The sequence below is a fragment of the Tenrec ecaudatus genome, chromosome 3, assembly GCF_050624435.1.
Source record: "Tenrec ecaudatus isolate mTenEca1 chromosome 3, mTenEca1.hap1, whole genome shotgun sequence".
Classification (NCBI taxonomy): Eukaryota; Metazoa; Chordata; class Mammalia; order Afrosoricida; family Tenrecidae; genus Tenrec; species Tenrec ecaudatus.
Window position 1 is genome coordinate 15,973,446 of NC_134532.1, and position 72,089 is coordinate 16,045,534.

Genomic DNA, 72,089 nt, shown 5'->3' on the forward strand with positions numbered 1-72,089 from the left:
GTTAGTATTTGGGATGGGTCCAGACCATGCAGCCCCCTCCCCCAGCCTCTCAGAAAATGATGACCTGCTGGACTTTGCAGCCCCCTTGCCCCAGCTTCTCAGAAGAATGACCTGCTGGACTTTGCAGTCCTTGCCTCCAGCATTCCGAGGAGCTTCTCTCTCCTGGCAGGCCCACACAGCCTCTTCCCCCAGCATTCTGGGAAGCAGGTCTGCAGAAAACCAACATGATTTATTCACAGAGACATCCTGACTCAAGGCCTTGCAGCTGTAGCGCTAAAAGCCTTCCCCTTATCAACACATACTCCTTGTCTGGGACCCTATTCAAGTCCCACTGCCCCACTGCCAGGCGCGACTTTCTTGACCTAGCTCCTTGGGTTGTGGAATCTGCCTGCAATTTCTTTCCCTGCCTAAATAAAGCCTTTCTTAACTTCACATTCCGGGCTGAAGTCAATCTCTGCTCTGCATCTCAGTCTTCACCTCTCAGGGTGCTAAGATTTAGTCTCTAATAGAGCTCCTGCGATTTGTGTGCTGCTGCTGTACCTTTCCACTTGGAGTGTGAAGAGCTCCACGGGGGGATGTGTCCCCTAATAAGCCTCACCTCAGACATTGGTTGTGTTAATGGCTCATCTCTCTTTAACACTGTGCTCTTCCACCCCTGCCACCACCCCCTTGCCATCCCTCTTGGCTCTTAGAGTATTGCTGGCCCAGATTTAATGTCCACTAATTTTCTTAATAGCGAATTTTGGTTTCCTTTGTCATCCTTTTGATTTGCAGAATCCAGCAATTATTTATTTTCAGGTCCTTTTCTGTATTAATCTGGAGAAATAATAGATTTTCTTCACCTGTAATGTTTCAGTGTTGAAAATCCACAGGGCAGTTCTACCCTATCCTATAGTGTCACTGTGAGTCAGAATTGGTGTATTTTCGTGGCACGTACCCTCAAGGTCAGCACTTTTAAAAAATTCGAGTTATTTTCACAGTGACAAAGAATTTAAATCGATCATTTATCATTTATCCTAGTGGATACAGAAAACGTTTTGAAATATCCTGGTGTTTATTAATTAACCAGCTGAATTTAGCTTCTGTATTTTCTTGCTCATGTTTAACTGAGTTGGTCCCCATTACCCACCCCACCCCTCTCCCCACATGACTTATTTTAAAATCATTAATGGTGGACATTCATCCACATCCTAGGGGCTGCATACTTTGACTGAAGGACCTTGAGTCTCATTTGCTAACCTGCTGACACTTGCCTCTCTACTTTTCCATTGTTTAAGCTTGCTATTTCTGCATTGGTCCCCAGACCCACCAGATTCAAAATGTTAGTGGGCTGCTGCCCATGCCCATGTTGGATACCAGCAGGAAGTTCCCTAGCTGCTCCATCCCCCTTACTCAGCGAGTACTGTTGTGATCGGAGGAGAAAAGTATTCCCACCCGTTCCTGGTTTCTTGCTGTATAAACCAGAGTTCGAGTAGTGCGCTTGGGGCCCGATGGATTGAGCGCCAGCTGTGTCCTGGCGGCCAGCTCCAGTGAAGCTTTGCATTTGATCCTTTTCTGTGTGGCCCTGATTAATCTTCAGACCTGGACATAACAGTTTCTTGGAAGCAAATTCTAAGTATGTAAATTTTGATTGACTTTTTTCATAAGTTAGCTCTTTTTTCAATTTGTTTGCATTTGCTGTTCAAGAAATGTGTCCTACTACTAGCTCTTCATTTCAAAAATTATGTCATAATTATTTCTAATACAAGGCAACATCCAGATATATAACTCTTATATATAGTAAGATAGGATCTTATTTGAAAAAAGATACCATTTCCTCTGTGCCCATGCATGGTAATGCTTGAATAGTCTAGTATTTATCCACGTGTTCTTGATCAGAGGCCTGTTTTGTCCACTGTGCTACAGTGGATTCTGTGAGTGATGCCATAGCACCTTAAACTCCTCCTTGGGGTTTCTAGGCTATAATCATGTGTTACCAGATGGCCACTTCATGGAACACAACTGCTTTCATTTCATGGACCTCCCAGTCCTTTAACCACTGGAGGAGTAGGGCTTCTTCACGGACTAATTTAGATGGGCCACGCTGACATGTTGTTCATTATAGACATGGTGATTCTTAATGGGAATTGTGTTTGTTTCTCATTTAGTCATATTTTCAACACAATATCCATGTGCATACATAGACAGGATATGCACTCATCATGATCAATTTCCCATTTGGTTAGGTGCCATGGAGTTAGTTCCATCTCATGGCTGTGTCATGTGTTATATAGCAGAACAGTTCCATAGTGTTTCTGGAGCATCATGATAGTGGAGGCAGATCTGTTCTTCCACCTTAATGCAGGCTGAGTTTACCTCATCAATCCTCAGTGGAACCGTCCAATCTGTTTGTGCCACCTAGAAATATTCATTGACCCTAACCCCCCAAAACTAACTCACTGCCACTAAGTCAATTCTGACTCATAGTGTTTCTCTATAGGTATCTGAGATCTATACAGGAGCAATCAGCCTCATATTCCTCTCTTAGATCTGCTGCTAGAGTTGAACTGCCAGCCTTGAGGGTAGCAAATGAGGCCAGAATTCATTTCCCCCCCTAGAAATGAATCAATTCAAGCAGATGCCATCAAATCCACACCAACTCCTGGAGACTCCTGGTGTGTCAGAGCACAGGGATGTTGCATAGGGGTTTCAGTGACTGGTTTCTCAAAGTGCATCACTCAGGCTTTCATCCCTGGAGACTTTGAGGAGACACAAACTTCCAGTCTCTCCATGAACACCTATCCATGTTAACCATCTGTAATGCTCAGGGACATCAAAAATGAAGCAAGGCACACATGTGTGCATGGACACACACAGGAAAGCCAGAACCTATGTAAGTTGGAAATCTTTCAGAGATGGAAAACTCTAAAGTAAAAAATAAGGTTGAGTTTCTAACCATAATATGACAAACCACACAGTTGAATTTGTAAAATTACAGGACCCAGAACAATAGACATTCTGTTAGTTTTCAGCTATCAAGTTTGTTGTGAATCATACAAATATACTGTAACCTAACTGGTGTCTTTACCATAGCTAGAGAATAAAATTAATGTCAACTTTAATAGATCTTTAAGAGAGATGTTATATGTAAACAGCTTAATATTCTTCCTGAATTTTCATGGAAGTTGAACAGGTGTCCTAAGGATTTCTAAGATGTACAATATTTGAGGAATGAATACAAATGTATTACATTATTCTGTTTAGCATAATCTATTAGGAACAGATATGCAGTAGCTTCAAAAGTTTCATGGATAAATTCCATTATCTTTATTCCATTTTTCATGACCTTTTTGAAAGCCCCTTGTGCTTTCATGAATATGGCATGAATGATTGGCTACCAATGAGCTCCTTGTATCTCAATTAGTTAATAGTTTGGTAAATATCAATCATTTTGCCTACCATATGATTCTATATGGTGACCATATGTGGTTTCCGAGTAAAATTATACTCCGTAAGATTTTCATTGGCTAACTTCAGAAGTTGGCTGATTTCTTCTAAGGTTGCCTTCAGTCTCCAATCTTTTGTTTGGTAGCTGAGCACTCAGTTGCTCTCACCACTCAGGGACTCCATTTAAGGAACTGCATCTTGAAGTGTGAGTGCTTGCAGGCAGAGCCCTGTGTGGCCTGATGTGTCATGAATTAGCTTCCCTTACAAATTGGTGGGCCTTTCTGGGGCTGCCTTTCTTTTTCTGTAGGTCTTTCATGAGTTCCTAAAATGATACTTTATTGCATATGGGGTATATGAACAAAGGAACGCTTTTGTCACAGTGGGTTAAATATTGGGTTGCTGACTGCAAGGGCAGCTGTTCATACTCACCAAAAATGTGCAGGAGAAGATGAGTCTGCCTGCTCCAGTAAAGATGTACAGGTTTGGGAGAACTATAGGGAGTTCTACTCTGTGTGATAGCTCTGCTGTGAGTTGGACCAAACGTGGTGGCAGGGAGTTTTGTTGTGGACAATGCCAGACCTTGTTCTTGACCACTTATTACCTATTTGAGGCTAAATGCAATTAGATTCATGTTTTGTGGAATCTTGTGAAGTGCAAAAAAAATGTTTGTGACAGTTTTCGGAAGTGATTATTTGTGGAGGAGAGTTGTTTTGGAACATGCTACTTTTTTATAGATTACAGTCTTCTTTGTATTTCTTCATTGAAGTGGCAGTGATACAACTTTCTGACATCATTTATCCTTATTAAAATTTATTTGGTCAACCTGGGGTTTGCCTATCCTTAAAACATAACAAGTACACCCCCACCTGATGCCCTGTGGTCTGGTATTTTGTCCTCCTGGAGTAAAGTCTTTTGGGCTATCCCTTAGTTAAGTCCATCACGTCCTTCAAATCACTGTTGTCAATGAATTGAATTGATTAGACTATTAAGGGCAGATGATTAAAACCACCACTGAACAAAAGGGCCCCATAGGCAGATACAGAGAATGATTTCACAGTGGAAATCAGCTGAGAGAGTACCTATTTTCACCTCCCCTCTGTTTTGAGGACAGATGTTTGCGCTGTGTCCTAATTAGATTAATTAATTAGAGGCATTGAAGAGAATGCCTTTCTTGATGTTAGTTGCCCTCTAGTTTTCTCACTGTTGTTTTATAACAACACTGTGCACCCATGGTGAGGTAGTGGGCTATGTGTTGAGTTGGTGAAGTAGTGGGCTATGTGTTGAGTTGGTGAGGTAGTGGGCTGTGTGTTGAGTTGGTGATGTAGTGGGCTGTGTGTTGAGTTGGTGAGGTAGTGGGCTCTGTGTTGAGTTGGTGATGTAGTGGGCTCTGTGTTGAGTTGGTGAGGTAGTGGGCTATGTGTTGAGTTGGTGATGTAATGGGCTCTGTGTTGAGTTGGTGATGTAGTGGGCTATGTGTTGAACATGTGCCCACATATTCAGCCATTCAAAGCCACTAACTGGTCCACAGTAGAAAGATGAGACTTTCTACTCCCTTAAAGAGTTGTGGTTTCAGAAACACACAGGGCCTATTCTACTCTGCTCTTTAGGGATGTTTTGAATCAGAATTGACCCAATGACTGTTTTTTTTTAATGTACAACATTAAAACATGAAAACCATGCCCTGTGACCTCCGTACTCTGACTTCAACATGGTCAGCTTTTTTGATCTGAGACTGAAATGGTGACTTTGGGCTCTTCACATATTGGTCATAAACCTGAAAGTCCTCCTTTGCATTTCTTGTAACTATTGCCTCTTTTGTTTGACTTTCTTGCTAGTGCTTCTTCATGCTCCATTTATTTTTCTTGTGTGGGATTTTCCATGAATGCTTATTGCTAATGAGCTTTTCATTTGGTGGGTGACCATGGAGTTTCCCTCTCCTGCCCATGAAGACCTGGATGCTCTTTGACTTCTTTGCTTGTATGTTTGAGAAATGGAAATCGAACTGAGCATTTGCAAATTCATCACAGAACCTTCCCACGTTGTTAGAATTTCCTTATCCTGCCGGGGTTCTCTGGCTAGTGTTTCCTAAAGTGATCATTTTATTTCTCCTACATTAGCTCACGAAATGTAAATATGCATGTGTTAATGCTTAGGCTCCACCTTTGTTGCATTTCTCATACAAGTTGTTACTATTTGACCTTGTCCCTCTGTTCTTATTAGTTGCTTTGGAGTCATTTTTAACTCATAGCCACCTCCTGTGTCCAGGGTAGAACTCTGTTGGTTTTGGAATGGTGTGCCCTCTCTGAGCAGATTGGTCTTGTTTTCTTTTGATTTCTTCCATACTTTGCCTGGGTGTTATATTATTTCAATCAGTCTAATAAATGCAAGAGCCAGCTCTACGGGCCTGAGGTAAGCTGTATTATCTGAGAGCCCTGGCTTTTCCAGGAAATTGAGTTCCAGTTAACTGAATTGAATAGATTGTTTTCTTTGTCTCCTCTTTGTGCTATTCAGAAGATGTCTAGATCATCTCTGTAACTGATGACTGACAGAATACAGACTATCGGCATATGAACAGAAATGTAGTTGCCAGGCACATGGACCTGCATGCTGACTCGATTCAACAGCTTACCATTTGAGCAATACTGAACATGGACTTAATGGTTCATGACTTTCCTCAGCTGTATCCCATTAGAAGCAACATCTGCTTAAAAGAGACAAGAGGCTAAATGAACCAATGTGTCTAAATCTCTTTGGAAATTGCTTCAGAATCGTGGTTGCTGAATAAATGCAAGGTTTTATCACGAACATGTTGTGTGAAAGAGACCCTAGTGGTTCACTGGTTTAATCGATTGGTTGCTGGTTAGACCCTCTGTGTCTCCAGCATACCAGGCCAATCAAGGGAGGACAATGAGACTATTTGTGCTCTTCAGTCTTGGAAACACTAATGAGCACTTTCATTCCCTCTTAGAAGGTCAAAATGAGTTAGAATTTACTTGACAGCACTGCATTTTGTTTTTGTTCATCATAAAGGAACGAAATTTTGGCTTTGGAAGCCTTTAAAACATGTCACCTGGTGCATTGCTGTAGATGAGATTTTGAAAGGCTTATTGGATTGACACTACGTTACACTGTTGTAGAAGAATTGTAGATTGACCGTGCAGTTCATGTGACTTTATATTATAGCTCGTTGGCGATGCCGTGAAATATTAGCATCAAAGTGCAGCCTTTTCTATGTTGTTGTTAGGTGTCATTGTGTCCATACCAATCCCCTAAAACCCTCTATATATCAGCATGACACACTGCCCTGTCCTGCACCATCCTCACAAATGTCCCATGTTTGAGCCCCTGTGTCGATCCATTTTGTTGGAAGGCCTTTCCCTTCTTTACCAATCTCTCCCTTACCAAGCACAATGTCTGGGGAAACAGAGGATTTCTCCCAAGTTGTCTCCCCCAAATACATGCCAAACTTAGCTGCTTGTTACATGCGTCAAATGACTACACTTGGGGGTCAACAGAAGTAGGGCATATTCTCCCTAAGGGTTATCAGCCATTCAGAATAAGCAGACACTACTGTTTATCCCACAACAAGCAGGGCCCACTCTCTTCTGATAAGGAGAGTACTAAATTGTTTCTCTGAAGGAGAACCCAGGGAAGTCAAGCCCACTCACGGGTGATCAAGGTTTGGCTGCCATATTGAGTCTAGGGAGCTGCCCTTCTTGTCACATGTATGCTCTTAGTCCCTCCCCTTCCCATCACGTGTTCACCCCTAGCTCATCCCCTTCTTGTTACTCCTATGGCCATTGTATATCCCCCCTCCTATTACTTGTAGTGACTATGGTTCAGCCCCTTCCTGTGACATCTGGTTACCTGTAATCATGCCCCCTAACTAGATATAAGCCTCCGTTAGCTACGTGTTGGGACCGATAAATCGATGCACTTCACCTTGCTCTCCTGCCCTCGGCTCATGCTGTGTGTGGACCTGGCTGCTAAGATCATGGTCATCCATGAGGTGAGCATGCTACCATGAAATGTGTCTAACTCCATTATTTCAATCTCTTATCTCTCATGCTCTCTATGACTTTATTATAATCCTTATGTATCTTAACCATACAATGCGCTTACTGAACCCATGATTAGTTGTGGGGGGCTGGCCTTGCCCCCCATAGATGTCCTTCTCCAGGGAATGGTCTCTCCTGACAAAATGTGGGAACAAAAGTCTGACAAGTCATAGAGGCCAGTCCCACAGCTGAGAGAATGCTAGTGGTCATCATGTTCAGCTAGTCTGCCTTCCATGAGCTGCAAATGTGAAAAACCTTACAGTGGCCCATTCAAGGCCTGGTGTGTAAGTCCTAGAATCCTAACACAGTTTAACAGGCAAATGCATTGAAGTTCAGTCGACTTATAAGAAAATTGGAACCTAAATACATTTTCCCAATCAGCAAAAAGAAGGACATGCTATTATGATACTGCCCATATTGTGCTCTTTTGTCAGTATATCCTATGAGCTCAGTGTGTATTGATGTGTGTATTCAGTATTTTTGGAGGGGAGCAGTCCATAATAATTACATGACAGTAGCTTTGTGTCTCAGAGTGGGACGATTTTAAGGATATCTTTTTTTTTTGAAGGAAGTTTTTATTAAGGATATCTATATTCTATTGTTGCCTTTTACTCTTGCCCTCTTGCCCTTTTCAATAGCTTGGCCTATCTCCACAAAGGTACAAAATACACAAGAGGGCAACTGTAGAGTGACTGAAAAGTAGGCGAGTAACATAGAAACACTTCAGAAAATTTCATAATTCCCCAAATAATCATCTCTTTCAGTAGGTAATATGCCAGCTTTTGATGACGTAGAATTTTCCAAGAGGATACCATGAATCCAGGCCTTTGGTTGCTACTTTGCTAGTTCACACCTGCAGCTCTCCAGTGGGTAAGGAGAGGCTAAAGGGAAAAACAACAAATTCTGCAGTGTTTCCTACTTGTTATCTTGCTTTCACCCTGTGCTTCATGTTTTGATAAATATTCTGGTTGGTCCTGTGCAAGGTGGTGAATTTCTATCCTCCCTCCAATAGAAGAGAGGATGTGAATGTGCAATAGAGGCTTTTATTTTGATCATTTGCCTGATTTAATTATGTGTTCTGACTGTTTTCTATTCTGCACCATACAGTGAGGACTAAGGTTGCAGTTGGTCACAGACAAACTGTACAGAGATAAACGCATAATGCTGGAAGCATGCAGTTGTTGGGATAGCATGTAATTAGTGAGGAAGTATGTCTAGTGCAGTGGTTCTCAACCTTCCTAATGCTGCAACCCTTTCATAGAGTTCTCATGTGTACTCACCCCCCAACCAAAAAATGATTTTCATTACTACTTCATTACTGTAATTTTGCTACTGTTAGGAATTGGGCGACACCTATGAAAAGGTCATTCGGCCCCCAAGGGGTGTCAACCCACAGGTTGAGAACCGCTGGTCTAGAAGGGATGAGGCTGGTAGCTAGACCCTGATGGTCAACCTTAGTAGAACAAGACCCCTGTGTCTAATCCCCATGTGAGGTCTCTGTTTCCCAGGACTGTCATCTTCATCCTCTCACATAGTGGAATGCATGGTACCTTGCTGAACCAGAGTCTATGGGTGTTTTAGGCACTGTGGCTGTTGAAGGGGTGGCTGTGGACTTCTAGGAAGAATGGCCATTGCTGGATCCTTTTCAGAGGAAACTCCATAGACATGTGATGATGGAATCTTTTAGAAACCTGGCCGCATCAGGTATGACTATTTTCATTAAAAAGGAAAATATATATGTGTGTGTATGGGGGGGGGGGACATAGTCATTGATGCTACTGTAGTAAGTCGGCTGAGTAATGGGAATACTTGTTACATAAACGAGTGTGTAATTTCCTGTCCGCAGTGTGCATGTCATGCTTCCCCCATGAATATAAAGCTCTTAGTGTTATACTAACTTCTTACATCAAGTGTGACCATGAGTCTACTAAGTTCTTTACATGTTTTAAATGTGAGTGTTGACATTTGGTGCAGAGAATATGTGTGTGTTGTGCCTTGTAAGTGTTCTGTGTTTTTTACAAGCTTAACAGGATACTTTTATTATAAATAGATTTACACCCACCCCAAATCCACAGCCCTGGAGAAACATAGGATTGGCTCGGTGTCAGGGAATTGTTGATCATCTTTTCAGACTTCCTGGTGATGTGCCTTTCTCCAAGAGCAGCTTGTCAGATACACCTTTTCGCCCTCATAGGACACCAATATGATGGAGACCTGCGTTAGGCTGGGTTGTCTAGAAAAATACAACTATAGACACTGACATGTGCATAACAAAGTGCTTCATATCAAGAAGTAAACTTTTATCAAGAGAACCCAGCCCAGCTCAACTGAAAGCTCATGGGTCCAATGCTAGCTGGAGCATCCATGGCTCAGGGTGTTCAAGTCCCCAAACTTCAATTTTTGGGTGAACATCAATCCTTTTTGCTGTCCAGCTTAATATACATGTGTGTATCATATACATATATGCGTGTCTATATATGTAAATCCATATATATTCACTCTAATATGTGCATAGAATTTTCTTGTTTTAGTTCATTAATTCATCAGTATATGAGGACCTTCAACACTAGAAAACTATAGGACTCTAAATCCATGACATCATCACAAAATGGGTGGAAGCATGTTTCCTGCTTTAGGGTTCTGATCTGAATAATTTTGCACTTCCTTTTCTGTAAGATAAATGCTGTAATTTTGATCATGCTGTATTTCTTAAATTAAAACATTGGGGCCTTGTAAAACTCTTATCACAATCCACACATCCATCCATTGTGTCAAGCACATTTGTACATTTGTTGGCATAGTCATTCTCAAAACATTTTCTTTCTACTTGAGCCCTTGCTATCAGCTTCTCATTTTTATTCCCCTCTATCCCTCATGAACCCTTGATAATTTGTAAATTATTATTATTTTTTCATGTCTTACACTGACTGATGTCTTCCTTCACACGCTTCTGATTTCCATCGCTCTGGGAGGGGGTTATATATAGATCATTGTGATCAGTTTCCTTTCTCCCACCATTTTCCCTTTACCCTCCTGATTAGCAATTATGGTTAGTGAGTTAAGTACCAAAAGTTATTACTGTGTGTTGAAATGTAGCCTACAGCATTTTAATATTTATTAGCTATGTACGGCATGTCGTTAATATTTTATGGATATGATAACTAAATTATGATTAGAGGAATTTGTATTTCTTTTTGGAAGTCTCTTCCTTTACAAATGTTAATCTCATTGCTGTAGTTAGAACATATAGTCAGTTTTTAATATCATTGGTAAAAGTGTACATTTATGTTTGTCTTTTTTCTGAGGTGGCATGATGTTTTTTCTCTCTCCTCTAAGTGTGACATTTTGACTTTTTCTTTTTTTAGGACTGTATATTAGCTTATTTACATACTGAGCTATATTATCTGTTTTATGTTACATTTGTAGATTTTTTTCTTAGCATGGAAAGCCTTTGATTTGTTTAGTATGTGTGATAGTCTGGGTACTTTAGAGAAACAAATCCTCAGAAACTCATGAATAAAAGAGAGTTTTATATAAATGGTAAGTGCACATCAAGAAAACATCCAAACCTAGTGCTGCCCAAGTTAATAAGCCCAATATGAACCCATGTGTTCATACCAATCCACAAAGTTCTCCTCCATCTCTCTCTCAAAACAGACACAGTGATGCCAACTGCAGAAGGAAAGCTGAATCAGTGGATGTGTAACCATCTCAGTGCTAGCAGGGGTCTCCACACGGGTGTTCCAGCACTCAGGGCTGCATTGGGGTAGATCCATTTGGCTTCTCCTCAGGGATAACTTGCAGGAAGTGAGCCTTGCTAGCTGAAGCAGGGAACTGGCTAAGGCACCTGCACCCTGGTCCCACCATTAGAAAGAAAGAGACACGAGAAAGGCGAGGCTCACCAGGCCATTTATCCTTCTGCCCTTCAATTAACCCCACATGTGTTTATCGGCCAGGTTTAGATATTAATTCTTTTTTTACATTAATTGGTATATTACAGTGCTTATTTTCTTATGGTAAGTCAACTAACTACTGTGGGACATATTTCAATTAATCATCATATATAATTATTTTAATGTGTTCCCTGACTCAATTACCAATATTTTAATGAACTTTTTCATGTTCTTGAACATCCATTATCACTATTGCTCTACAGTTTTCTTGAAGTATCATCTCATCTTGTTAACAGGTTATTACTGGTCTCATAGAAAATGTAAGTGTACTCTCATAACCATTGTAAGGTTTCACCCAATAACTTGAACTTAGACAAAAAACATAAATGTGTTTATTCATACTATGTGAATACTCTGCTGTCTAGTTGCCAGAGTCTTCAACTTTAATCTGTCTTACACTACCCTTGAAATTTCTCTGGAAGTTAATTTTGATTCAGTTTTTTATAGACCTTCTGAGCATCCTGAAACCCACTCAACTCTCATAGATCACTTGCTCTGACTAGATCCTCTAGATCCCTGCAGCTGCCTCCTCGGTGTAGAGTGATAAATGATTTACACTAATCTTGACAAATAGTCACGCACACCTGAGACTATGGATGGGACATCTTAGAACCCAAGCCAATAAGCTCTCTTCTACAATGTGTGTTGTTTTCCATTGGTCAACATTAACTAGAAAGCTTGGAATCCAGAATCTGGGCCAAGATGACACAATGATTGCTCAGTCATCTCTTTCCTGGATCCATCTAGTTCTTTTTTTTTTTTTTTTTTGGGGGGGTCTCACAGGTTTCTTTTATTTCCTTATCTTTGACTTGAACTTGTTCTTTTTTTTATTAACATTTTATTAGGGGCTCATACAACTCTTATCACAATCCATACATATACATACATCAATTGTATAAAGCACATCCATACATTCCCTGCCCCAATCATTCTCAAAGCATTTGCTCTCCACTTAAGCCCTTTGCATCACGTCCTCTTTTTTTTTCCCCTCCCTCCCCGCTCCCCCCTCCCTCATGTGCCCTTGGTAATTTATACATCGTTATTTTGTCATATCTTGCCCTATCTGGAGTCTCCCTTCTCCCCCTTCCCTGCCGTCCCTCTCCCAGGAAGGAGGTCACATGTGGGTCCTTGTAATCAGTTCCCCCTTTCCAACCCCCTTGCCCTCCACTCTCCCAGCATCGCCCCTCACACCCTTGGTCCTGAAGGTATCATCCACCCTAGATTCCCTGTGCCTCTAGCCCTCATATGTACCAGTGTACAACCTCTGCCCTATCCAGCCCTGCAAGGTAGAATTCGGATGATGGTAGTTGGGGGGAGGAAGCATCCAGGATCTGGGGGAAAGCTGTGTTCTTCATCGGTACTACCTCGCACCCTAATTGACCCATCTCCTCTCCTGAACCCCTCTGTGAGGGGATCTCCATTGGCCAACACTTGGGCCTTGGGTCTCCACTCTGCACTTCCCCCTTCATTCAATATGGTATATATATATATATATATACACATATACATACATATACACATATATACATATACATACACACACACACATATATATATACACACACATATATCTTTTTTTTTTTGCATGATGTCTTATACCTCGTCCCTTTGGCACCTCGTGATCGCACTGGCCAGTGTGCTTCTTCCATGTGGGCTTTTTTGCTTCTGAGCTAGATGGCCGCTTGTTCACCTTCAAGCCTTTAAGACCCCAGACACTATTTCTTTTGATAGCCGGGCACCATCAGCTTTCACCACATTTGCTTATGCACCCATTTGTCTTCAGCGATCCTATCATGGAGGTGTGCAGTCAATGATAAGATTTTTTTGTTCTTTGATGCCTGATAACTGATCCCTTCGGGACCACTCGATCACACAGGCTGGTGTGTTCTTCCATGTGGACTTTGTTGCTTCTGAGCTAGATGGCCGCTTGTTTATCTTCAAGCCTTTAAGACCCCAGTCACTATCTCTTTTGATAGCCGGGCACCATCAGCTTTCTTCACCACATTTACTTGTTCACCCACTTTGGCTCCAGCCGTTGTGTCGGGAGAGTGAGCATCATAGAGTTCCAATTAAATAAAAGAAAGTATTCATACATTGAGGGAGTGTTTGAGTAGAGGCCCAAGGTCCTTCCACCACCTTTATGCTTACCCTATAAATATAGACACATCGATCTATTTCCCCATCCTCCTATATATATTTGCATGTACATGTCTTTGTCTAGACCTTCATAAATGCACTTTGACTCCTAGCTCTTTGCTCCATCTCCCTTGACTTTCCTCCTGTCCTACTACCATGCTTCGTTGCCACCTGGGCTAGAGTATACCTCTTCTCTACGCAACCTTACCCTTGATCATTCCCCACCAGGCCTGCCATTCCCCCCTCTCTACCATTTGGGGTCCCATGTTGTTCACTTGTCCCTGTGTTTGTTAACCCCACTTCTTTACCCCCCCCTAACCCCCCACCCAAAGTCCCCCCTGAACTGTCGGTCCCATTGTTTTTCCTCCAGATAGTTCATCCAGCCTGTCCTATTCAGACAGCCCTGTGGAGACACTAACATGCACAAAAAGAAGACAGAGGAAAACAAAGCAACAGTATACAACCAGACAACAAAACAACAAAAACAAACCACTGACAAAGAACAAAACAGAACACTTCACAAGAGAAAAGCTTGTAGTTAGTTCAGGGATCGTTTGCTGGCCCTTAGGAGCATTTTCCAGTCCAGTCTGTTGGGGCACCACGCCCTGGCCCCAAAGTCCACTTTCAGCATTCCCTGGGGACCTTGCCACTCCATTCCCTTGCTGTTCTGCTGCTCTCCCCCAGTGCTTCGCCTTGGTGTGGTGAGATCAGGTCTGGTGCAATTCCCACACTGTGTCTCCTGTGCTGTCCCCTGTGTCGCCCTTAGTCACTGAGTGACACCATCTTGTTCTTTTAAGCTTCTGCCCTTACCTTTGCTCTGGGCATCACCTATTTACCTACTCCTTGACATTCCTTGACTGTAGGCTGCAGACTTTCCGAAAGGCTTTAAAATTAGACATCCGTAAACATAAGAGCTTAAGAGAGTAGTAAATAAGGATTCCCCTGACTTGTTTTTTTGTTTAGAATATCTTTGTCTTGCCCAACGTACCTCTAGGATGTCCTTTGGTGTCCCTCTGTCTCTTGTTGTCCACCTCTAAAGCAAGTTTCTCTACTTACTTCACTATTGTGCATAAATGGGCTACCCAACCATAGGTATCTCTTCACACACAATAGATATGTTGTAAAGAGTACCCAGGATGCAAGGGGATTGGAGCAGGACAAACTTGGGTTACACTTGGCTGGAGTGGCATACATGACCATGATTCAGCTTGATCACTTTAGCCAAATATGTCAAGGGTTATGGTCTGAGGTGCAGTAGTGACTGGTAAAGCAAATTCTTCATAAAATATTCTTCTTCAGTTAGATTGCTGGTGAAAAGAAGATATTTATCTTCAATGGAATTTGAGAATGTTGAGGCCTTAAATACTTCTACTTTATTCTAAAAATAAATATTGTATATATAGGATGTGGATCCAAAATTGATAATGATATTTGAGAAATTAGTAAAATTGCACTGTAAAGATAGGGTGAGTGCTTGTTTAATGTAAACACCCTCAGACTGGAGCTTGACTTTGATCCCGAGGGTTGGGGGTGGTCACTATTTAGCACAGGATGTGCAGGCTAACAACCTGACATGCCTTTCTTAGCATTGCCTCCTCTTCTGTTTCAGAACAAAGATTTCCCACAGACAAATATGGTCCAGTCTAGGGAGCTAGAAATCTGTCTTGCACATTGAAGCATCACAAGGAAGGATTTCAACTTCTGATGGGGTTCTGAACCAAATCTGTTCACCTGACACCAAACAGGTTGAGCAACTCTGGAGTTCCTAGGGGCGTCGCTAGGTGGAGGAGCTTGAGGGGAAGCAGGAGGGATCCAGGCTTCCTGGGGTCTGAACCCAGGAAAACACCAGTGTACAAGGGCCCAGGCTGCCCCAATAGTCAGGGTCCAAGTTCTTTGTGCATGTCGCTGTATGATAGAATGCACTGGTTACGTAACCGTTTAATAATTGTATTAGAACTTAAATTGTGAGCACTCTGATTTTCAAAAAGCTGGTGGCATAGTGGATACAGATTGGACAGCTAACTGCAAGGTCCGTGGTTCAGAATTACAAGTCACCCCTGGAGAGAAAGACAGTGTTTCTAATCTTATAAAAAGTTACAGCCTCGGAAATGCACAAAGGGTTGTTCCACCTTCTTTTAAAAGTCGCTATAACCAGAATCCATTTGGTGGCAGTGAGTTGGGTTTTAGGTTTGCACTGCTGATGACATGACAACTGTCCATTTCCTGCTTCCCCACTTTGATTAAGCCTCCATTGAATTCTTTCTTATCATTAACCCAGAATGTAGATCATCTTCCCCTTGGGGAGAATGCCTTAGAAAGTAGATTGCCTGCACTCCTCTCCAGCCAGCTCCCTCCAAGGGCCTGCCTAGATGTATCCTTGATGGAGCTCATCTTACTGAGGACAGCACAGGAGTCATTGTCATGAGTCTGACCTTGACTGCCTCAGTTTGAAGGCCCTGGGCCAATCTTGTAATTTTTTCTATCTAATAATGTGCAGGTCCTAATTATGATGTCATTCCTGCTGCTACAGTCCCACCTGTATCTGCGATGTATTGATCTGCCACCAATCGTGATCTGCGACATGCCTTTTGTTCTGTGCCCTATTATCCAGGGTCCCGACTGAATCCTCAATTGCATTTTCACCTCCTACTAATGGCCCCCCTTTTCCATACGGTATGTGTGTGTCTTTTTTTGTCTCTTAAAGTTTAATTAATGTTTTCCTGAATTTATATTTGACAAAAGGGTCACTTTTCTACTCTAACACACAATTTGGGAGGGATCTGAAATGACTCAAGGTACAGTTCTTTGGGACAGCATCTTGACAGCCATCCCTGCAGGTGAGGTCAGGCCCTGCAAACCCCTGGCTTCTGTCCTAAATGTGCAAACATTTCAAAGGTCTTTTAGTTCTGTGGATAAATGCTCACTCTGTACCTTAGCCTCACACCAAACACACTCAGCTCTTTGTAGGGTGGCAAATCTAGTTCTCCACATAAGTAATCATTGCAATTCCCACACTGTATCTCCAGTATTGTCCCCTGTAGGTCTATGGGTCACTGAGGGACGTCATGTCCCATAGTGGGGCAGGCCATGTGCTCTTCTCTGTTGCCTGGCTGCTCTCATTGGGAACATTGACCTCCGGGTCTGTTGAGTTCTGCTGTGCTCCACTCTCTCCTCCGCCCCCTTCATCTGCTCCCGTGTGCTCTGATCAGATATGTCCCTCTTTTTCGGAGCTGTAGATTCAGTGCTGTCCTTTGAAATAAATGCTTCTGAGGGGAGGGGCAGGTGTCCACTTAGTAGTTGGTATTGGGACTGACCCACCCAGACCTCTCCACTGATTCCCTACTCCACACCGGCATGTTGCATTGACATCTTGGAGCACCGGGTTGAAGTCTGGTCCCTCTATCCCTGTGGAGATATAAATAATACCCTCCCCTTGGGTGGGTTAGTGCCCAGTGCCCCAGCTACCCTTTTCTTTTAATTATTATTTTTTGCTTTCTCCACCTCCTTTTTATGTGTCTACCATTTGTATCCCTGTATTTGGTCTGGTCCCTATCATATTACCTAGTCCTCAGCCCGGTAATGTTTTTATACTGTAGCTTTTTCCCTATGCCCCTTTTTTCCTTTTTTTATTTTCTAAAGTTTACCTCAGCAGCCTTTGAAGTCTATCTTTAAGTCAATGTTATCTTGAGGTCTGTTTTGTCTCTTTTGCCCTCTGGGTGAGGTTGTTCTATGTGGTGGTCTCTTATTTATGCTTGGTGAGTGTTATTTTTCTGCCCATACTGGGTCGTCTAGGATCTTTTGTAGGTATGGGTTTCTTCTAATGTATTCTTTGGGTTTTTCCTTGTCTGGGAATACTTACTTCTCCATCTATCTTGATCGATAATTTGGCTGGGTATAGTATTCTTGGGTTTGCATTGTTTTCCTTCTTTGGAATATGTTACTCCATTCTCTCCTCTTCTTCATAGCTTTTGCTGATAGGTCTGAGAAGATTCTTATTTGGGAAGCTTTATATGTGATTGTTTGTTTTTCCCTTGCTGCTCTCATGATTTTCTCCTTTTCCTCAACGTTGGATAATTTAACTATTATGAGCCTTGGTGACTTCTTCTTGGGATCTAGTCTTGCTGGTGTTCTTTCAGCCTCCTGAACGGTTGCCTGGTTTTCACTCATTAACCTGAGGAAGCTTTCTTTCATGAATTCTCTATTGTTGCAAATGACTTCTTTGTTGTGTCTTCCTCTGGTATGCCAATAATTCTAATGTTGTTCTGCTTCATAGTATCAGATATAGCTCTTCAGTTTTCTTCAGCTTTTCTGATGATCTGATTAGACTTTTGTTTGCGTTTGTTAAAGTCTGCTTGGGGATCCTCCAAGTCACTGATGCAGTTCTCTGATTCCTCCAGTCGCTTCTGGACATCCGTGAGTCTGCTACTCGTTTTTGTTATCTCCTCCCTAAGCTCCTGTATTTCTCTTTGATTTATGGCTTTTATCTCCTCTGTCATTTCATCCTTTTTCTGTATTGTTTCACTGATATCCTCTATGACTCCAAGTAGCATTCTGAAAATTTCTTTCCGTGGCAGTTCAATGTCTGTTTCCTCTATGCATGTCATTATGGTCAGGACATCTCCTGGCATTGCCTTTAGTTTCTCCTGTTTTTTCATTGAGGTCGTTGGGGCTAATGGCTGTTTGCGTTGTTTTGTTTTAGATGAGCCAGGTGCCATTTTTCAGGGAGACGAAGGCCACTGGCTCTCTCTGGGAGACTTGTAGGAGTACTTCTTTGAACTGCCTATAGCTTATTTCACTATGGAATTAAACTACCACTTTACCCTCCTGTGGCTTCCCTCTCAGTGGAGTGACCCAGAAGGGTTGCCTGCTTTGGTGTTGCAGAGGTTGGGGAAGGTTTCTGCCTCAGCGTTGAGGAGTGTTGGCGGAGCCGTCTTATGCCCCCCTGGCACCCAGGCAGTAATTTCCCAGTAAGGAGTTGAGCAGAGTAGCCCCTGGTGGAAATGTGGAGGGCCTTCCCAGACTTGGGCTAGCTACACAGCAATGGAGCTCACCTACCTGGGTGTGTTGCAGCATAGGCTAAGGGGAGTGGTCTGGAGGCTAGCAGTAGTGTGTGAGAGATGAAGAAAGAGACAAGGAAGAGAAAAAGAGTTAAAAGGCAAGCCCTCTGGGCCTGTGTGGGGTGGAGGAGGGGGGATATAGTGAAGAGATGGAAACAAAACAACAATGTATCTGAGTTGCAATCCCCTCCAGTGGAGTTGCACAGGTTTTGTTCCTGCTCCTAGGAGGGCAGCTGGCAAGCCATGACTGTGTTGAGAAAAGCTCCCTGCACAGCCCTGCACCCCTCCAAGTGCGAGGGTGGGGGACAGAGAGGAGCCGCAAGTGTCCAGTCCTTGCCCCAAGGCAGGTGTTGGCAAACTGTGGCTATGTTGAGAACAATCCGCCCTTCATGATCCAAATGGTCCTGGGCTCCAGCAAAAACAGTGGTAGGGCCAAGGTCAAGCCCCAGCTGGCCTCCACTGAGTTTAGCCAAAATCCCCCAGCCCCTCCAAACCCCATGAGTCTGTGCCTACTTTACTTTATGATGTTCCTCCTGCACTCCAGCATTGTTGAATTTCCCTCTAAGCAACTCTCGTGGGCTGAATTCTGCGTAGTACCTCTGGTCAATCTTTAGTTTATAATCGCTATTTATATAGCCCATTTAAAATGTTTCCAGATGCTTTAATTAACAGTCATCTTCAAGGTTCCTTAATTTGCCATTCTCCTTGAGAGTCACACAGTAAGGAATTGATATTTTTGTATGCTGTGAGGTAATTGATATTTTTTTCTTTTGTTGACGTTTATATTTGATTGCCCAATCTCTATTTGTTATAAAGTCATCTTTTATTCACATGTCTGAAAATTATGAGTTTAAATTTTATTGCTCGTGGTATAAGCATACTTACCATCACACAACAAGGGCACCATTAAAAATATTGAGAACTTTGTGTGTTAAGAAGAAAGAAAGAACAGTAACAGCATCTGAAACTACAAGTTATGTGTTACTCACATTGTATTCTCCCATCAGCCTGCAGATGGTGCATTATCAGCCGCTTAGAGGAAGGAGGAAGAAGAGCCTGGTATTACTACGTTGGGGATGTCCTCATTAGAGATTGAAATTTGTGAGCAGCATTAGAGCTGATCCAGATAAGACAAACAGAACACCCCAGTTGCCTGCAGTGCCCTAAGGACCAAAGAAAATGACCAAGGCTCAGGTGATTCTGATGTGTTTTATCCTTTTCTGTATTTCCTACTGGAATTGAAGAACCTTTATAATACTGATTCAGTTCATTGGAAAAGCGGAGACTTGAAATATTAAAAATTAGAGATAAACTTTGACTCTGACTTCAACATTTTGCTGGAAAAAATTAGGAATATATTGATCATAGGATTAACACTGAACTATTGATATTCAATATAATACATAATTGGTGATGCTTTGGATTGCATTATCTTCCAAATCATAATTCATTATTCTACGGCCAGCTCCTGAGAATCATCAAAATGATACGCTATGCAGTTTTTAAGGAGAAATAAAATCACTTCTTTAGGAAAGTTCACTATTCCATGGGACTTTTGTCTGATTAAGTTTCTTTAATGCTTCTTTCTGGAGGTGATATGTTACATACTCTCCCAAACAATAACATTCTCATTAATGCATCTAAAATGGGCCTTGTAGCAATACTGGCTTAAAAATAGTTGATAGCATCTCATCTCCTCTAACTATAGATGCAGCATCAACCGTCAATGAGGCAGAGCTTAAACATACCTGTATGAGGCAGTGTTTAAACATACTTGTACCCTCCAGTAGTTTTCCAGTTATGACACCAGTATCTTTGCCACAGCCCGCTCCTAACTCAGCTCATTACTTTAATGCAGTGGCCATGGACTAATTACAGTCCAGAGTCACAGGTACCAGTTTTGTTTGGTAACAATGTAATTTGGTATCAGAATTAATACGCTACACATTGGCATTCATATTAAAGAACCATGTAGGCACATTTGCTCTTCTTCAGGGAAGGCCTGTTTTCCCTGTCCCCTATCAGACATTTTTCCTTCTAAACATAGGCTCATTTCTTAGTTCTATCTTTATAGGCTCCTCTCAACTCCTTTTGGATATCCTCTTCTTGATCTTGCCTGCCTGTCCCACTGTCTTGGCTGAAGAGCCCTTTTTTGACCTATCACCATTGGCTCTGTCACTGTGTCCCTTCTGCCCTGGTCATTGTCTCCATTGGTGCAGCTCTTGACCCATGAATAGTACAGTTCATTTTCCAGGAGCATCAGTAGACCAGTCCCTATGAGGTAGAGGTTCAAGATGGTCCATGTTTTGCTCTGCAGCATCTCAAAAACCTAAATAGTCATGAAGTAAATAAATCCCTCTTCAAGATGTGGAAGATGGTATGTCCCAAATCTATATACAGAGCAGATATCAGTCTGTAGAATTCTCCTGATTAATGTGTTTGCAAAGGCTGATGAACCACATCATCAGGTCAGACAATAGTCCACTGCCTCACAAAGTGAAGTTGTTGATTCTGGTCAGCTAATAGGTTGCAGGGAGTGAGGAATCCAAATAGGAAGGTGGGACAGCAAGCTGCTGGCTCATGGAGTGGAGGAAGCTCTCAAGTCAGGTCACACAGGCAGCTCATAGTTTCCATTCAAGAAAATGGCTCACAAATTTTTGGAAGCTGACAAATCCCTAATCCATGAGTTCATTCTGAACTCTGTGGTTGCAGGGGCTAACAAAACCAAATGTGTCTCACTCTCTCTCACCACAGCATGCCTGCAGAAAGTTCTCTCTCTCCCTCTTGAGATGATGGCTTCTTGGCCCAACCTAGCACCTTCCCTGCTTAGGGAAGATTATGAGGGCTCCAGAGGTCTACCCAATGGCATTAGAGCTAGGAGGGGCCCCTTGGAGAGAATGCGGTCAAAGATGACAGGTTGAAGAGCACCTTGCAATTAAAGTTAAGGCAAAGGTGGCTGAGAAGAATTTGTCCTAATGTTGTCAAGAGTAGATTTTGCTAAGGTGTCCTTTAAGAATTTAGAAAGTTGTTCTGCATTCCTGAAGGGAGGTATTACCTATGATTATTCTGATAATGGTTCTGAGTTATAGCTTCTTGTTCCTGATCCCAGGTTGTACCTTGTTCATTTTAGACGACTTGGTCTATTTGGTAAAGTTTTATTTGGTAACAGCATGTAATTTGGTATCAGACAAAGAGTGGAGTGGGAGGAATGACTTGAGTATTGACCAAATATGTGGGAGAGCTGAGGTATGTTTGACCTCCCCCATCTGAACTGTTCCTGATACCTATCGCCACTGAAGGTACAGAGCCTCTTATAATGGTGATACTGCTAGAACTCCTCATTCCATTTCACAATGTACTGTAAACTTGTTTGTTAATATAAACAAGTGTGTGAATATAAATCTATGTTGTGTGAAATAAATCTGAGGCATTTTTATCTACTTTGTGTGAATATAAATCTGAGCTATATCTAGCTCATTCAGATAATTTCACTGGTGCTCAACATTCTAATTTTATGAGTGGGTGCATTATTTTGGAGCATGGTGGTCCCACCACTCAAATGGTGATCCTCAGGAGTGACATTGCAATTGTGGCAAATAGTGAAGACAGAGAGCAGACAGTGGGGAACAGGGGCTCCTCATCCATGTCAGGACTGAGAAAGTGAATGTATTTTCTAATGGGTCTATATAATTGAGCTTAAAGATCTTTCCATAAGGAATGCACTTAATGGAATTAGTGTATACGTAGTCAATGGGTAATGTCATAAGCAGGTAACATAATAAAGAAGCAAGATGATGAGTCACCATCTTTACCTAGTGTTAGTTGACTTCAAAACCTCTCTGAGCCCTCCTCAGGTATTTGCTACATTTATGATGGGTTGGACTCAGAATCTGATTGCTCTGATCTACAGATAACCTTCAGGCACAGTGAAGTAGCCAGGCACAGAAATGATTCATCTACTATGGTAGCTCCTTTAAGACTGCTCCTTAATGGAGAACTATTGTTGGCGGAGCACATTATTTGATCTGGAAAATGTGTATATGAAAACATTAATTTCTAGAACAAAGGAGATCTTTGTGAAAATAGGGCTAGTTTTCCATCCCCATGGTTGCCAATGTCAAAATAAGGTCAAATACACTTTCTACCAAGCTCTCAGTTTACTACACATTATGGAATGTACAGTTTTCATTACTGTTTTGCTTCCTTTACTATAAGATATTTTTTAAAATCTTCAAATGAAAAATATATCATTAAATAGACTCCACTTACTACAGGAATCACTGACATTCAGTGACGTAGCTGTAAAGTTCACCCGGGAGGAATGGCAGCTCCTGAACCCTGCTCAGAAGACCCTATATCAGGATGTGATGTCGGAGAACTATCGTAACCTGGTTTCCGTTGGTGAGGAGAATTCTCAAGTCATTGACCTCGTCCCTGGCTTTTCCTATCTTATGTGTTAAAATCTTTGCAGTGTCTGTGGTGTTCCCAAGGGGGTAGATTCTCATTGCATTCTCTGGGCCTGAGTTAATGGGTAAGGTCTTCTATCCTTGAGAGAATACCCTTTATTTTGTTGCTTTGAACATGAGTTTCCTAGAACTACAACATTCTTCAGGCCTTACAAACTTTAGGCTAATTTTGGTGTGTCTAAGATTCTGTAATTTCTCATACACATGTTATCTAGTTGACATTGAGAAGGTTTCTCTCAACTCCAACAAGGAGAACTTTGGTCAGTATTAGAAACAAGCTACAGCAGAATTTTTCAGGGGTATGGTTAAAATACCTTTAGGGGAATTGGCTGGCTGAGTTGATTCAACTGGCAGAAGGCCTCACATCCATGGTCGGTATCGGAAAATGCATAAAAGTGTGTGCTTCTTTGAATGTGAGAGCTCTCTTTTCCTAGAAGTTGAGAGAAGTACTTCTGTAGCTCTCATGAGATTAGATTTCCAGTTATTTGATTTATATTATTGTATGTTTGCTTCCATAATTTTCTTTCTTTAAGATTCTCAAAACTTCTCCTCTTTTATATGCTTCTACCTTACTATGAAAATCCATCTTACAAACTTCTCTCCAGAGAACGCTGAATTTGTAACTGTCCTCTGAATACACCACATTCCTCCCCTACTGAGTAAGAATGGATTGCCCTGTGTAGTATGCAGCACCATCTTGGATCTTGAGCTCCCACTATAAATGGGTTTCCTTTGTGCTTCCTTAGCTTTCCCTAAAGGTTTTGATGTCCATTTTCTCATTTGTTCTCTTGTCCCTTTAAAGTTTTCTTCATTCTGGTGAAATAAATTCTTTCTGTTTTCTAATAGAGATGGTCAAATTGCCTTCTCTGTTGGAATTCTTTAATGGTCGCATTTCTCCATATTTTACTCCTTTTGGTGAACCACATTTATAACTTCTGTTATTTTCAGGTATCGAAAATCAACTTTCTAGCATGAAAAATCTTATCAGCTTAGGATATACTTTAGCATTGTTCCTCCACTTTTTTTTCTACTTGTAAGATTTTAAAAAATTCGTCTGTTTCTCCGATAATTTTGTAAGTGGAAAGGGTCTTCTTGTTTTTTTTTATTAAACGCATGTCTGCTATATATTCCTTACTATACAGTATGCCTCTGCTGCTTTTAAAGAGCAGTTTGACTGTATGTTCCAACAGATATTTGTTGTTGTTATTCATATAATGCACAGTATATTCAATAGTGTTCTTTCATTTTCTGTCTATTCAACATTGCTCTCTCTTGTTTTCTGTCTTTTGAGTTGTTTCTGTTTCCATATGTGCGATGCTGTCTTTGGTGTCCTCCCACAACTCACCTTGTTTCAGTCATTAGTCTTCAGATGTCAGTCTCGCCTTGTTTTGACTAATGAGCTCCTCCATCAGTTCATTTACTAGATGTGGTTGATTTGATTTTTGTTTGTTCCATTCAGAAAGATCCATGTGTTCAGTTTCCATTTCTGTTGTTTAATAAGGAATTTGCTGTGAATTCATCATTGGTCTCAAAATTTTATCAGTAAACTTACGTGTCATTTGTGTCAGTAGGCCACATTTTCCAACTACTAATACTGTTCCCAAATTTTGCAGTGATAGGTGCACATGATTATATGGTTGATTAATGTCAGCCTGAAAAAGTTATGTGATATATATATATATATATAATATATTTTGGGGGGAGCTCTTAAAGCTATTACAACATTCCACAGTTCAATCACATCGAGCAGTGCTGTACAATTCCTATCACAGTTTCAAAACATTTTCATCTTGAATTCTCTGATATTAGCTCCACATTATCGCCTCTTTCCCCCACCCTCAATTTATTTATTGTGGAAAACAGAACCTGGATCAAAGTGTAAGCAGCCATATCTCTATATTCCTGACTACAGGGCTTGGACAACCAGTGCTAATGTTAGAAGAAAAACTCCATAAGCCCCAAGGATGAAGCTAGAGCTGATAATGCACAATCTCCAGATAGAATTTTCTCTATATCTGCCCTCCAGTAAGATGTTAGTATACAGCCCCTACAGGTGCCTGACTTCTTGCTACTCAACTAAAAGATGCCTAGCTTTAAAAGCAATCAGGTTCCCTTTGTTGCTATCATTCAAGGAATCAACTGTCACTTTGTCTTTTAAATGCCCTCTGGATGGGTCCTAAAGGACAGTCGTGTAATTGAAGGGCACATATAGGAAAGCTTTGTATTATTTCACCAATTTATATAGTCTCAGGGCATGCAGCTACCTCCTACACACACACACACACACACACACACACACACACACACACACACCCCTACACCTACAGATACCTACCTATATAACAAGGTAGGCAGTATCTTTACCCTGTAGGTCCCTGAACTAATTTGGGTGAGCAGCTTAAGACCAGTGCTGAGGCTGAGGGCAGGTGAAGGGGATAAACTGGCCTCTGAGCAGGGAGAACAATAACAACATTCCTGCTCTTGTAGTTAAAGTTGGTGGCAGATAGTAATGATGCTTGTATGAGGCATCATTAAGGTAGCATGGTCATGAGAGGATATTGTGAGGCTGATTTTTAATTAAGAGAATGTAACTGGGATTCTTCTCTAACTTAAAAATGTGAATGCCTCCTTCCAACCAGATACCTGGCCTTGCAATCTTCGTGAATTCTGAGAACAAAGAATTGCTCTGCATCCATTCCCTCCTTGGTCTTCAGTTTCCCACAGCCTGGTACTTATCAAGAAGTGTTCTAAAAGAGTTCAACAGATGCCCACATTTCTACTTGTCCATTACGTGTGTCTGAGCCTTTTGGAGGCTTGCACACCTTGCTACTATATGAACTCACTGTTAAATGACCTTGCTATCTTATTCCATCATCGGAGATGAAGCCACTCTACCCTGTTTTTGCAGTCTGCTTTATTTTCCTTAATTGCACATGCTATTCCTACGAGTCCTTTCGACTATGGGGCTGGATCCCATGCTTTATGTTTGCTTAAACAGTTGGTGCACAAATGTAATAGCGCTTGTAGTAACTGGTCTTACTTGCAGGCATAGGAGTATTAAGCGTCCACTGACAGAATGGTACTTCAGGGAAGATCTTGCAGTGTACTTTTTGATGATGAATATGATGCCAATCTTCTTTAATTTGTCAGCCTCAGCCTTATAAATCACTTGAATATCTGATTAAAAATAGCCAATTCCAGTCTATTTAGTTGAATAACTCATACACTATCAATTTTTAAACATTGCATTTTGTTTTGACAACTTGAAATTTTTTTCTTGATAAAATTTCATATATTCCATCTTCTTCCCATTATTAGAGGATGTGTGCAGCTATTTTTTCTCATTTTTAGTCGTGGCATGTCAACCACTGAGGGTCCCCAAAGCTCCCCTCCATCCACATCATTACCATTGTCTGTACTTTGAGGATTTAGTACTTCTTCAGTGTTATTCCATTGCCATTAGATCTGAAGGGTTCATGTTCCAGAATTAGATACATCACAAGTTCTTCCTCCCAGGCCCTATTTCTGGAGATTTCACTAATCCCTGTGCACCATGGGTGATCCTGCTTGAATTAGACATACTGGGTGGCAGTGCTTCTGGCATCACAGAAACATGAAAGCCACCACAAGATAACACTGAAATATGAGTGGTATAAGTTAGAATACAGACTCCATAGACATAAAGAATATGTTTCTGTACGATAATACCTTTTATATATACCTGTGAAAATTGTTTTCTCCCTAGTAGAACATTCTGCATTTTTCACACTCCCAACTTTATGTAGTATTTAGTTGTCCTTCAGTAAAGATTGATGAAGTGAATGTATCTGACCTCTACCACCTGGAATTAGCAATCCTTAGCACCCCTGCAGTCTATTGGTTTCAGTGTATTCCTTGTATTATGTTTGTTGCATATTTTCATGTACTTCTTTAAGCAAATACCAAATCCGTGTTCATTCATCACTTTCATATCCTACCTGATTGCTACGATAACTTTTTATCATTTGGATTGTTTACACAATTGTATATCTTCCAATGGACAATAAATATTAATCATACCGTTTTATTTATATTCATATAACAGGGAAGTCAGTTGTGCTCAGTGAAGATGAGATAACCTTTCTCCACATTGAACAAGAGCAGTTTTGTACTGAATTGAAATTCCCTGAGTGTGAACCACCCAGGCTCATGAAGTCACAATGCATTCAGTTTCAGGAGTCTGATGAAATTGAGAAACCACACACAGGCGATAAATGTGGAACAGCCTTCATCGAGGACTCTGTGCTCTATGAACACCAGATTATTGATGTACTAGATAAGACCTATGAATGCAGTCAGTGTGGGCAAAAATTCAAGAAAGTGTTCCAACTCAATGAACATTATCAAAAAAGTCATGAAGGACAAAAGCTAGGAAAATCCTTACAATGTGGGAAAACTTTTCACAGTGTATCATACCTCAAGGGACATCAGGAACCTCATGTGTCAGGAATGTCCTATATATTCAGTGAATGTGGGAAAGGCTTCACCAGGAGGAATGATCTCACTGTTCATCAGCAAACTCATACTGGAGAGAAACCCCATGTATGTGGTGAATGTGGAAAAGCTTTTATCAGGAAGAGTACACTTACTGTTCATCAGCGAACTCATACTGGAGAGAAACCCCATGTATGTGGTGAATGTGGAAAAGCCTTTATCACAAAGACTGCTCTCACTGTTCATCAGAAAACTCATACTGGAGAGAAACCCCATGTATGTGGTGAATGTGGAAAAGCCTTCATCACGAAGACTGTTCTCACTGTTCATCAGCGAACTCACACTGGAGAGAAACCCCATGTATGTGGTGAATGTGGCAAAGGCTTTATCACGAAGTCTTTTCTCACTGTTCACCAGCAAACTCATACTGGAGAGAAACCCCATGTATGTGGTGACTGTGGCAAAGGCTTTAGCCAGAAGAGTGCTCTCACTGTTCATCAGAAAACTCATACTGGAGATAAAGCACGTGTGTGCGGTCAATGTGGAAAAGCCTTTCTCAGAAAGGATGGTCTCACTGCTCATCAGAAAACTCATACTGGAGAGAAACCCCATGTATGTGGTGAATGTGGAAAAGCCTTTCTCAGGAAGGATGATCTCACTGTTCATCAGCGAACTCATACTGGAGAGAAACCCTATGTATGTGGTGAATGTGGAAAAGCCTTTCTCAGGAAGGATAGTCTCACTGTTCATCAGCGAACTCATACTGGAGAGAAACCCCATGTATGTGGTGAATGTGGAAAAGCCTTTCTCAGGAAGGATGATCTCACTGTTCATCAGCGAACTCATACTGGAGAGAAACCCTATGTATGTGGTGAATGTGGAAAAGCCTTTCTCAGGAAGGATGGTCTAACTGTTCATCAGCGAACTCATACTGGAGAGAAACCCCATGTATGTGGTGAATGTGGAAAAGCCTTTCTCAGGAAGGATGATCTCACTGTTCATCAGTGCACTCATACTGGAGAGAAACCCCATGTATGTGGTGAATGTGGAAAAGCCTTTCTCAGAAAGGGTGCTCTCACTGTTCACCAGCGAACTCATACTGGAGAGAAACCCCATGTATGTGGTGACTGTGGCAAAGGCTTTAGCCAGAAGAGTGCTCGCACTGTTCATCAGCGAACTCATACTGGAGAGAAACCCCATGTATGTGGTGACTGTGGCAAAGGCTTTAGCCAGAAGAGTGCTCTCACTGTTCATCAGAAAATTCATACTGGAGATAAAGCACATGTGTGCGGTCAATGTGGAAAAGCCTTTCACAGAAAGGATGGTCTCACTGCTCATCAGAAAACTCACACTAGAGAGAAACCCCATGTATGTGGTGAATGTGGAAAAGCCTTTCTCAGGAAGGATGATCTCACTGTTCATCAGCGAACTCATACTGGAGAGAAACCCCATGTATGTGGTGAATGTGGAAAAGCCTTTCTCAGGAAGGATGATCTCACTGTTCATCAGTGCACTCATACTGGAGAGAAACCCCATGTATGTGGTGAATGTGGAAAAGCCTTTCTCAGAAAGGGTGCTCTCACTGTTCACCAGCGAACTCATACTGGAGAGAAACCCCATGTATGTGGTGACTGTGGCAAAGGCTTTAGCCAGAAGAGTGCTCTCACTGTTCATCAGCGAACTCATACTGGAGAGAAACCCCATGTATGTGGTGACTGTGGCAAAAGCTTTAGCCAGAAGAGTGCTCTCACTGTTCATCAGAAAATTCATACTGGAGATAAAGCACATGTGTGCAGTCAATGTGGAAAAGCCTTTCACAGAAAGGATGGTCTCACTGCTCATCAGAAAACTCATACTAGAGAGAAACCCCATGTATGTGGTGAATGTGGAAAAGCCTTTCTCAGGAAGGTTGATCTCACTGTTCATCAGCGAACTCATACTGGAGAGAAACCCCATGTATGTGGTGAATGTGGAAAAGCCTTTCTCAGGAAGGATGATCTCACTGTTCATCAGTGCACGCATACTGGAGAGAAACCCCATATATGTGGTTAATGTGGAAAAGCCTTTCTCAGAAAGGGTGATCTCACTGTTCACCAGCGAACTCATACTGGAGAGAAACCCCATGTATGTGGTGACTGTGGCAAAGGCTTTATCACGATGTCTTTTCTCACTGATCATCAGCGAACTCATACTGGAGAGAAACCCCATGTATGTGGTGACTGTGGCAAAGGCTTTAGCCAGAAGTGTGCTCTCACTGCTCATCAGCGAACTCATAGTGTAGAGAAACTCTATGTATGTCGTCAATGTGGAAAAGCTTTTATGTGGATGACTTCTCTCACTGTTCATCAGCGAACTCATACTGCAGAGAAACCCCAAGTATGTAGTGAATGAGGCAAAAGCTTCATTCATAAAGGAAATCTCAAAACTCATCTACAAATTCACAGGAGAAAAACCCCATGTATGTGGTGAGTGTGTTAAAGCTTTCAGCCAGATGTGATGCCTTACACCACATCAGAGATTTCACAAAGGAAAAAAGTCCTTTGCATGAATTAAATGTGGAAAATCTTATATGTGAAAGTCAGAACTCGTTAAACGTGACAAAATTCCCAAAAAAGAAAAACTTTCACTGGAATTAGTGTGACAAAGCTTTCAAAACCGTGGAAGATGTGTTAGAGTTTGGCCTGGGCCAAGCATGGGAACAGACAATTGTGACAAATCTTATGAGGACCCATGTTCTGCATTGCTGTCCCTCTACTGACATGACCCACCAGTATAGGGAGAGGATCTTCCGCACTTCCACAGGGTACATGGGTACCTCATTGCTCTTCCAGCTTTCAGTGCCAAGAAAGCTGAACCTGGTGTTTCTGGATCACAGCTATACCAAGCAGTAGAGTGCCCACCCAGATTCCACTTGATCCTGCCTCACCTGCATGCTCCTTGATGTATGTGAACAATTAATCCAGAAGATTAATAGACCACAACAAACCTCAGCCTCCACAACCCTGAAACCAGAACTAGATGGTGCTCAGTTTCCACTGCTTACTCTGAAAGGGATCACAAAAGAGGGTCCCTGAGTCAAGTGGGAGAAGAAAGTGGAACAAAACCAAAATCATAAAATAGATCCGGCTTACAGGTCTGAAGGAGACTTGGAATCTGCAGATTATGACCTTTAGTGGCCGTTCACTCTTGGACCTGTACTCACACCTCTGCTTCAGCTTTCAGCCAAGCAATGTATAGGCTTGGAGGGGAAGAATAACATCAACGAATAACATACACTCCCTGGAAGATGAACTGTACAAAATCAAAAGAACAGCAGTTGTTTATGGATTAAAACTGTGGAACAAGAAGGAACAGGAAAGAAGGATGAATAATATAAAAACTAAGGGAGGGCTGAAGTGGGAAGAAGGCCGATATATCTCGGGGAATACAGCCAATGTATGAATTGAATTGAAATCCAATTTACTCTGTAATGTTTTAAATCATTAAAAAAATGAAGAGCTCAAGCCTCATCAGTGATTTTATGTAGGACAGTTACCATATAGCTGTAATGTAACAAACTTTAACAAACTTTTACCTGTGTTTCTAAATTTTCTTGACATAAATACACAAAATTGACAAGCCTTAAATTAAGTCAAGATGGGAAACTCCACAGGAAGTCATGTGGCATCACATACCAGTGAACTCATGCAGAAGGAAAGCTCTGACAATATATTGACTTTGCAAATACCCTCTTTGGTTTCTCTCAGTGTGTCCGTAAACTACATTAGGATTTTAACCAATGTAGTTCAAGTTGGCTGGCCTTTAGCCCAAATGGAATCATGTGACAATAGAGGATTTGCACAACAGATAAATCATGAATACAGGGAATGTGGCAGTTTATAGGCATTCAGTGACTGGCACTGCCTCCAGTATCCAATTATATTTTCTTTTATGTTCCCCAAATTCCATTGGATAAACTGATGCACTAATTGGACAGAAAAGGACTGGACAAAATGTCTCTACTTTCATTGTATGACTGCAATGTATATCCTGCAGGAAATCATGAATACAGAAACTGGAAAAGCCTGATAGACTCATCATGTGTGCATATGTACATTGATATCAAGACCAATATCTGATTTTACATTTGATCTCTCTTTGACCCATGTTAACTAGGTTAACTGGAGAAATACTGTGACCATAGAGCAGGAATGTGAATAGCCTTGTTCTCATGCAGAATTCTTTGGAAGGTGGATTATTGCAGATGCAGTTAAGTTAATATCTATCCCTTTATCCTTTGAGATCCTTTTTGACCATTTTAAATCTATTGTAGTTTTTAATATTCCTCTTTTGGATTGAGGTTTATCTCTGTTTAACGTTGTTGTTGCTTTTTAAAATATATTTATCTGTCTATGAATTCCATGATGCCTACTCGTGATATTACTGGATCATATGGGATTTCAAATTCTGTTTGTTTTTAAGTAGTGCCACATTGATTTCCTCAGTGGCCGTATGTGTTTAAAAGTCCACCAGCAGTATGTATGAAATCCAATCCCTCCAGATTCTCTCCAGCATTTGTTGTTTTGATTCTTTGGTTTGGGATGACATTATAGCAGTTATGTGCTAGCTCACTGTGGTTTGAATTTGCATCTTCCTGAAGGCTGGTGATCATGAGTATTTTTTATGTTTGTTAATCATTTATACTTCATTTTGGTGAACAATCTGTTCATATCTTCCCATTTTTATTGGGTCTTATTTTCTTATTGAGATGTTATAGAGTTCTTTATATTCAGTGACTGTGTTTGTGGCCTAATTGTGTAATTTGAGTCAAAGAAGGACAGCAAACCAATTGTCAAAGTCATTCCCTCTGTCCTGGGATTCTGGCATTTTCTGGATATGAGTTTTCACTGTTTCTTACATAGTCACAGGTGGCAATGTCCTCAGACTGCAGTCTGATAATCTGAAGATGTCCTGTGCTGACTGAAATAAGCATGGAGAAGACCTTTCCTTCTGTAAAGTCCTCAAGGAGATGCATTGATACAGTGACTGCAATGCTAGCCTCAAACATAGCAGGTCTTGTTTTGATGATGCTGTGTAATAGCTAGGGGTCCTGTAGTCAGTTCTGATTCCCTGTAAACCCGCATACAATAGTCACAAACACTGCATGGACTTGGATTTGGTCAGTCATCCTCAAGGGGCACTAAACCTCCCAATATTCTGAAATGTGGAAATGATTGTAGAAAATATGATTCAAAGGAAAATACAATCCAATTGGCTGGAGTTGTGTTCTGTTAATTGGCAAACAAGAATAAAACTTTGTAGGTTAAAATTCCAAATACTTTGTTATTGTTTTGTTTTTCTGACTCTATGACTAAGAGATGGCATGGAGGAGGAGATCCCCTTCCAGATCTTATCTAGTGCCCGCTTGAAAAGCTCAACAGATGAATGGAGCCTTTCTTCAAAGATGGCTTTGCCTTAAGTCTGGCATGCTGTCCTGGCTGTAAGATAGGAATGCAGACAGGGTTGAGGGCCAGGGCCTTGACCTACAACATGGATCTCTCTTTTGGACTGAGATTCTGCACAACATGGTCCCTGGGAGTGTCTCCTGAAAGTCATGAGATAAAGAAAGTGAAAGCTATATAAAATTTTATTGATTTTCATTCAAATTAAAATTATGAAATAAAATTATTTAGGTTAATATGGTCTACAACAGTGGTTCTCAACTTGTGGGTCACAACCCATTTGGGGTTTGAATGACCCTTTCACAGGGTTCTCCTGATTCATAGCAGTAGCAAAATTACAGTTATGAAGTAGCAAGAAAGATGACATAAACTGTGTTAAAGGTTCACGGCATTAGGTAGGTTGAGAAACACTGCTCTAAGCGATCTATAATTACAATGCAATTCTGAACAAGATCCCTTCATCTTTCTTTAAGGACATGGAAATTTCTCATCAAATAGACCCAGGATAAACAATCAAATAGACCCAGGATAAACAAGGTCAGAACATGCATTAAAGGACCCATGGGCCTTTGAATCTGCTGTGACCCACTGCATCTCCCTGCCACTGACCCGAAGGGAGACCCAGCACCATCAGGCGGAGGAAGAGAAAGGAGGCAGACATCTCTGTATCAAAGGCTCCCTGAGTCAGAAGGCTCTGGAATCCGAATTGCAGGGCGGTGATGGTGGTGGTCTCATTAAGTATGAAACCACAGCAGGCATTTGCCGAGGAGTGATCCTGGCTGGTATAAGAGGTGGGGACTATGAACAGTGTGCTAATGCACAGGCACCACAGCTCCACAACAAAATCTCTCCAGAGCTGGTTGTTGAAACAAGTTGGATCACAGAGATGGATCACAGAGTGGATCAAGTTGGATCACAGTGACGTGACCCACAAGTATGCCTTGAATTAGTAAGCTCCACAAGAAGTGTCTCCAGAGCTGGTTGTTGAAACAAGTTGGATGACAGAGATGGGAGTGATGTGACCCACAGGCATGCCTTGAATTAGTAAGCTCCTTAGATTCCATTATTTGCAATTAGAAAATTATGAGTTCCAGTGCAGCATTATGGTTTGATTTGAACATATGCATCCACTAATTAATGCACTAATTTATTCTTTGTGGGATCTGAGAACTATGAACACACCAAACATTCTTCTGCACTGAGGGAAAACCAATAAAGCAAGCAGCCGAGCTAGGAAACGAACAAGCTCTTCCTCCAAAAACAAACCCACTGTGATTGCATCTCTTCTGAGTCATGGGAACCTTAGAAGACTAATTAGAACTGCTCATTAGTCTTTCTCTGACTGTAATTATTTACAGGAATAAACGTCATCTTACTCAGGGAACCGTTAGCTGGTATGAATCCCTGACCTTGTGGTGAGCAATCAAATCTTATCCCACAGCACCACCATAGCCCTTTATATCTCAGCACCAACAAGCCCATATTACAGGGTTTCCGAAAATGTCACTTATAGAAGCCAAGTCATACTTTTTAATATTATTATATGAATTTGAATAAGGAAAGCCATAAAATGATGAACTTTGACTTATGATTTTTAAAAATAATGATGAAAATACCGTGGGACAACCTTTCAATAAAAGAAATGTTTGAGTGAAATGCAGCCAGAGTTCCTTAGAATCAAGGATAGTGAGACTGTTTCATGCAACGTTATCATGATCCCAGTCCCTTGAGAAAGACATCCTCATGATAAAGTAGGGGATCAATGAAGAAGCTACATCATGAGATGGATTGGCACGGTGGTGTAACAATGGGTTCAGGAGGCATTATTTTGTTCTGTTGCACATTGAATCACTTAGAATTGGAATGGACTTTGGCATTAACAACATCAAAACAAATCAAAGCACACAAGATTCTTCTCAGGTTGAGTAACAATGCCAGGGGAAAGGGGAGATGTTTTATGTGGGAAACACACCTAACAAAGGGAAATTTGTAACAGAATACACTGTCTTGATCATTGCCCATACGTTGAAGCTCACTGTGTCTTAACTAATTGGTGGTTGAAAATGTCTGGTCAACATTTATAGAACAACTTTAAGCGTCCAAGGTTGTTTGGGTTCAGGATGGTGGTTAGACGCTCCAAGGTTGTTTGGGTTCAGGATGGTGGTTAGACGCTCCATGAAAGAGAACTGGCTGAAAAGGATTTTCTTTTCCGTAATACTCATGGGAGAAAGTAATCATATCTTTAACAAACTGAATCAAATTGAATCAATTTTAACAAATTGAACTGCCACCCTTTTGGCTAAAATTTGAGCATTTAATCATTGTGCCACCTAATGTTGTGGTTCAGGTTCACTTAAGTATAACTTACATGCATTGACCTTTATTTCTGTCAATGAATGTTTATCTTCTTGTTGCCCCAAGTTTAGGCATTACATAGATTTCTTCCATGTCAGCACTATTGCTATTTTCTGCTCCTGAGTGTTTATTGCATGGTGCTGCCTTACGCATTGTATGACTTTAGAAGCACCCCGGACACTGTCTGTCGTGCCAGAAACAGCTGCCGCAGTTGTGAAAACTAAGAGCGACTCCCATAATGGCCCAAACCCTGTAAGAAATATCAAAGAAGAATTGATGCATCTGGGTTATGGTATTAGGGAATACCGTTAAATATATCATGGGCAGCCTGAAGAACAAGCAGGTCTGTTTTGAAATAAGCACATCTTGAATATTTTTTAAATCATTTCATTGGAGGCTCGTACACACATACATTGTCTGAAGCACATTTGTACATTTGTTGCCATCATCCTCAAAAGATTTGCTTTCTACTTGGGCCCTTGTTATCAGCTCCTCATTTTCTCCCTCCATCCCTCGCCGCCCCTCCATCATGAATCCTTGATAATTTATAAATTATTATTTTGTCATATCTTACACTGTCTGACATCTCCCTTCACCCACTTTTCCGTTGTCCAACATCTTGAATATTTCTTGGAAGCATTCGAGTAAGACTTCATTGCACTTATTTGGTCATGTCGTCATGAGGAACTAGTCCCCAGAGAATGGTCTTGTGCTTGGTAAAGTAAAATGTCAATGAAAGTGAGAGAGACTTTCAACTATCACGAAGGCTGCAATGATCAGTCCAAACAGAGGAATGATTGTTAGGATAGTGCACGTCCGGGCAGCATTTCATCCTGTTCTACATAGGATCTCTGAGTTGATGCCAACTCAAGCGTACCTAATAATATCAACACATGCAATATTATCCAGGTCACTGTAAGTTAAAATTATTATATAAATATACATGTGGAAACATGTATGAATACATCTGATTGTCTAGAGAAAATCTGAGACAGAAATTTTTCCTGTATTAAGGTTTCTTTAAGGATCCCACTTGTGTAAAGTAGTTATGCTTTGGGCAGAGATCTGCACATAAACAGTTTAAAACAACCAGATGTCCCCTGGAAGAAAGGGCTTTTTACTCCTGTAAACAGTTATAGTCTCAGAAACTCACAATGGCATCACTGTGAGTTGGCATGGACTTTGTGGTGGTGTTTGGTGTTTTGGAATGTCTCTGGCTTTGACAACAAATAACTCTAGTTAGTACAGTCAATTGCAGACATATCTCATCAAGACATCTAAGTGTGAACTCTGTTATATACATGGTCAAAGATAGACAAAGCCCATCCCAATGAAAAGAAGACACTCACATACATGAAGATTCCCCAGAGGGTATACATGACAATCCCTAGAGATGTGCTGAAAATGTGGGGGAACCCACAGCTTCTGAGAGGAAAGCATCCCTTATTCCTCTCTCGTGCATATTCATGGCCCGTTGCAGGGAGGTTTGTGTCTGGGCTCAAACTGACTTCCCATTACTGTGTCTCTAGCACACTACATGGCTGTGTTCTCAGGATTCACAGACCTGTTTTAAATAACTTGGCTCTTGGAAATGCCCTTGGTGATGCTGACTCGTGACTGGAGAGATGGATTGTAGTATATTTTCCCATCATGTTATTACCTCAACTTACCCCAGGCCCTTTCCTGGAGCCTGGCAATCCAGTGCACGTAATAGCTAGTTAAAGAGAATCCAGAGACAGCACAGGTGAGATACAAGGTCTGTGAGGGCTTCACCACTCCTGGGCCTGACTCTTGTAGCTGCACCTGAGCCAGGGCACCTGGCGAAGAAGAGAAAAAGAGTCATGTGCTCAAATGCTGCATCCCCAGACTTCATGTAGGAATTCCTGAAGCACTCACCTCCCAGAGTTGCCACCAGAAAGGAAAACCCACACATGCTTCATGTTCATATGGATAAGATTTATGACACCCCAAAATGCTCTTCAGAATGATGAGGATTTTGAATTTAAATGTACATGTGCTGTAGCTTCATGTGGCTGCCAAAGAGGTATTTGCACGTTGGAGGTGCATTTGTACATCAAGGTGAACAGGATAAAGTGAGGCCCCTGAGTCTGCTCCTCCCACTCAAAGAATGCTGCTAGTAGTGCCTTTAGGGTAACCAAGATTTCTTCTGAAGTCTTCACTTTATCTGCTGCAGAGTTCTCTTAATCCACACAAGAGTGTAGTCTGTTCTGGGAGCTATATGCAGCCACAGATTGAGGACATTTTTATTCCCAGTGATAAGTAGACACAGATAACACACACACAGAGAGAGAAACAAACATACAGACAGAAAGGAGGATAAAATGACTATGTAAATAGCTAATGAAAATATCCACCACACACCAGGGCCATATCTCTTCTGATTCATGACATCCTACGTTAGTCTATATTTAAACAATGAAATGTTGTGGGGTCGTCAGACAACATCCAAATCACCAAAAATATTGTTAAATTGGGTAACCATGTCTTTACTGAAACTTACGCCATACGCCTTCATACCAAGTTTAACTCATGTGATGGTATTTTCAATTGCTTCATGTGCTTGTGAAAGTTGGGCATTGAATAAAGAAGAGTGAAGAATCATTGCATGTGAATTGTGGTGCTATTGAGGAATACTGGAATTACCATGGACTCTCAAAGGAACCAATCATGTGGATTGCAGAGTAAAGGTTAACTGATGAACCACCAGCAGCAGAAGCTCCTCTGGAGAAACACTGGACTTTCTATTCCTGTAAACCGTTACAGTCTTGGAAACCCGCAGGGCGGTCGCTATGAGTCAGCACTGACTTAATGCTAGTGGTTTGGCCAAAGGAACAAACAAATCTTTCATGATGTAGTATATCCAGAATATTCCTTAGAAACAAGGATGATGGTACTTCATCTCACATTTTTGAACATCATATCAAGAGAGCCCAGTCCTTGGAAAAGGGTATCATACTAGGCAAAGTAGAGGCAGTCAAATAGAGTAAGGCCCATGAGGAAACGGAATGACAATAGCTTCAATAATGGGCTCAGAGTTATGAACCATAATGAAGATGACTCAATATTGTACGTTGGTTTGTTCTTTTGCGTATAGGGTTGTTATGAGTTGGAAATGAATGAACTTACCTAACCCCCAAAACAAAAACAAGAAGCACATACTTAAGAGTGAAAGGGGTGGAGGTTAGCCTGTCAATCAGGTAGCAGCTTGATGACCTCTTTGGAGGCGCTAAGGAGACAAATAGCTCACTGGGGGTGGATGGTGCGACCCGCCGGGGTGGGACATTCCCCTCCCACCCCCGCTAGACATCTCTTTTGACAAGCCACATGGGGAAAGGCTGATGGAGCCAGAGCCCTGGGAATTGTAGGAGCCATGGGGAGACCCCTGCCAGCACTGAGGTGCTTCTGCCACTGGATTCACAAGACTTTCCACCCATTGGCCTGTGATCTTCCTGCATCCATCATTGTTTGCCTGTGTGAGTGTAACAAGGAATTTATGGACTAGTATTGCACATCTGGACTAATGTTGGGCGTATGGACTTGATCTGGACTGGGCTGGGATGTTTTCTTTTTATTCATTTATTTATTTTTTATTTTTTTGTGTGTTAGTGAGGAGAGAGTGAGTGAGGAGTGAGTGAGAAGAGTGAGTGAGTTAGTGAGGAGAGAGTGAGTGAGTGAGTGAGGAGAGAGTGAGTGAGTGAGTGAGGAGAGAGTGAGTGAGCTAGTGAGGAGTGAGTGAGGAGAGAGTGAGTTAGTGAGGAGAGAGAGAGTGAGTGGGGATGTTTTCTTAATACCCAATTGCTCTTGTATATAAAGTTTTTTTTCTTATACACATGAGTGTCTATGAATTTGTTTCTCTAGTCTACCCAGACTAACAAATATGCTGAAACCAACACCATTGATACTTATATCCTGGAAAACTTATGTTTACAAAAATTCATACAAAGTTCTCACACAGGATATTCATAAAAGGATTGCCTATGAATCAGACAAGTAAGAATTGAAGAGAGATTGAGAATATTGAAGCACATGATTTCCTCCCTTTCATGGTTCTGAATTTTACTAGTTTAACTGAACACAAACTCAATGTATATAATACCAGTATCATCACCTACTTGTGTTCTCCTAAAGGCAGGCTGGCAGTTATTCACAAGGCATTTGAAGGGGCTGATCTTGGAAATCATCCCAGATTTTTGGTCTCTGGATTAGTAGACTAAATAAAATGTGGTCTTCTGTGATGTCTTCAAAAGTGCCACCAAGCTGTATGTTAAGATGGATAAAAAACAACGAGCAGGTTAAGTGATATGTTCCTGAATGAAGAGATAGAAGGGAAGTTAGTGTTGTCCCTCTTAAAACAAATAATGATAATAATAATATCTTCAAAAAGACCTGTTGCAGAAGCAGGACATCCAGAATTCTCATTGGAAGTTAAGAGACAAGGCTTTTTTAAAAATCATTTTGTTGGGGGCTCGTACAATTCTTATCACAATCCCCCATACATCCATCCAGTGTGTCAAGCACATTTGTACATTAGTTGCCATTGTGATTCTCAAAACATTTGCTTTCTACTTGAGGCCCTGGTATCAGCTCATTTTTGCCCTCCCTCCCCACTCCCTCGTCCCTCATGAACCTTTCATAATTTATGTTACTTTGTCATATCTTACACTGTCCAACATCTCCCTTCACCAACTTTTCTGTTGTCAATTCCCCAAGGAGGAGGTTATATGTAGATTCTTTTAATTGGTTCCCCCTTTCTACCCTGCCTTCTCTCCACCCTCCAGGTATCACCACACTCACCACTGGTCCTGAAGGGTTCATCTGTTCTGGATTCCCTGTGTTCAGGTTCCTATCTGTACCTGTGGACATCTCTGGTCTAGCCAGATTTATAAGGTAGAATTGGTATCATGATAGAGGAGGGAGGAAGCATTTCATAACTAGAAGAAAAGTTATAAGTTTCATCGTTGCTACCCTGCACCGTGACTGGCTCATCTCTCTGCAACCCTTCAATAAGGGAGTGTCCAGTTGCCTACAGATGGGCTTTGAGTCTCCACTTTGCATGCACCCTCATTTACGATTATATGATTTTTTGTTCTTTGATACCTGATCCCTTTGACGCCTCGTGGTCCCACAGGCTGATCTGCTACTTCCATGTCTAAGGTAAACTGATTTAGGGTGACAGGTGCTCTTTCCACACTAGAATGGCTCTTGAGGAGACATAGCAGTGTAGTTGTCAAAGAAACGTTCTTCCTTTTTAGCGACTCACAAAAGCCATTCCTATTTACAGAAAACATTGGATTGGAACCACTTTTGGCTGAAATCAGTAAGATTGCTAGAGTTAGCTGATTTTCCAATTTTTGAATATCTAATAATGTTCCCATGATCTAATGCAGAAAATGTGTGTCTGACACATTTTAGATGCAGAGGGCTTAAGTGGAGAGCAAATGCTTTGAGAGTGGTTAGGTCAAAGAATGTACGGATGTGCTTTATACAATTGATGTATGTATATGTGTGGATTGTGATAAGAGTTGTATGAGCCCCTAATAAAATGTAAAAAAAGAAAATGGTTAGGGAAAAGATGTACAGATGTGCTTTATACAATTGATGTATGTATAGATTGTGATAAGAGTTGTATGAGCCCCTAATTAAAAAAAAGAAAGTCATCCTCAATCCTAAGACCTGTCTACCTCCTCAACCATCTTCCACATCATTTTCTGTGGCCTGGAAAAACTGGACTTTGGTCTTGATGAATGGAGAAGTCATGGACAGGACTGTGTTCTCTGAGGAAAGTCAACATTCCCACCCCAGATGAACCCCTTTTTAACTTTATTACAAAGGTACCACTCACATGCAATCTCCACATAATCCATCAGATAGTCTCATAATGTATTTATTTAAATTTAGGTCTTACTCACTCTGGATAATACAACTGGGAATCATGGACCACATTCCTGAGAATATTTCACTTTCTTCCTCTTCTCGGGGGGAGCTCTCATAGGTGAATAGTTCGAAGACTGAAAGATGAAGCTTTTTTGAATGCTTTATCTCAGCACCTGCCTCACTGTCTCCAGGTGTAACTACAGGAGTTGGACCAGGATTTTTAAAACTCATAGACGTTATGCCTCACCTGTTCCGTCTGTAGATCCTTTTAATCAGCGATGAGTCCATATACTATGGAGTGGAGAGTACAGACTATGTTACTACTCTGATGTCTTGAGTACACAAGACCCCTTTAATAGTTAAATTTATTGAATGCTGAGCTCCATTGCTGCCCAGGCCATTGACATGCATCACTGTGAAAGGAGGCGGGGAGAAGGCAGTGTGACTCCAGAACTCCTGGTGAAGAAAGGGGTCTGAGCTGCACTCTGCTCCATTATATTTATGTCTGTGTATCCTTTGTTTTCCTTGAACATATTTTACATTATTGTCTAGAATTGTTCTTTATTTTGATATTATAATTGTCTCCAAAAAATAAATTCCTACTTTTTAAAATTAGGTCATCTTCTTTGTGTCCTTATCATACTATTTATAACACATGTAATGACATTTTCCTTATTTCCTTATTCTACTTAGTTTGAGTTTCATATTTTACTTTATAGTGCCCATCTCTATGTCCAGTGGGAGTCTCACCTTTGCTGTTTCATACATTATGACCCTTTTCTTCCTCTTTTGTGTGACTCATAACTTTTTGTGGATAGATGGACATGTTCAATATGACCATACATATCAGCATATTGTTTTATACACTGTGTTTTCCCTAGGGAATTGATAATGAGCTAACTCCTATAGACTGGTGGATTATTGTCAAGGTTTGTGAAAATATAGTCAGGCTCCCATATGCAGTTAACTATATGTAATGTCCATCACATTCCCTTGTTGTTCATTCCCTTCCTGCAAAAGGTTTTTATCAGTATTTTCAGCTACACATGTGTAAGGTCTTCCTCTTCAGATTGAAAACTTCACGCTTAAACAAAGCAAAGAGAAGTGGTTCTGGACGTGCTTTCACACTTGTTTGGCTGTTGCTAGTTAGGTGAAGAGTTTTATGAAGGTATTCCTAGCCTTTCAGTTATGTTGTTCTGTTTAGACTCAGGAGAGAGAGGTCTGGATGCTTTTGGGCAGTGCTACCATAGCCACCATCAAGGGAAGAGAAGAAAATTTATTTTGCTTATTATTTACATCTTAATGGAATGTGCTGCAATCAAACAAGTGTTATCTAAAGGTTGGGCTCATGGGAGAAACTATTCACTTTAACACAAGAAACTTCAAACTAAAAGTTTCAGGCTAACTTTTATACGGTTTAAACGTCATCCAAGACATCTGAAGATCAGACCTTGGTCGTCTTCTTTTTCTTCTTCTTTTTTTTTCAACATTAGGGACTCATACAACTCTTATCACAATCCATACATATACACACATCAATTGTATAAAGCAATCTGTACATTCTTTGTCCTAATCATTTTCAAAGCATTTGCTTTCCACTTAAGCCCTTTGCATCAAGTCTTCTTTTTTCCCCTCCCTTCCCGCTTCCCCCTCCCTCATAAGCCCTTTTCTTCTCAAGGGCAACTCTCTCTCTCTCAAACTATGATGGTTTTGTTATTTTTAATGTTACTAAGGTCACGTAATTTAGCATTCCATTTTTAATATAGTGTTGGAGAAAACCACTCAACTCTACTGAGTGCATAGGAAAACAATAGCAGACAGTAGAGGTGGGCATATCTAAATGCTAATAAAATGTTATTTACAAAGACAGGCACTGGGCCATGAGCCATAGCCTGTTAATCAAAACCCTAAACTGAAAGTCTGTGTGATAGATGACCTTCTGGTTCTTTTTAAAAAAGACCGGTTTATTGTAATTTCATGCACATTAAAATACAATTCAACCATATCAAGAAAAATCATACACTATGTCATCATCACTATAGCTTCAAAAAATTTCTTCTTCCTTGTATTCATTGCTATTTATGTAATTAAAATTTTAATCTGGAAAAATATACACAATAAAAAAATCCCCCAATTCAACAACCATTATATGTATAAATCAGTGTATTTGATTATATGCTTCATGTTTTAAAATCATTATTGATATCCTTTTCCAAGTTATCTCACCACCATTAATATAAATTAAATGTCCCATAAGGAACACCCCTTTAAAAAAAAAGGAACAACCCTTTCTCCTTCACCCATTGTAACCACTGGTCAACTTTGTTTCTTTTTTAAAGTAGTTTTCTTGATATAGTATCTACATAGCATACACTTACTTAGTTAAATCACTTTTTAAAAGAATCGTATGTATATGAATACATACATATATATCAACATAATCAATCTATATGTTCTCTCCCATTTCCCACATTCATTGTTTGCTCCCCAAATCACTTCATCCTACCTACTACTCCATGCCCCATGCGCCTCATAAACCATTATATCAGTTACTGTCTCTATGCATCCAATCTTTCTGTGATTTACAAACTTGCAAACCCATTAGAATACTAGAAAACAAAAAAAAACCCAGCAAGAATAAAATTAAAATAATATAAAATTAAAATAAAGGGTAAGAAAGAAAAGACCACCCTCCATACTTAAAAATTCGGACAAGAAATTTCTGTTGTGGAAAAAGTGAGAAATATTTGACCCTGGAGCAAATTTTGGTTGGATCAAGAGGTAAGTCAACTGGCCAAGTATCATATCATGCTGTGGTCCGATCCACCATGATCAAGTTTAGCTTTTGTCTGAAAGTAAGGCTTTTCAAGCCCCGCCTTATCTAGATAGACCTGCAGCACAGTATTTCTTAACGTCTATATTTTAGGTTCTCTGGTGCAAGATATTCTGCACCTGGGCGCTCTCAGACTTGACAAAATAGCATGAATTGTAGAAAATGAGTTTTCTTTGTTAGGTCTTCAAAAAAGTTTTTGTTTTCACTGTATTTTTTGGAGTGTAGATTAATGTAAATCATCCCTAATTTGGAAAAAGAGCCCAAGTAGAGGCTTTACATCTGCAGAATGTAGAGAACAAGTGCAGGAGACCTACAGCGAAACCATTCTCTACAGGAGACCTACAGCGAAACCAAATAGCCCACCGGTCTTTTGTGGGACCATATTTTTGTTTATATCTTTCTTCAGTGGGACAAGTGCAATTGTCCCTCCAAGTGTAATTGTCTAGGCCTTGTCCCTGATGGAGGTCTAAAGGATCGTCGGTAAATTGTTGCACTGATCAAAGGTCAGGACTTTTTACACGTATATTTATAAAAGTTTATACAAGACTTATACAAGAATGATGTATATTGCCAAACCAATAAAATATACATCATTAGCAAAGTGGAAATTCTTTGATACTATGAGCCACTGTCAAAGCACGTGGAAGTTCTGAGCTGTCTTTGATCTCATCAATGAGCAAACTGGCTTTATGCCACTCTTCTGTCACTTCGATGGTAACTTGCAGTTTGTCTTCTGGAACAATGATTAACAGCTTGTTAAAGCTTGGTTCTTGCTTGCTTATCTGGTAACTGAAATCAGTACTTGTAGGGTTCTAGGAGACTTCTTTGGACCGTTTCTTTTTTTTTTTTTTAACAATTTATTGGGGCTGATACAATTCTTTTCACAGTTCATACATATACATACATCAATTGTATAAAGCACATCTGTACAGTCTTTGCCCTAATCATTTTTTTCTCTTTTCTTCTTTTACATTTTATTAGGGACTCAAACAACTCTTACCACAATCCATACATATACATACATCAATTGTATAAAGCACATCCATACATTCCCTGCCCCAATCATTCTCAAGGCATTTGCTCTCCACTTAAGCCCCTTGCATCAGGTCCTCTTTTTTCCCCCCCCCTCCCTCCCCGTTCACCCTTCCCTCATATGCCCTTGGTAATTTATACATCGTTATTTTGTCATATCTTGCCCTATCTGGAGTCTCCCTTCCCCCCTTCTCTGCTGTCCCTCTCCCAGGGAAGAGGTCACATGTGGATCCTTGTAATCAGTTCCCCCTTTCCAACCCACTCACCCTCCACTCTCCCAGCATCGTCCCTCACACCCTTGGTCCTGAAGGTATCATCCACCCTGGATTCCCTGTACCTCCAACCCTCATATGTACCAGTGTACAGCCTCTGTCCTATCCAGCCCTGCAAGGTAGAATTCGGATCATGGTAGTTGGGGGGAGGAAGCATCCAGGATCTGGGGGAAAGCTGTGTTCTTCATCGATACTACCTCACACCCTAATTAACCCATCTCCTCTCCTAAACCCCTCTATGAGGGGATCTCCATTGGCCGACACTTGGGCCTTGGGTCTCCACTCTGCACTTCCCCCTTCATTTAATATGATATATATATACATATATACATGTACATATACACATATATACACATACATACACACACTTATATCTTTTTTTTTTTTGCATGATGCCTTATACCTGGTCCCTTGGGCACCTCGTGATCGCACTGGCCGGTGTGCTTCTTCCATGTGGGCTTATTTGCTTCTGAGCTAGATGGCCGCTTGTTCACCTTCAAGCCTTTAAGACCCCAGACACTATCTCTTTTGATAGCCGGGCACCATCAGCTTTCTTCACCACATTTGCTTATGCACCCATTTGTCTTCAGCGATCCTATCATGGAGGTGTGCAGTCAATGATATGATTTTTTGTTCTTTGATGCCTGGTAACTGATCCCTTTGGGACCACTCGATCACACAGGCTGGTGTGTTCTTCCATGTGGACTTTGTTGCTTCTGAGCTAGATGGCCGCTTGTTTATCTTCAAGCCTTTAAGACCCCAGTCACTATCTCTTTTGATAGCCGGGCACCATCAGCTTTCTTCACCACATTTACTTGTTCACCCACTTTGGCTCCAGCCGTTGTGTTGGGAGAGTGAGCATCATAGAGTTCCAATTTAATAAAAGAAGGTATTCATGCATTGAGGGAGTGTTTGAGTAGAGGCTTTGGACCGTTTCTTGAGCCGTCGTCACTGTTTTTAAATTTCAGAGCATGGTTTAACGTGGGTATCACGATTTGCTCAGTATGAGTGTGGAACTAGCTGGGTCCAGGATTAAGTTCCCACGTGACAGTTCAGACCACAGTTCTCTCTGACGCCTACTTGACTCCCTGCCCTACTTCATAGAATTCTCCACCCTCAGGTGCCAGCCACACCGCCTTACTCGGTGCAAGAGAATACATCATCCCGGTCACCAATGTAATTCTTCTTAATAAAATTACTTTGTTTAAAACGTATTTCTGAATGCAACTGAGGTTTACTAATAATTCATTTATTTGGAAGGAGGGGATCAAAATACTCCTACTTTGGAAACATATTAACTTTCAAAATAATCACATTTTCCACACTTTGCAACACAGAAAGCTGAGTTCCTGGATGCTGTCATTAGGAAAATATGTTTGAAATTCTTTACATTTTCAGGGGAAATGACATCTTTAATGTGAGTCTTCCAGACATATTTCCAAGTCCCACAAAATGACCTTTCCCTGCTTGGGTCTTGTAGGAATGTGGGGGAGCAATAATGAAGGGGTTCACCTGAGTAATTTCAGAATAAGATTCCCTGGAGAAGATCCCACTGTCTATAAAATGAGCCCTATGAGAAGCAGGAGGAAGGATGGCATTACCCACAAGTCTCGGATGGATGGAATTATCCAGTTCTGTGATCCCTGCACAGCGGACCTCCCCAATCGAGATGACAGCTATCCCATCAGAGACAGGGCGTGGAACCGTGATGCACTTCCCAATCCACAGAGTAAATTAACATGACTGTTCTTGGGCAGGAGGCTTGCTGACTGGACTGTCTCTGGGGACTCCTTCAGAAAGTTGGGCTCGCTGACTGTAGAAACTGGCGCGGAGTGCCTTCTGGATGAGGTTTGCTGGAGTTGGGTGCTTCAAGGAGCTTAAGCGGAATGCCTTCAGTCTGATATTTGTAACTGAGTGGTATCAGCAGACTCGACGGAACTGTAACATGTCCTGATAAAGACCTCAGTGACATTTCTAACTGGAACTACTGTTCCTGGAGTTGCTGAAGGAGTTGCCAAGAGCAATCGGGTTATATCAAAAAGGAAGAACTTTGTGTGGCCACCCTTGTCTCAGTGGGTGCGTATCCAGAAACAGCCTTCACAGCTGGGGTCTTACGGACTTTTACAAGAAAGGGATTACTCACAGGAAGTTGTTGGGGATTGGCAGGCCAGTGGATCACAGAAGCTAAAAAAGGCAGGTAAGCGTATCTCAGTGGAGGGTGGAGGGAAGGTGTGTTAGCCATGGCAGGGGCTTTTTGCATTTCTTTGAGGCCTCTTGTCTCTGGAGCAGTGAGTTGTCCCTGCCTCATTACAACTTGTTTGTGAATTCTGTGTAGCCATTACAATGGAACTTAGAACCTAGAGATGTGCAGTAGGTAACCCTAAGTAAGATATTGTCCTATCCATAGGAAGTTAGTCTCTTCTGTATACAGGGAAAGAACATTGTCCTTAGGTCTCTGGGACACACAGAGCTATCTCTCACACTGGGGAAACTTCTCAAAGCCAGGAGTGCAGGAGAATCTGAGTGGAGAGTGGGCATTTCTCCCGCGCGTGGCTTCCTTCCTCATGTGTGACATTCAGAATGTCATTGGCTGTGCGCTACAATCTGTAGTGGTTCCAAACTGAGTGTTTGCATCTTCTACACAACCCCCAGCATCGCCTGAGGAGAAGCAATGGAAGTGCTGGGAGGTGATCATTTCCCCTGGATTTCCGCCTCTCCTTACATGTGGTCCACTTCAATTTCAGGGAAACACAGGAACAACTGTATTCAAAGGCAGCTGATGTACCGAGTTCTCTCTACAGACTATTCTTGTATCACTTCTGAACCCCCACATGCAAATCACTCAGCCATGGAGGGAGGAGGGTTTTCAGCTTGGGCAGGTCAGTGCCGCTTTCAGTGAGGACTGGAGTCTGTGAGCAAGGCAGGATCCTCCGAGAGGAGAACACGGTGTGGTTGCGTCTCCTTCTCTGCCCGGTGGCTGCAGTCCCAGGTGAGATTGTCCCTGATTTCAGAGATCAGAACAAGGCACGGTAGGTCTGTCTGGAACTCACTGTGGTTTTCTTTGTTTCCAGGTGTTCTGTCCCAGGTGCAGCTGCAGGAGTCAGGGGCCGGACTGGTGAAGCCCTCACAGACCCTGTCACTCACCTGCACAGTCTGTGATTCTCCATCACCACCAGTGGTTACTGCTGGGAGTGGACCTGCCAGCGCACAAGGAAGGGGCTGCACTGGACTGGGGAGATTTGTGCTAGTGGTAACACTTACTACAGCTCTTCCTTCAAGAGTCGCAGCTCCATCTCTAGGGACACAGCCAGGAACCAATTCTCCCTGCAAGTGAATTCACTAACTGCTGAGGACACAGCTGTGCATTATTGTGCAAGAAACATGGGGAGGGGAAGTCAGTGTGAGCCCAGACACAAGCCTACGCTGCAGGCTGACTAAGGCTCAGGCTGAAGGTTGTGCCCAGAACCCAAGTGTCAGAGCTCATACCCAGGTGTGTGGAGCCGGTGTTAGGAGAAAAATCACACCAGCTCTGTGCTCTGCTTGCTGTTCTTATGTTTTCCCACTGCTCTGCTCTTCTTTTTCCCTCTATGAACAAACAGTGATCCATAGCCCTCTGCCCCCATCCTGCCTTCATAACTTCTATTTCAAACAAGCTAAGAAACAAAAACAAAACTTTCTAATCTGTTTTCTTCACATATGGAGTCTTAAAGGCTTGCTTCCAAACAAGCGTCCCTCTAAGTGAGATGTCAACTAAGCCTACATGGAAGAAGCACACCATCATCAGTCACTGCAGGATGGTAAACCATTTAATCTGAAGTTGCAGGAGGATCTGGTATCAAAGGCTAAATTGTGATGGTTGAGAATGGTAGCCCAAGATTCATTTGTGGAACTTCATAGGAAATAAGTCTTCAGAGAAGTCCCTCTATCTACAATTGAGGGATGGAGAAATGTGGTTCCCAAACAGAGAGCTTTGGAGAGATGAGTATAAAGGATCAAAAACGTCAATCTTACTTGAACAGTTACAACATTGTCAGTAGATTCGCCTGCTCTACTGATGAGGCTGATCCTTATCTGGTGTCCTACATTTTCTGTATTTTTGGTTCGTGGTATTTGCTTTGGTTTGTGCTTGTCCATATTTGAATATATATCAGAGGTGTTGTCATTGGAGGTCACCTTCTTGAATTTGTTGTATATTTTCCATTTTTTGTTATTTGCATCCTATGATTGATGAACGTATAGAGACAACAAGTAGAATGAGGGTTTTGGGAGGAGGAGGGGGGTACAATAGTGGAGGAGGGTAAAGTGGAGACAATGTCAAGGAGGCCGTGCAGAAAAAGAATGTTTGGAAACCGTCATAGCAATTGTACAACTCTGCTGAATGTTTTAACTATCGAATTATATCATACCTATCATATTATTATTATATATAATAAAATAAAACCTGGCTTCTTCAATAGTGTACTTCTTAGTTGGGGCAGCATTGAGCATTCTCATAATGGAGAACTCTGACAAATCCTTCCTCAGCCAGGTGATCAAGGTCAAATTAACACTGTTAAGTTTGTGACAGTGTATATCCTGTCACAATAACATAGACAGTTTCCAATCAGGCTATTCTCAAAAACAAAAACAAAATAAAAACTTGGCAAACACTGTCAGAGTTGTCAAGATAATTTTAAAAATAGAAAGGAATTTCTCAGAATTTGTCACATTAGAGAGCAAGCTAAAGGGTCATGATGACTAAATGGAATACGATGTCTTGTATGGGATCCCATGGCAGGGATAGTACCTTACATAAGATTTAAGGAAATCCAAACAAATCATAGATTTTAATTCATAACAATGTATCAATATTGGTTTTTGATGATGAATATGTGCCATTATAATGCAAGGGAAAATCAGGAACAGCTGGGAGGTAGTGGTTTGGGGGAGATTATATAGGTATCTCTATTATCTTTACTGGTAAAATTAAAAATAACTTAATGAGCTTACATCTCTGCCATTGTATTAAACATTATGCAGAAACTGGTCCGAAGTCCATTCCCTCCCACTGACCTGCTGCCCTGGAGTCATTTCTGTCTCACATCAGTGGATGGGAGAGCAGTGCTTCCCCGCCTCTCTGAAAGGGCATTTTCAAAAGAAGCACCGTGATGCACCGTTCACTTTAGGAGTAGCTGACGGATTTGAACCACAAACACTTATAGATAATACCAAGCCCATGTTTGACCTGTTGCACCACCAGCAATCCTTGATGTGAATTTGAGCTCATCCCTTCATCTTCCCAATAAACAGTTTGGTTCCTTGAAGGCAAATTTATAAAGTTCCCTTCAAATAACTGGAGTCACTCTGGGCAGTGTCATTCCAAGGGCACTTTCCCATGGACTCAGCGACATTATCAGCTTCCAGAACCTTTTTTGCAAGGCTTCCAAGTCCAACATTTCAAGTATCCAGTGAAGCAGAGTTAATGATCCTGATTACATGATTGTCCAGTTGATAGGAATTTATGAAGAACTGGTATGAACTAAGATGATCTCCATTCAATATGTTTGTACATAAAATCTCCAGGGAAAATGTACATTTTTCAAAAGTGAATAATTGTAGTTTCAAAATGTGCTTTATTGTATTGGGTTAGACATTTCACCATTAAGTTTGAATGAACCAGGAAAATAAAGTTCTGGAATCTGTTCTTCTAGATCCTTTTGAATAAATTTCTCTCTCCATCATCAGCCCAGTAACTTACCAGGTGCTGGCAGATGTCGCTGTTGCCTCCACCTGCAACCCAGAGGTTTCTCACAGGCTGCAGCATCCAGCTCCTACAGCTGGGCTTGTGCCTTCTTCTAGAGAGAACTGTCCTCATCAAAGCTGCTCCTTAGGTTGAGATGTGTGCCCTCTGTACCATGGGCTGACTCAGTGTCCACAAGTTCATCTTCTGGCTCAAGACAGGATAAGTTTGCAGGATAAGTTTGCAGGAAGAGCCCTTGGTGTCTGTCCTGGTTGTTCATTGCCACATGTCCCCCATACGCCAAAAGACAGCTTCTTGAAGAACACGAAAATTGGGCAGCCCAAGGGCATTAGGCCCTTTTACAGAGAGAGTTCTCATATGATAGGCACTCTTCCTGGGCACATAAATCGATCAGAACCTTCACCCACGAACCCATGGCAATATTGCTGTTGTTGTTAGAAGTTGTCCATCAGTTCGGACTCCTCTCCACCCTGTGTAGAGGAGAATGAAACACTGCCCGAGCCTGTACCATCCTCAGAATTGTTCTTGTTGTTGGAGCCACTGTGTCCATCATCTTCTCAAGAGTCTTCCTCCTTTTGCTGCCTCTCTACTTTACGAGGCATGAGGGCCTTCTGCAGAGACAAGTCTGTCAGATAATATGTCCAAAGTCTCACCATGCTTTCCTCTGAAAAGAATTCTGGCTGGACTTCTTTGAAGATGAGTTTATGAATATTTTTGTTAGGACATGGTACTTTAAATATTTTTAACCAACATCAAAATTCAAATGTGTCAATTCCATTCTGGTCTTCCATTTTCCATGTGCAACTTTAGCATGCATAGGAGGGCCATTAAAAATGCTTGGCGTTTGTTTTTGTTGTTTTATTGTCTGGTTGCATACTGTTGCTTTGTTTTCCTCTGTCTTGTTTTCATGCATGTTAGTGTCTCCACAGGCCTGTCTGAATAGGACAGGCTGGATGAACTATCTGGAGGAAAAACAAAGGGACAGACAGTTCCTGGGGGACAGACAGTCCCGGGTGGGGGAGGGGGAGGAGGGTAAGGAAGTGGTGTTAATAAACACAGGGACAAGGGAACAACATGGGGCCCAAAATGATAGTGAGGGGGGAGTGGCAGGCCTGATGGGGAACGACCAAGGGTAAGGTTGCGTAGAGAAGAGGTATACCTGTAGCCCAGGTGGGGACGGAGCATGGTAGTGGGGCAGGAGGAAAGTCAAGGGAGATGGAGGAAGGGGCTGGGAGTCAAGGGGCATTTATGGAGGTCTAGACAAAGACATGTACATACAAACATATATATGAGGATGGGGAAATAGATCTAAGTGTCTACATTTATAGGTTTAATATTAAGGTGGCGGAAGGACCTTGGGCCTCTACGCAAGCACTCCCTCAATGCATGAATATTTTCGTTTATTAAATTGGCACTCTATGATGCTCACTCTCCCGACACAACTGCTGAAGCCAAAGTGGGTGAACAAGTAAATGTGGTGAAAGCTGATGGTGCCCGGCTATCAAAAGAGATAGTGACTGGGGTCTTAAAGTCTTGAAGATAAACAAGCGGCCATCTAGCTCAGAAGCAACAAAGCCCACATGGAAGAACATACCAGCCTGTGTGATCGAGTGGTCCCAAAGGGATCAGTTATCAGGCATCAAAGAACAAAAAATCATATCACTGGCTGCACACCTCCATGATAGGATCGCTGAAGACAAATGGGTGCATAAGCAAATGTGGCGAAGGAAGCTGATGGTGCCCGGCTATCAAAAGAGATAGTGTCTGGGGTCTTAAAGGCTTGAAGGTGAACAAATAGCCATCTAGCTCAGAAGCAAAAAAGCCCACATGGAAGAAGCACACCAGCCAGTGCGATCACGAGGTGCCCAAGAGGCCAGGTATAAGGCATCATGCAAAAAAAAAAAGAATATATGTATGTATATATATGTATATATGTGTATATATGTATATATATACACACACACACCATATTGAATGAAGGGGGAAGTGCAGAGTGGAGACCCAAGGCCCAAGGGTCGGCCACTGGAGATCCCCTCATAGAGGGGTTTAGGAGAGGAGATGGGTCAGTAAGGGTGCGAGGTAGTACCGATGAAGAATACAGCTTTCCCCCAGATCCTGGATGCTTCCTCCCCCCAACTACCATCATCCGAATTCTACCTTGCAGGGCTGGATAGGGCAGAGGTTGTACACTGGTACATATGAGGGCTAGAGGCACAGGGAATCCAGGGTGGATGATACCTTCAGGACCAAGGGTGTGAGGGGCGATGCTGGGAGAGTGGAGGGTGAGTGTGTTGGAAAGGGGGACATGATTACAAGGATCCACATGTGACCTCCTCCCTGGGAGAGGGACGGCAGAGAAGGGGGGGAAGGGAGACTCCGGATAGAGCAAGATAATGACAAAATAACGAGGTATAAATTACCAAGGGCACATGAGGGAGGGGGGAGCGGGGAGGGAGGGAAAAAAAAGAGGATCTGATGCAAAGAGCTTAAGTGGAGAGCAAATGCTTTGAGAATGATTGGGGCAGGGAATGTATGGATGTGCTTTATACAATTGATGTATGTATATGTATGGATTGTGATAAGAGTTGCATGAGTCCCTAATAAAATGTAAAAAAAGAAAAGGAAAAGAAAAGAAAATGATTAGGGCAAAGAATGTACAGATGTGCTTTATACAATTGATGTATGTATATGTATGGACTGTGATAAGAGTTGAATGAGCCCCTAATAAAACGTTTTAAAAAAAAACTCAAAAAAAACCAGATACCAGATCCTAATTCATAACATGATTTTCAAAAACCTCAATGATTTGAATAAAGACTATATTCAGAGACTATAAACAAAATGCTTGGCTTGGGTGAAGTGCATCTTTTTGGTCACAGGACCACTTGGTCCCCAGGAGTCATGAACCAGACTGCAGTTTCCCCAAAGCAGCGTTGTGATAGCATACCTCTCCAAGACTGACTTCCCTCCCCTATCACAGTTTCTAGCACTCCACTCCTGTCCCCACCTCCCATTCATAATCCTGCTCCCTCTCTGCTCTACTCCAAGAATGGATTCCTCCTCACCCCTGGATATTCACGTTCCCTTCTATCTACATTTATTCCTCCTCACAGTCTTACCACATTGACTTTCAACATGAGAGGCACTGGAAGATTCCATCACAGGAACATTTTCCCTGATGGCAGGTCCTAAGGTGAATGACACAGAAAACAACAAACTGCTCATTGCTGTACCTTCCTGAATCCAGTTCTGATTCACAGCAACCTGACAAGCCCTGGCCCCTGCCTCCTGCCACACCATTATGTGCTTTTTTCCCCCTCTTGGGTCATCCTTTTCATATCTCATCCTTAAGAATTTTTCCAGTCACTTTTTGACAATATGGCATCTCCCCTATACTCTGCACTGAGCATGCTGAGTCACATTTTACCATGAAAATCTCAGCATGCAGTTCTGTGCTTCCTTTGGGAGATACACCCTGCAGTTGCTTGTCCCAACTCAGCCTTCTCTGACATGAAGGGGAGGTGACCAGAGAATGTTCCTACTCCATTTCAATGTTGCTTTGCAAAGGATCAGAAGCAAAGCCTGAGCTTCTGTCAATTAAAAAAGACAAATAAGCATATTTTGAAATGCTTCGTTATATTTTTGGTACCTTTTCTGTCATTTCTCCTAGACCATGCATTTTAAAGTGCTGGTTTTTCCTCTTATAGCTTATGAAGAAATTTCTCCCCAATTTGTCCTTAATTATCTGTCCCCAAGACAAAGGAACTTGCATATGGACGGTGCAGTATCAGACAGTGTTCTGTTGCTGTTCACAGGGTCACTGTGGGTCAGAACTGACTCAGTAGCACCTATCCACAACAACCACCACAACATGACCGTGAACTCCAATCTTGCCTTCATCCAGGACACAATGCTTTAGTGGGAAGAAGATATTTTAATTGCCCAATAATTTGGTCGACTTTCTGTTGGGATACCTATTTTATAGATTAATCATGTAGAAATCCAAATAGGTTTCAGGGTGATGATCAGGGTTCATATGAAAAAGTTGTAAGAAGATATAAAACTGCATTTGTGAGAAAAAGAAGTTGGGTCAAGTATTTATTATTTTTAAAATCCTTCATGACTTTGTATCTATTTATTTTTCAAGGATAGCAAGGGATAGCAAGGGAACATAATTTGGAAACTTTTGTTCATCCACCCTAAAACCCTGATCATTCACCTTCCCAAATATTTTTGTTCCAAAATTTAAAAGGCTATTAAGAAGAAACACATACTGAGAGTTCCTCAAAGATATAACAAATACACTTATTACATTTCTGTTTATATTATTATTCCTATCAATCATATATAAATTTACACACATTTTGTGTGTAAATAGAAAAATAAAATGGATTAATGTGTGATGACAATTTACTATAGAATGTCACATAATACATTATATTAATGACATTATTATTGTGCCCTTCACACCTAAAACACTCAGATCTGTTCTAGGAACAGAATCCTCAGATCTCAGAAGTCATGCAACTCCATTTATTGCAATATAGTAAATGGGCATGCAAATCCCCCACTGCTCTGCCGATGAAAGCCAACGCGATCCCAACCCTGCAGCTCTGGAAGTGCTCCTGGATTCTCAGGAGTCCCCACTCAGTGATCATGACTGAGCACAACACATACAACATGGAGTCTGTGCTGAAAGGGGTTTTTCCTTGTTGCTATTTTAAGAGATGATTTTTTGTCAAGAACCAGTTTGTGTGCTTGGGTGTGAGTGAGAGACACGGTGAATATGTGTGATGGTTTTCCTGCCCAGGATATCTGTGCTTGCAAACGTTGAGAGTGAGGTGCAGCTAGTGGAGTATGGAGGCACCTTGGGACAGTCTAAGGGGCCTCTGAGACTCTCCTGCACTGCCTCTAGTTTGCCCTAAAGTAGCTAAGTCATGATGTAGGTCCACCAGACTCTGAAGAGGACCTGCAGTCGGTCTCAATCATCAGTATCTGCGGGTAGTGGTGGTATATAACACAAAGACTTTGTGAAGGGCCAATTCACTATCTCCAACGACAATTCCTAGAACATGTTTCACCTGCGCACGAACAGACTGAATTTCCAGGACATGCCTTTGTGTTACTGTGCTACCATCACAGTGAGGAGAATTCAGATTCAACCAGGATACAAGCTCCCCTGCAGGGAGAAAACAGGTCCCCAGGTGGCGCTCAAGACCCACAGAGCACAGGTCTCAGGTCCAGGAGCAGGTGCAGATAGAGGTTCAGGGCTGCTTTCCTGTTGTGGTATTGGTGTTCTTCTCCATCTCTTCGTTTCCCTCAGAGAATCTCTCTATTTTAATACCATGCAGTGCCTATCCCTGAAATGTTCTACATTACAATAATTGTATTATAACAAGTAAACGTTCTGTACAAAAGTCATTCTGTTTGGTGTGGATGAAAATTACTCAGCCACGTGGGTCTCAGAATCAGGGTCCAGAAGATAATCAAGGAAACTCAGAGCTCCAAATGTAATGTGATTTAGAGAAGTGGAGCGATTGGGTGCTGTCAAAGGTTAGACTTTGAATTGGATCAGAAAGACTGGTTATTCAAACTCTCCAAATAGTGCCTGAAGAGAAAGATGGTGATGTGCTGTTAAAAGGACAGAGAGCAGAGGCTTCCATATAATTCCCCACTTGTGACATTGAGTTCCAGGTTAGAGTTATGCAGCCGGCTAGGTAGGGAACGAACCACATTAAAGCAGAATGTGCCTCCTTTCGTCAGTGGGAAGTGTGCAGGTCAGACTCAGCACTGGTCTGAAGTCTCTTTCTGTCTTTATCTATTTTCTGTGTCTCTTGTTCATCAAGATGATATGATTCAGGAATGTTTATGCTTCCCAATGCAAGTCTGTTCACATTCACATTCTCAATATGCCATGTTCATGGAAAAGGATACTCAACACCAAGGATATATCAAAACTACACAATACTGTCTCTAAATACCATGTAATTGTGATCCAAATGACAAATTAATCCATTAAGGAAATGGGAAATAGTTGCTCATTTTATATGGAGAATCCTAGGATAATCAAGGGACCCCAAAAGATTGAGATCAAGGTAGGGGCCCTCACACAAACTAACCTGAAAACTATTCCACAGCCACAGCAGTCAAAACAGCCTGGTACTCGTACAGTGAAAGGTATGTTGACCAATGGAACAGAATAGAAAAATAACAAATAATCCAGCCACACAATAGACAACTGATCTTCACCAAAGGCCAAAGGGACTTTATAAGGGAGAGTGACATTCTGTTCAACAATGATGCCGGCACAATTGGATCGTCACCCTCAGAAGCATGAAAGACAACTGAAACCTCAGCTCATGTAAAAATAGAAACACAAGATGATCAAAGACAGAATGTCAATCCCTGCGCTATAGAGACCATCTATAAGGAAGTAGGGACACACCTAAGTGGCTCCATTGCAGGACGTTCATACACTGTAAAACAGAGCAAAGGAAGCACACACAAAGAAGACAACATGGATGAGGGTGACCTTCTAAAATCAGACATTTATGTGCATCAAGAGAGTAAAAAGGGAACTCAAGCAATGAATAAAAAGCAAAAAGCTCCTGTAATTTTAAGCTGCAGAGTTGTATGTCTATATACTGTACAATAGACAACCAGGGAAAATATTATTGCATTTTCCTTGGACATATTTTCTATCATTTCCACCTTTCAGAATTTTGAGAGATACAGTGTACCTTGACTAAGTGATTGACCAAAACTAAACCAGGAGATGGGGGACCGCAAAGCAAACCCAGAAATCTGAGTCTAGAAGAGCTCAATGTGTTGCTTCTTCGGAGTGCAGGGAGCACTCAGGAGCTCATTGAGAACATGTGTACCAAACCTGTTAGGAAAGTGATGTGCACATGGATAATGTCATGAGGGTGTCACTTAAGGAGACCCCTACTAACCACTGCTATGAAATTATCTGAGACAATTATGGCAGTCAAATTCAGAGATGGAAGTGGCTTGAACTCCTTGAACTCTTGTGCAGCTATATCACGATCTCAAGCTTAAATCGGTTAGAAAACCACCAAGAGCAGATGGTGAGATGGGGGCTTGGTAAAATGAACAGGATCAAGTGATGCTCTGCCAGTGTGCATATGAAAAGGGAACTGACACAATGATCTCCAAACGAAAAATGCTAGAGTGTCCTGTGCTTGGACCCCTGGATTTTGGTGAAAATCATGTGTATTCGTTTCAAAGCATTTGCTTATTCCCTTCAGCAAATTCTGGCCCAAAGAAGTCCAGGTGACCAATACTGAATGCTTGGATTTCCCCCCATTGAAAAACATATATTAATTTGGAGATATAAAGAGATTCTAATTCAGTAAATGGGTGGTCTCAAAACTTAGTCTGGGGACAATATTTTATACTTTGTTATTGAGGCAGACTAGCAAAAGAAATTCCATTTTTGTAAGCTGCTAAGTAACTTGCCCATTCCTCCCTCCTATCTCAGAAAGTTGACTGCTAATTGGTCTTCTTGTTCTCCCTCCCCTTATGGGAAATTCTCTGCTGGTGATTAATTTTAGCATGTGCTTCCATAGGTTCTGGACACTACAATTAGTTTTGACTATTCTTCAATATATCATTTGTTCTGATTCAATATTGCTCCCTGTGATGTGATAATCTGAACGGTGTAGTTAATCATGTTATGGTAACCAGGATGTTATAGTCAATTTTGTATTGTTTCATTCTGATAAGGAATGTACCGTGTAATGCATACTTGGTCTTCTTGAAGTTACCAGAATATTATAATCAATGCTGTAACTTGTAAGGCTCCTTAACCCTAAAGAATAGTAACATTGATTTTGCTTTCTGCTTCTATTCATGCTAGCTTAAGTCTTAGACAAATGACAATGGAGTTTTTTGCATTGAAAAGATTGACTGAAACGTGGATTTAGGACTTCAACCAAGGACTCACTTTTAGATTCTAGCAGTCCAGTTATAAGTAAATAACGACTCATAAATTATGAAGACATTATAGTGGCTGCCATTTATTTGAACCTGCAACATTATGTAGAAAGAATCTGAAGGGGTTTCTGTTCTAAAACTGCATGGTTAGAGATAGTGCCACACCTTCTAGAGTCAGTAATATGAACAGTTTTCAAAAATTAGACAATCTTTGAGTTTAGGGAATAAATGTAAGGTGAGATCCATGAGCATTTGTGATGGGGCTGTGTCCAAAACACAAATGGAGAGGTTGTCCTTGGTTGGAGATGCTCACACTTCAATTGAACCAGAGCCCCCTGGGTAAGGGACATTTACAAGCGTGTCTGAGCTCATTCTCTAAATTTTGAGGATCAGTTGTATGGATGAACCTAACTTTAGTGGAAAGTGCCTACTGGGTCTCAGGAAAATGTCCTTTTGTTGAAGATCTAAAATACTGCACTTGGCTTTTCGTTTTACTCTGATTATTTTCTGAAAGGATTATATTCCATCTACTGCTCTACTGAATCTTTATACTTGAAATCAAGACTCGACTTATTGTGCATCATTTTGGATATTCCAGCAAACAAAGGTGTGTGTGTGTGGGGGGGTGTCTATTCAGAATCTTACATTTTTAGACACTACACAGTTAAAATATTAACTTGTCTGAAGACCAACTTTTCTTGGTGGCACATTCTTCCCTGAGACGCTATGGCACTTGAATCTCTTTACTTACATTGAGGTTGACCTCATTCATCAGGCTTTGGGATGTAGTGTGGATATTGCTTGTAGGAGTGGTGGGGTTGGTAAAGACCATGGCCCAAGGTCAGAAAAATCCTGGCTAAATAAGATTAGTAGCAGGACTACTCCTACTGGAAACATTCTTTCAGAGTCTTCAGATTATGTGTGCATAAATAAAATGCAGAGCTAGGAGTGGAGACTGTTCTTCAGGCCCAGCAACTGGTTTACCCTTTTCTGAACTGCAGAATTTTGACTGAACAGAACCCTCCACCACAATTCATTACCTCAGACTTGCATGAATTTCTGTTGGACGCTGCAGTGATTCTCAGAACCCAGAAATCTGAGGGGATCTCCTCCAGGGTGGAGTGGGTGGGAATTGGAGCTGAAAGGCTTCATTGAAGAGTTGGACCTTTGGGTCATTATCAATCCTTGGAACAAATTTGGTATTCGTGTTTCTAAAAGATGTTACTCTCACACATGGAAAACTACTAAGGACTATGAGGAGGTTAATTAAGAGGTGTCAGGATGTACAGGAAAAAATGGGTCTTGGAGAGTGTGAAGACCGAAGATGCTTTAAACAAACATCATATAGAAACCCAAGGAAGGGCAGGGGCAAAGAGGGGCTGGAAGGAGAGAACACTGGGCTCAGAAATTCTGGGCATTCTTTGACCTTTCCCACACACCTCTTGAGAAAAACCTTCTTTCATTATAGATTAACATGCATATGAGTTAAAGCAAACAGTTACCCTACAATGGGCTCATAAGGAAGAGGGGAGTCTGATCTCCATTACTTTCTGATTATAAGGACAGGGCTCCCTCATATGCAAATTATTCTTCAGACACTAAGGTCAAATTCACCATTGGTCTGGGAAAGCTATCAGTTTTCTTCAGACACGGGTGTAGGTCTCTTGGGAAAGCCCGCCTGCGGTCTGAAGATACTATTGCTGTATGTTCTTCTGTGCCTGGTGACAGTCCCCCAAGGCAGGAGATTCAGATATCTGACCTGGGTCTATGGGGATGTTTTTGACCTCAAGTGACTGCCAGGGACCATCTGTGTTTGCTTGCAGGAGTCCTGTCCCAGTGCAGCTTCAGGAGTCAGGTCCAGGATTGGTGAAGCCTTCCCAGAAGCGGTCCCTCACCTGCACTATCTCTGGTTTCTCCATCACAAGTATTGGTTACAGCTGGAACTGGATCCACAAGACCTCGGGGAAGAGGCTTCAGTGGATGAGAAACATATGGTATGATGGTGACACATATTATAAGCCGTCCTTCCTCAGCCAACTCTCCATCACCAGATACACATAGAAGAATCAGTTCTCCTTGCAGCTGAGCTCCGTGACTGCTGAGGACACAGCCATGTATTACTGTGCAGGCAGCACAGTGAAGGGGAGTCAGTGTGATCCCAGACACAAACCACCTCTGCAGGGAAGACAGTGGGCAGGAGGGGGCATGCAGGACCCTCAAAGCACAGACACCCAGCCCTAGACAAGCCCAGATGGATGACACGGAGGATTTCCTGTTGGATTTCCTCTCTTAGCTCTCAGCATCCCCAAGGATGGCTTTTCTTTTTCTCTAAATTCTCTCCTCACTGAAGGCTTGAAATAAGGAATTAGCATTTTCTGTAGCAGTACAAATATTAAACCTGACTCTGATCCTTCATTGTCATCAACGATCTTTTTCTTTCTTGACAAGCAGGTTAACATTATCATTCTCATTCTGTCTCTTAATCTAAGTTTGTTGAAGGGTCAGGTCTCTGGAGATGTCTCTCTGCATTGCTCCCTGTGGGCTGTGGGTAGTGATTGACTAAAGATCTCTAGGTCTGAGAAAATAATTGTGGTGACTTCTGGGCCTAAACTTGTGACTTGTCTTCAGGGATGCTTGCTACCCATTGTCTCCCTTGATGCAGAAACAAAGCATATGGAGACCCTTGACAGCGGGAACAGGTGCACTGGAGTGGCCTATCTGCTTGGCGGAGTCCTTTGTGAGACTCCTCTTTGGAGTCATAAAGAATCCACATTCTTTGGAAGGACACTTTTGATTTTAAAAATAGCAAATGTGTCACGAGAGGAGGAAATTCCAGACTAATATCTAAGAATTCTCTTCAGAATTGAGAATAGTGAGACTTCTCACATATTTTGAACATGTTATTGGGGAACCAGTCCCGAGAGAAGAACATCCTGTTTAGTAGAGTGTCAGCAAAACAGAGGAAAATGCTCAGTTAGATGCACAGACAGAGTGGCTGCAAACATGGTCTCAAACTCAGGAGCAAGTGAGGATGGTTCAAGACTTGGCAGTTCATGTGTTTCTTCTCTGGTGCACAGTTATGGTGAGTAAAACTGACTCAAAAGCTCCCAGCAACATCCCTGATGAAGTGAGGTACAGAACATTTAGACTAATTCTGGTTAGCCCAGTAATTAACAAAAATAACTATATATGATAGCTTTTTATATTCGAAAGTGATAAATTATTTAATATATAAAATTCAATACATATACCATTCTTATTAAATTTAACTATATGACTATCAAAAATTAGGAAAACAAAGTGTAATAAATAAGTAATAAAATGATAAATAAAGATGATATATAAATATACTCTCCCTGATACCATAGTGGATGCTACATTGGAATGCTAAGTACAAGAATAGTAGTTCAAAATCACATGCAATCCAAGGGAGAGCTATAAGGCTCTAAAAAGATGTCCCAGGATTGTAAATTTTAATCATTAAACTCCAAAGGGGGGAAGAATATCATGGCTTAAATTGGGAGATTCTGGTGTGCAGAAAGCTGTGGGTGACAGTGAAAACTCAAAACACTTACAGGATTTACACGGTTTATAAGTCTCCGGAAACTTCCCTCTAACCATAATTGAGGAATGGGAACAACCTGGTGCTCAGACTGAGAACACTGGAGAAGGGACTAAATTAAAATGGCAAATCTGACTTGAATGATTAAAACGTTATCATTTGATCTCCCTTTTGATACCCTTTGTGCTTGATTTGGTTTTTAATATTTTCAGTGGGTTTTTTTTCCAGAGATAGGTTTATTGATACTGTATTTTGTCATTGTTGGTAATCTTTTTGACTCCTGGTTAGGTCTTTTTTTATATTCAAAAATTTCTGAACCCCAGGATGGGTGAATCTACAGAGACAATAATGAGAATAAGGGTTCTGGGGGCTATGGCAGGGGATGTGGCAGGTAAAGGGAAGTTAACATAAAAGATTTCAAAATGAACAGTGTTTTGAAACGGATTGTGGTAACGATTGTACAACACTGCTTAATATGATTGAACTATAGAATAGTATGATGTTTGAAATAAATGCTCATAAAATGTTTTTAAGACAATATTAAAGGATCTTAATAGATAAACAAATGTTTTAGAATATTTTTATTTTGAAAATATTTAAAAATTACTTTTATAAAATACAGTTGCACGTTCAAAAGGGAGTTCAAAATTTATATATTTTATAATACATATTTCATAGGAAAATGTGTCAATTTCTGAATGAAAGAAAAGATTTCTGGCAGCTTGAAACAACCCTAAGGAGCAGTCTCCTCAGTCCTAGAGGGTCACTGTGAGTGTGGTTCACTTGGTGCCAGTGGGTTATGGAAGTTGTGTTTCCAATTTGTATCTTATTTTGGTTGCGTTTCTCCAGTAGTTTGTTTTCTGTGTTTTTGGTATTTTGTTTAACCGTATTTAATATTATTGTCAGGAATTGTTCTATTTTTCCATTATCTTGGTCTCCACAGAATTTTCTTCATGGCATTCTTATTTTATTTATGCCCTTTCATCTGTGACATCACTTATGATATCATTTATAATATCTTCATTAAGATGTTAATGGTTCACGTTGTTTATAATTTATTTACTCAAAAATCCTGTCATGGAGAATTTTACAATCAGCCCCACATCAATTTTAGAGCATCGTCCCCTGCCCCGCCATAGGTAAATTGCTTCGAAGATGGTTTATGCAATCACAATCTGTCCTAGTGCTCCCACCCCCTCCCATCTTCATTAGTTACTCCCCAAATCCCGCTTCCCTCCCGATCTCCCCCTACCTATTCCTATAGACCCTTATAGACGTTATTATCAACATGCATCCGCTCTACCTGTACTTCACTGCTGGGAGACCCAACAAAAACAAACAAACAAAAATGCGCTAAGGTGGTAAGGGTAAAAACATAATAGTATAACGACAAACATACAAACAATGTGTAAAAGGAAAAGACCACCAAAAATATTCAAAAAAACAGGGAAGAGGTTTCTGTCATCGAACCAGTAAGAATTGCTTGCGCTCAGAACCAAGTCAAGTCTCATCTGTTTGGTGGTCCCCTGGCCGAGTGTTGAATTCAACCTTGCATAATCAGGATGACCATGGTCTCTGTCTGATAGTAAGGTTGATGGAGACTCTTGCCTGTGACTAGAGCCATCTGCCAGTGGCTCCGTCTGACCAGATGCTCTGCAGATGGGTTTGGGGCTCTCACCATCCCCAAAGGCCTCCCCAAATTGGGTGTTCACAATGTGTGCTCTGATGCTCTTCTCCTCACTGTACTGATGGTTTGTAATTGCCATCTTTGGGTCACACGAGCTGCTGTGCTTTCTCAGTGTGGAGTTAGAGGACTCCTTGCTTAGATGGCTGCTTGTTTGAATACAAGCTTTTAAGTCCGCAGACACTGTTTTGATTGATAGTCAGGCACCATCTGGTTTCTTCACCACTTTTCCGTAGCACCCTTATATCAAGAGATCATTTCATTAAGCTGAAGATCAAGCAGGGCCATGAAGTAAGAACGGATTGTTCTTAAATTGGGGATAGGATTTAGTGCAAGCTCCAAACCCATTCCTTGATTTATTCTTTTATTTCCTTTTATTTGATAAAATTAAAATGATTTAACTTGGGAACCACTGCACAGGTCATATTGTTCCATAGTTCAATTCTGTCAAAACCAATTGTGCAATTTCTTGCATACTCCTACATGTTTTCCAAATGATAGGGCTCCTTCCTAGACTTCTTGAAATCCTTTCCCTTTTGATCCTCCCCCCTTCGAGCACCCTAAACTCTTGTTATACTTTATTTCCCTTCGGGCTCAACATCCCTAGGTTTCATTTTCTGAAAAATAATAAAATAAATCACACTGCTTCAACACGGTGAGCTCCAATGGCGGCACACCTCTGAGACACAGTCTAATGTACATGAGTACAAGCAGACGGCAACAGGACAGCCATCACAGGGTTGCCAAGATAATACCTGTCTTCACACAGCACACTCGCTGTACCAAGACTTGTTTGTTTGACAACCAATAGTACAGAGCTCTTGGTACAGCTGTTTTCTTCAACCCCAGACATCATGTGTTTTCCAGCTTAAATCCTCAGGTTACAGAATCTGGGGTAGTATCCAGTTCCCCCAGTGGAGTTCCCATTTGGGGATCTCACAGATGCAGCTCTGCAGCATGACTTGTACTCTGAGAGTCAGGATTCAGTTTCCCACTGTTCTGTGACATCTGGCCTGGCTTCCCAGGTAACCCCAGAGCCCTAGGTCAGCTCTGCTATCCCAGTGCAAGTCATGAAATACCCTTCCTACCTGTTGATCCCAAGAGCACCTGCAGTCCCTCCTTCCCCCACTTGGCTGTCAGCTCCCCTTTCCCATACCCCAACAGACAAACACTTAAGTTCACCCAAAATTGACTGTTCCATCCCCCCTCTTCAGTGCTGCCCACCCCCTACCATCACTAAGCCTCACCCCTTTGAGAGGGCCACCACCCTTTCCAGGGGACCTCACCCCAGATCCATATTGCTCCCACTCAGCATCCTGTCCGCTTTGCCCCCACCAATGGATCCCAGCTACCAGGAGGTCAGGAAGTGCCCTCTGGCCAAATGACCTCCACTATACTTACCTTGAACAGAGGATTTGCAGTTCATGGCACTGGTCCAGCTCTTTCCCAGGCGATCTAGTTCCCACCCAGAAGACCTGATGGCCGCAAACTTGAGCTGTGCCCTTTCTGCTACTTAAAGGCTTGAAGATAAACAGACATCTAGCTGAGAAGCAAAAAAGCCCACATGGAAGAAGCACACCAGCCTGTGTAGTCATGAGGTGCCAAAGGGACCAGATATAAGGCATCACCCCCCCCCCAAATATATATATACACACACACACATACATACCATAGTGAATGAAGGGGCAAGTCAGAGTGGAGACCCAAAGACCATTTGTCGGCCACTGGGGATCACCTTGCAGAGGGGTCTAGAGGAGGAGATGAGTCAGTCAGGGTGCGATGTAGCACCGATGAGAATTCAGCTTTCCTCTAGTTCCTAAATGCTTTCTCTCCACCCCCCATCCCCCAACTACCATGAACCGAATTCTACCTTGCAAGTCTGGATAGAGCAGAGGTTGTACACTGGTGCATAAAGTAGCTGGAGAAACAGGGAATCCAGGGTGGATGATACCTTTAGGACCAAGGGTGTGAGGGGCGATACTGGGAGAGTAGAGGGAGAGTGGGTTGGAAAAGGGGAACCGATGACAAGGATCTACATGTGACCTCCTCCCTGATGGACGGACAACAGAAAAGGGGGTGAAGGGAGATGCCGGATAGGGCATGACAAAATAATAATCTATAAATTATCAAGGGCTCCTGAGAGAGGGGGTAGCTGGGAGGGAGGGGAAAAATAAAAGACCTGAAGCAAAGGACTTAAGCGGAGAGCAAATGCTTTGAAAATGATTAGGGCAAAGAATGTACAGATGTCCTTTATACAATTGATGCATGTATATGTATGGATTGTGATAAGAATTGTATGAGCCCCTAATAAAATGTTTAAAAATAATAATAATAACCTCAGGGAAAAAGTTGACTTGCAGGGGTGCTAAGGCCCCACAGGAGCCTGGATACAGACTGCAGTTAGAACTGCTGTGCTGACCACTATGGGAGCTCCACTGCCCGTGTTTTGAAATCTGCAGAGACAACTCCAGGTAACACTCCCGACCAATAGTCTGAATGCTTATGACCAGAGAAAATGTTACTGTGTGCCCCACAGAAGTTGGGGTTGCTGTCAGCAGGGAGCTCAGAATACCCATCACCTACATAGGGTACTAATCCATGTGAAGAAAAACGACCTTCTTATGATTTCTGTGGTTTCCTGTAACCTCACAAATAACCTTGTTGTTAGGAAACACTTTTATTCCAGTATTAAATATAGAATATAAAAGTATCTTTTATCCTTTCCCAAATATTCTGAAATGTTATAGGGGAAAGGAGTTTTAGGGATGACATATACTTGTTTCCCTACATGGTCAAAGGAATGACAAGATTCAGGTAGGCCTAGTCTTGATTCCATTGCATGGTAAGGATAGAGACTGTCTTTAATTTCACCAGATCATCTTTGTACTTCTGATGGTAATGGATGTAAAACTACATTAAACTTAAAATCTGCACAGCTGTCCGCATGATTGGTAGAGGGAAGACCTCAAAGAGAGGGCTGTGTTCTCCCAAGGACTCCACCAGCATCACTTTTCTAGTGTGAGTCCCAGAGGCAGGGGCCCCATTCAGTCCTTTCCACCTTTACATACCATGCACCTCCCACACGCAAATGCCTGACAAGAACCCAAATGAAAGCACAGCATGCATGGATTTAAATTCATATTCCTTCTCACCTAGAGAGCATTTTCTGGGTGTCACGAATCTTATCCACATGAACACGAAGAAAGTGTGGGTTTTCCTCTTTCTGGTAACTCAGGGTGGTGAGTGGTTCAGGGAGTCAAACATGAAGTCTGGGAGTGCAGTATCCGAGCACATGACTAACTGGGTTTCTATCCCCAGCTGTATAGGCCCAGGTGCAGCTACAAGAGTCAGGCCCTGGACTAGTGAGGCCCTCACAGACCCTGTCTCTCACTTGTGCTGTCTCTAGATTCTCTTTAACCAGATAACATGTAACCTGGAAAGGCTCCAGTAAAGGGTCAGGAGTGGATTGGGGTAATATGGGATAATGGGGGCACAAAATATAATCCAGCTCTCCAGTACTGAGTCAGCATCACCAGGGACACCTCCCAGAACCACATTTATTTAAAACTGAGCTCTGTGAATCCTGAGGGCACAGCTATGTATTACTGAGCAAGTTACAGTGCTGGGAAGTCAGTGTGAACACAGACACAAACTCCGTTTCAGCCGAGGCAAGGAATGCAGTGAGGCGTTCCTCTCAGAAATTGTGGTTTCCCCACCTTGTCAGCACTTCTCCAGGGACCACCTTGCATAGACTCTAGGGAAACTTCATGCATCTGACCATGTCTTCTTTTCATTGGAATAGGTTTTGTCTATCTTTCACCAGGCAGATTTCAGAGCACTATGTATTGTTCAGACCTCAGTTTACAATTCAGATACTACCTACTGTCATTTGTTGTCAAAGTTAGAAATATTTAATGCAGTAAAAAAAGATCACATTGAGTCTCAAATTTTGTCCCCACCCTCAGATATATCTTCAATTTTTTCATTCTAATGTATACTCACTACTGCACATTGTGCAATAATTTCCTCTTAGAACACCCTAGAAAATATTGTCTATGCCAATACTGTTGTTAGGAGACAAATAATTATTAAAAAATTCTCAAAAAAAACGAATTCAAAAGAAAAAAGTACAAAGTACAAAGTGAGGTAAGGTTCTTGCTTCATTTTCCTGCAGGTACATATCTATTTTTCTGACATCATTTATTGAAGATGGCATCTGCTTCCCATTTAATATTTGGGAGGCCCTTATCAAAGATCAGTTGCCTGTATGCTGATGTTTTTATTTCTGGGTCTTCAGCTCTTTTCCATTGGTCTGATTATCTGTCATTATGCCAGTACCACTCTTTTGACTACAGTGGCCGTAAAGTATGTGCAAAATTCAGGTAGAGCAGGCACTCCAAATAGCCTGATTTAAATACTTCCCCTTTCCTTTGTAAAGAATGCAACCTAAATCCTGTGAAATATCTTTATTGTCTTTGAGCCAGATTTTTTTACCAGTATTTTATTGTGGCATATATCTCAGTATCAAAATCTATAATAAATAGCTATGTCTGTAGATTATACTTCCTTGAGCTTGTGCCCTTTCTGCTACTTTTTCCAAGTGCAGTGGGCTTAGTGGTTAAAATCCTACTGTAGTTTACTAACACTGAGAGAAACCAAGGAGGGTATTTGCAAAGTCACTATACAGCCAGAGCTTTCCTTCTGCGTGAGATCACTGGTGTGTGATGTAACATGACTTCCTGTGGAGTTTCCCATCTTAACTGAATTTTTATTTTTAAATTTTGTAGATTTATGTCAAGAAAGCTTAGAAACGCAGGTAAAAGTTCGTTACCCAAACCCATTACAGCTACTGATAACTATCCTACAAGAAATCATTGATGACACATGAGCTCTTCATTTTTTTAAAAACTTTTTTATGATTTTAAAACTTTACAGAGTAAATTGGATTCCATTCAATTCATACATTAATTGAAATTCCCAAGACATACCAGCATTCTTCCCACTTCAATCCTCCTTGTGTTTTTATATTATTCATCCTTCTTTCCTATTCCTTCTTACTTTCAAAAGTTCTTATCCATAAGCAAATGCTGTCCTTTTGATTTAGTATCATTGATTTTTCTAAGGAGTGTATACCTCTCAGATGTAATTCTTACCCTCCAAGCCTGTATATTGTTGGGCTGAAATCTGAGTCAGAGGAGTGAGTACAGGTCCAAGAGTGAAGAGTCACTAGAAGCCATAATCTCGGGATTCCAAGTCTACATCAGACCAGTAAGCATGATTTAATTTATGATTTTGGTTTGTTCCAGTTTCTTCTCCCAATCGAATCAGGACCTTCTTTTGTGATCCCTTTAGAGTAATTAGCAGTGGAAGCTGGGCACCATCTAGTTCTTCTTGTCTCAGGGTTGTGGAGGCTGAGGTTCACTCTGGTCCATTCATCATCAGGATGAATTATTCCCACACATCTTCTTTACCACACTTACCACAAACATAGGGGTTTTCTCCTGTTAATTTGTAGATGTTTTGAGATTTCCTTTATGAATGAAGCCTTTGCCACATTCACCACATACATTGGGGTTTCTCTCCAGTATGAGTTCGCTGATGAACTGTGAGTCCATCCTTCCTGAGGAAGGCTTTTCCACATTGACTACATACATGGGATTTCTCTCTTATGAGTTCGCTGATGAACAGTGAGAGCAGTCTTTGTGATGAAGACTTTTCCACATTATCTACAAACATGGGATTTCTCTCCAGTATGAGTTCGCTGATGAACAGTGAGTCCATCCTTCCTGAGGAAGACTTTTCCACATTGATTACATACATGGGATTTCTCTCCAGTATGAATTCGCTGATGAACAGTGAGAGCAGTCTTCTGCATAAAGCCTTTGCCACAATGACCACATACATGGTGTTTCTCTCCAGTATGAGTTGGCTGATGAACAGTGAGTCTATCCTTCCTAAGGAAGGCTTTTCCACATTGACTACATACATGGGATTTCTCTCCAGTATGAATTAGCTGATGAACAGTGAGAGCAGTCTTCTGGATAAAGCATTTGCCACATTCACCACATACATGGGGTTTCTCTCCAATATGAGTTCTCTGATGAACAGTGAGAGAAATCTTCTGGATAAAGGCTTTGCCACATTCACCACATACATGAGGTTTCTCTCCAGTATGAGTTCGCTGATGAACAGTGAGTCCATCCTTCCTGAGGAAGGCTTTTCCACATTGACTACATACATGGGATTTCTCTCCAGTATGAGTTCGCTGATGAACAGTGAGAGTACACTTGTGCATAAAGCCTTTGCCACATTCATCACATACATGGGGTTTCTCTCCATTATGAGTTCGCTGATGAAAAGTGAGAGAAATCTTCTGGATATAGGCTTTGCCACATTCACCACATACATGGGGTTTCTCTCCAGTATGAGTTCGCTGATGAACAGTGAGAGCACTCTTCTGGCTAAAGCCTTTGCCACATTCACCACATACATGGGGTTTCCCTCCAGTATGAGTTCGCTGATGACTAGTGAGAACATCCTTCCTGAGAAAGGCTTTTCCACATTGATCACATACATGGGATTTCTCTCCAGTATGAATTCGCTGATGAACACTACGCTTACTCTTCCTGATAAAAGCTTTTCCATATTCAGCACATACACAGGGTTTCTCTCCAAGATGAGTTTGCTGATGAACAGTAAGCATACTCTTTCTGATAAACGCTTTTCCACATTCACCACATACGTGGGGTTTCTCTCCAGTATGAGTTTGCTGATGCACAGTGAGATCATTCCTCCTGATAAAAGTTTTTCCACATATGTGGGGTTTCTCTCCAGTATGAGTTCGCTGATGAACAGTGAGAACAGTCTTCCTGAGAAAGCCTTTTCCACATTCACCACATGCATGGGGCTTCTCACCAGTATGAGTTTGGTGGTGAACAGTAAGACCATCTTTCCTGAAAAAGGCTTTTCCACATTGACCACATACATGGGGTTTCTCTCCAGTATGAGTTAGCTGATGAACAGTAAGCTTACTTCACCACATACGTGGGGTTTCTCTCCATTATGAATTTGCTGAGGAGCAGTCAGATCACTCTTCCTGGTGAAGCCTTTCCCACATTCACTGCATACATAGGACATTGCTGCCACATGAGGTTCCTGATGTCCCTTGAGGCATGATACACTGTGAAAAGTTTTCCCACATTGCAAGCATTTTCCTAGCTTTTGTCCTTCATGACTTTTTTGATAATGTTCATTGAGTTTGAACATTTTCTTGAATATTTGCCCACACTGACTACATTCATAGGTCTTATCTAGTACATCAATAATCTGCTGCTCATAGAGCACAGAGTCCTCGATGAAGGCTGTTCCACATTTATCGCCTGTGTGTGGTTTCTCAATTTCATCACAATCCTGATGCTGACTGCATTGTGACTTCATGAGCCTGGGTGGTTCACACTCAGGGAATTTCATTTCAGTACAAAATTGCTCTTGTTCAATGTGGAGAAAAGTTTTCTCATCTTCACTGAGCACACCTGACTTGTGGATTTTGTTGCTTCTGTTCTGATTTAATTCTAGAATGATTAAATTTGATTTTATAATTTTTTCATGTAATCCAAACATCTCATAAGTTTCCTTTAGAGGAAAATTATTTTTATGCTGAGAATATGTATTAAATTTATAGCATTGTTCTATTCTGTCCATGCATCTTTCACATGGCAAGTGCTCAAGCAAATGATCATCATCTTTCTGG

At 41.5% G+C, this 72,089-nt stretch overlaps 2 protein-coding genes and 1 pseudogene across 3 annotated transcripts in view; 1 reads left to right on the top strand and 2 right to left on the bottom strand.

The window, feature by feature from the left end:
• Positions 1–27,584: 27,584 nt before the first annotated feature.
• LOC142443147 (uncharacterized) lies at positions 27,585–29,621 on the top strand. The gene has a single exon (XM_075544699.1). The coding sequence runs from the start codon at positions 27,585–27,587 to the stop codon at positions 29,619–29,621; it is 2,037 nt and encodes a 678-aa protein (XP_075400814.1).
• Positions 29,622–44,137: 14,516 nt separating this feature from the next.
• LOC142443148 (geranylgeranyl pyrophosphate synthase pseudogene) lies at positions 44,138–59,925 on the bottom strand (annotated as a pseudogene).
• A 9,358-nt stretch (positions 59,926–69,283) lies between these two features.
• The window catches only part of LOC142442561 (zinc finger protein 613-like), a 13,473-nt gene continuing 10,667 nt past the window's right edge, over positions 69,284–72,089 (bottom strand). The window contains exon 4 of one of the 2 annotated variants that reach the window (XM_075543652.1): positions 69,284–72,089. This exon is cut by the window's right edge and continues 4 nt beyond it. In XM_075543652.1, coding sequence (XP_075399767.1) covers positions 70,062–71,042 — 981 coding nt within the window. In that variant the 5' untranslated portion in view covers positions 71,043–72,089 and the 3' untranslated portion in view covers positions 69,284–70,061. The other variant, XM_075543653.1, reaches the window with a different exon arrangement.

Coding starts and splice junctions, on each gene's coding strand:
- LOC142443147 (XM_075544699.1), top strand. CDS start 27,585: ATGTCCTATATATTCAGTGAATGTGGGAAAGGCTTCACCAGGAGGAAT.